Source organism: Lucilia sericata, unplaced genomic scaffold, assembly GCF_015586225.1.
Source record: "Lucilia sericata isolate MDLA Ls3-8-SP2 unplaced genomic scaffold, ASM1558622v1 Contig001080F_arrow, whole genome shotgun sequence".
NCBI lineage: Eukaryota > Metazoa > Arthropoda > Insecta > Diptera > Calliphoridae > Lucilia > Lucilia sericata.
Window position 1 is genome coordinate 58,794 of NW_023995055.1, and position 72,089 is coordinate 130,882.

The following is a 72,089-nucleotide window of genomic DNA, read 5'->3' on the forward strand; positions in this document are numbered from 1 at the left end:
TATGTGTGTATGTATGTATGTATGTAGTATGTATGTATGTAGTATGTATGTATGTATGTATGTATGTATGTATGTATGTATGTATGTATGTATGTATGTATGTATGTATGTATGTATGTATGTATGTATGTATGTATGTAGTATGTATGTATGTATGTATGTATGTATGTATGTATGTATGTATGTATGTATGTATGTATGTATGTATGTATGTATGTATGTATGTATGTATGTATGTATGTATGTAATGTAGTATGTATGTATGTATGTATGTATGTATGTATGTATGTATGTATGTATGTATGTATGTATGTATGTATGTATGTATGTATGTATGTATGTATGTATGTAGTATGTATGTATGTAGTATGTATGTATGTATGTATGTATGTATGTATGTATGTATGTATGTATGTAATGTATGTTGATGTATGTATGTATGTATGTATGTATGTATGTATGTATGTATGTATGTATGTATGTATGTATGTGTATGTATGTATGTATGTATGTATGTATGTATGTATGTGTGTATGTATGTATGTATGTACATACATACAATAATGAAACCCAACTAAAAATGAATTATTTATTTACCTTTTATGACTTAACCCACGTGCTTTGTAGTAGTACACACTGGCGTATACTTTATATGAATACAATTTTCATCAAGTGTAATTGTGCGTGTGTTTTGTGTAAGATGGAGTCATAATGTTGAAAATATTTCATTGTTTATACTTTTTAAAGAAACAACAGTAAACGACAAAAAATTTGTTTGCAATATTCACTTTAGTAGCTCACGTTTATTAGCTACAAAATAGCAACAACTAACAACAAATTTAAACACCTTTAAATCATGTTGTAAGTCTTGATGTTTGTTTAATGATCATAAATTCAGGGATAAAAAGAAAAACAAGTTAAGTTGTTGCTAAAAAATGTATTTCACAAATCTTTGTTAAATTATTCAGAAAAAATGGAATTCATGATTTATTAAAAATTCCTTTTTAAAACTACATATACTCATGTGAAAGAACTTTTCTTTAAAATGGAATTCTGTCATATACATATATAAAATTTAATTTGAGATTAATACATTAAATGTCCTGCTTTCACTTGAAGTTTATAATCATTCCTATTTTATTTTAATTTTAAAATTTCATATATCCACACTAAAAATAAAATTAAACACTTTTAGTATTAAAAAAAAAATAAATAAAAATACTGCAAAAAAGGAATGAAATTCTTTGTTGCATAATATTTAGTTGTAAATAAAATGAAATCCTATCATTACTTTGTTTTGTGACAACAACTTATACAGTTTGAAGCAATACAACAGCATCAAAACAACAACAACATCAGACACACACACATACACACACAGACAACAACTACATACAATTTACAAACTTTTCCAATTTACATAAAAGTCTCTGTAGGATTGCGTTAACATGTTGCACAACTGTTACGAACAGATATACACACAGACAGATATAAATATTAGATATACTTAGTTGATGTTGGCAGGGATAAGAACCAAATAGGAAATTTGATGAATTTAGCACTAGTGAGTACAGTTCTAGTTCAGTTCTAGTTCAGTTCTAGTTCAGTTCTAGTTCAGTTCTAGTTCAGTTCTAGTTCAGTTCTAGTTCAGTTCTAGTTCAGTTCTAGTTCAGTCTAGTTCAGTTCTAGTTCAGTTCTAGTTCAGTTCTAGTTCAGTTCTAGTTCAGTTCTAGTTCAGTTCTAGTTCAGTTCTAGTTCAGTTCTAGTTCAGTTCTAGTTCAGTTCTAGTTCAGTTCTAGTTCAGTTCTAGTTCAGTTCTAGTTCAGTTCTAGTTCAGTTCTAGTTCAGTTCTAGTTCAGTTCTAGTTCAGTTCTAGTTCAGTTCTAGTTCAGTTCTAGTTCAGTTCTAGTTCAGTTCTAGTTCAGTTCTAGTTCAGTTCTAGTTCAGTTCTAGTTCAGTTCTAGTTCAGTTCTAGTTCAGTTCTAGTTCAGTTCTAGTTCAGTTCTAGTTCAGTTCTAGTTCAGTTCTAGTTCAGTTCTAGTTCAGTTCTAGTTCAGTTCTAGTTCAGTTCTAGTTCAGTTCTAGTTCAGTTCTAGTTCAGTTCTAGTTCAGTTCTAGTTCAGTTCTAGTTCAGTTCTAGTTCAGTTCTAGTTCAGTTCTAGTTCAGTTCTAGTTCAGTTCTAGTTCAGTTCTAGTTCAGTTCTAGTTCAGTTCTAGTTCAGTTCTAGTTCAGTTCTAGTTCAGTTCTAGTTCAGTTCTAGTTCAGTTCTAGTTCAGTTCTAGTTCAGTTCTAGTTCAGTTCTAGTTCAGTTCTAGTTCAGTTCTAGTTCAGTTCTAGTTCAGTTCTAGTTCAGTTCTAGTTCTAGATCAGTTCTAGTTCAGTTCTAGTTCAGTTCTAGTTCAGTTCTAGTTCTAGATCAGTTCTAGTTCAGTTCTAGTTCAGTTCTAGTTCAGTTCTAGTTCAGTTCTAGTTCAGTTCTAGTTCAGTTCTAGTTCAGTTCTAGTTCAGTTCTAGTTCAGTTCTAGTTCAGTTCTAGTTCAGTTCTAGTTCAGTTCTAGTTCAGTTCTAGTTCAGTTCTAGTTCAGTTCTAGTTCAGTTCTAGTTCAGTTCTAGTTCAGTTCTAGTTCAGTTCTAGTTCAGTTCTAGTTCAGTTCTAGTTCAGTTCTAGTTCAGTTCTAGTTCAGTTCTAGTTCAGTTCTAGTTCAGTTCTAGTTCAGTTCTAGTTCAGTTCTAGTTCAGTTCTAGTTCAGTTCTAGTTCAGTTCTAGTTCAGTTCTAGTTCAGTTCTAGTTCAGTTCTAGTTCAGTTCTAGTTCAGTTCTAGTTCAGTTCTAGTTCAGTTCTAGTTCAGTTCTAGTTCAGTTCTAGTTCAGTTCTAGTTCAGTTCTAGTTCAGTTCTAGTTCAGTTCTAGTTCAGTTCTAGTTCAGTTCTAGTTCAGTTCTAGTTCAGTTCTAGTTCAGTTCTAGTTCAGTTCTAGTTCAGTTCTAGTTCAGTTCTAGTTCAGTTCTAGTTCAGTTCTAGTTCAGTTCTAGTTCAGTTCTAGTTCAGTTCTAGTTCAGTTCTAGTTCAGTTCTAGTTCAGTTCTAGTTCAGTTCTAGTTCAGTTCTAGTTCAGTTCTAGTTCAGTTCTAGTTCAGTTCTAGTTCAGTTCTAGTTCAGTTCTAGTTCAGTTCTAGTTCAGTTCTAGTTCAGTTCTAGTTCAGCTCTAGTTCAGTTCTAGTTCAGTTCTAGTTCAGTTCTAGTTCAGTTCTAGTTCAGTTCTAGTTCAGTTCTAGTTCAGTTCTAGTTCAGTTCTAGTTCAGTTCTAGTTCAGTTCTAGTTCAGTTCTAGTTCAGTTCTAGTTCAATTCTAGTTCAGTTCTTGTTCAGTTCTAGTTCAATTCTAGTTCAGTTCTTGTTCAGTTCTAGTTCAGTTCTAATTCAGTTCTAGTTCAGTTCTAGTTCAGTTCTAGTTCAGTTCTAGTTCAGTTCTAGTTCAGTTCTAGTTCAGTTCTAGTTCAGTTCTAGTTCAGTTCTAGTTCAGTTCTAGTTCAGTTCTAGTTCAGTTCTAGTTCAGTTCTAGTTCAGTTCTAGTTCAGTTCTAGTTCAGTTCTAGTTCAGTTCTAGTTCAGTTCTAGTTCAGTTCTAGTTCAGTTCTAGTTCAGTTCTAGTGGCAGTTCTAGTTCAGTTCTAGTTCAGTTCTAGTTCAGTTCTAGTTCAGTTCTAGTTCAGTTCTAGTTCAGTTCTAGTTCAGTTCTAGTTCAGTTCTAGTTCAGTTCTAGTTCAGTTCTAGTTCAGTTCTAGTTCAGTTCTAGTTCAGTTCTAGTTCAGTTCTAGTTCAGTTCTAGTTCAGTTCTATTTCAGTTCTAGTTCAGTTCTAGTTTCAGTTCTAGTTCAGTTCTAGTTCAGTTCTAGTTCAGTTCTAGTTCAGTTATAGTTCAGTTCTAGTTCAGTTATAGTGTGCAGTTATAGTTCAGTTATAGTTCAGTGATAGTTCCAGTTATAGTTCAGTTAAGTTCAGTTCTAGTTCAGTTCTAGTTCAGTTCTAGTTCAGTTCTAGTCAGTCTTTCAGTTTAGTTCAGTTCTAGATCAGTGTCTAGTTCTGTTCTATTTCCATTGTGTTATCACAACTTTCATATTTTTCTATTATATAAAAATTTAAAAAATAGAATAAAAATTATTAAAAAATACACAAAAAAATTCTGTGTATGTAAAACTTAAAAACTTTAGACAGGACTACATTATATGACATGTTTTGTAATGCACTTGCACCCACACAGATGTTTACTGTGATAAGGATACCTAGACATACACTTTTTTAACTCTCATATTCATACATATTTACACATTTATATTTTAAATACATAAATATATGTAATTTAATCTAGAAAAAGAAAAAAAGAAATAAGTATGCAAAACATATGTTAAAGGTTGTTGAAACTTTATGCAACTTAAATGCATCGCTTCCAAAATAAAGTAAATGCTCATGGGAAGAAGAATTTAACTAAACCAAGTTGAAAAAAAACTATTAGAGCAGATAGTTAGGGAATACACAATGTTGAAGTTAGGAATTACAAAACAACGAAATTGTAATCTCTGGTTATAACACTTCAAAACAGGCATCAGCAGGAAAAGCTGAATGTTACATGCACACATACACATACATTTGTGCGTAATATCTCACATGTGTAAAACAAAAACAATATCATTCAGAGAGATCAATTGTCAGTCTTTCCTAATCGTGATTTTCAGTTTTAGTTCTATTACAATTTTATAGTATCAATTTGGAATATCTTTTACTTTAATAACTTTATAACTTCTGATATAAAAAACATTAATTTACTGCCAAACATCAAAATTTTATTTCAATACGAATAAAACGATTTCCATTAACAAAAGATTCTTCTCTGTCACAGCATTAATGTACTGTAAAAAGATTACAAAACTTGAATATTAGTATTTTTATTTATTTTATTATTTTGTAAATATTTTTTTAGTGCAAAAAAACTGTCCTTTTTAAATTTATTTATATTTAATATAAATAATTTAGGTTATTTGTTGCTTATTTTCAGTTGGTTATTGTAACATATTCTATTGTAAAGAAATGGTTTCCATTATTTTATACATTCGAAGGATGCCTTTGTGTGAGTGTGTGCGTGTTTTTTTTTTTTCTACTCTAAATTTGCTTCAGTTAAACTAAAAATGAAACCAATGTCACATGTGTATTTTATTGCTTTTACGTGATTTAATGGAGTTTTGTGGTTTTTTCAAGCATCATTTAGTTTAGCCTCCATACACGGGGCCATGGGTAAGGATATACATAGGAATACATATACATAGAAGGACAGACAGCTGGCGAGACAATTTAAACAATATATTCAACAAATATTTCTACTTGAAAACTATACAGACATACACACTTCTACAGCAATTATACATACATACATACATACATACATACATACATACATACATACATACATACATACATACATACATACATATGTAGGTACGTACCATTTTATACAGTTGTTGATTGGTTACATAAACAAAATAACCCAGCAATATGTAAAAAGTAAGACATTAGAAAATCAATTACTTAAAAAGACATTCTCACCATCCCCTAAAAAAAGGGAAAAATAAAAAACATCTCGAAACAGAGTTTAATATTTGTAAAACTAATTTCACAAATTCACTGGGTTTCATTATCCTTCTTATATCTATCTTCTTCTATATACATATATAAAATTCTAACGTTACTGACTGACTGACTGACTGACTGATTCACTGACTGATTCATCATCGCACAGCCTAAACGGTTGAAGCTAAAGAGCTGAAATTTGGACAGGAGGTTGGTCTCCCGCCAAATAGATCCACTAAGACGGGATTTTTGGAAATTCGAATGTTTAGGGGGTAAAAAAGGGTAAAAACGGGTAAATTCGGTAACCTTATATCTCCTAAACTAGAAAAGATACAAAAACAGTTTAAAGCTTATCGCCGTTCATTTAAAAAATAAACGGACAGGTGTCTGGTACTTTTTTAAAATTCGGCCCCTTTAGGGAATAAACGGGTAAAAACTGTATTTTGGTACTTTTTTCGCACCCCATGTATCTTTTAAACCAGTGCACATTCAAAAAATATTTTTGACTCCTTCATAACTTAACGAAAAAATAAAAATATGAATTTAGTACTTTTTGGATATTCGGATGTTTAAGGGGTTAAAATTGTACCTATTTTTGGTACTTTTTTCATAAAACATTGTTTTTGGTTTATTAACTTATACATATGAATACATAATAACGGGCTCCCACTACGATGTTGCAACTTTTTGGAATATAATTTTTATTTCGTTAATGGGGAGGAAAAAAGTACCAAAAGGGGTAAAAACGGGAAATTTGATTTTATTCAACCACAATGATCCAATTTAGATAAAATTTTTAAATTTAGAAACACTAAATATCCTTATGGGGTGTTATTTGGAACCCCGGTACCAAGTGATATTTTTTGGTACTTTTCATTCTCCAACTGGTCCTTTTTGAGTTTTCTATGATATTGAAATAAAAACATGAAATTAATAATAAAGGGACTTTTCGCTACTTTTTCGTTCTACACAGGTACTTTTTTGAGTTTTCTTTAAAATTAAACCTAGAAACATGAAATTAAGCATGTAGAGCTCGGAGTAAATGAGAATCTATAAAATGGGACTTTTTGGTACTTTTTCGTTCTTCAAAAGGTACTTTTTGAATTTTCTATAATATTGAACCTAGAAACATGAAATTAAACATGTAGAGACCGGAGTAAATGAGAATCTATAAAAGGGGACTTTTTGGTACTTTTTCGTCCTTCGACTGGTACTTTTTGAGTTTTCTATAAAATTTAACCTAGAAACATAAAATTAAGCATGTAGAGCCCTTAGTAAATGAGAATCTATAAAAGGGGACTATTTGGTACTTTTTCGTCTTTCGACTGGTACTTTTTGAGTTTTCTATAAAATTTAACCTAGAAACATAAAATTAAGCATGTAGAGCCCTTAGTAAATGAGAATCTATAAAAGGGGACTTTTTGGTACTTTTTCGTCCTTCGACTGGTACTTTTTGAGTTTTCTATAAAATTTAACCTAGAAACATGAAATTAAGCATGTAGAGCCCTTAGTAAATGAGAATCTATAAAAGGGGACTTTTTGGTACTTTTTCGTCCTTCGACTGGTACTTTTAGAGTTTTCTATAAAATTTAACCTAGAAACATGAAATTAAGCATGTAGAGCCCGGAGTAAATGAGAATCTATAAAACGGGACTTTTTGGTACTGTTTTGTTCTTCAAAAGGTACTTTTTGAATTTCCTATAATATTGAACCTAGAAACATGAAAATAACTATGTAGAGCCTGGATTAAGTGACAACCTATAAAAGGGACCTTTTGGTACTTTTTCGTTCTTCAAAAGGTACTTTTTGGATTTTTGTATAATATGGAACCTAGAAACATGAAATTAAGTATGTAGAGCCTGGATTAAGTGAGAACATATAAAAGGGGACTTTTTGGAACTTTTTCGTTCTTCAAAAGGTACTTTTTGGATTTTTGTGTAATATTGAACCTAGAAACGTGAAATTAAGCATGTAGAGCCAGGATTAAGTGAGGACCTATAAAAGGGGACTTTTTGGCACTTTTTCGTTCTTTAAAAGGTACGTTTTGAATTTTCTATAATATTGAACCTAGAAACATGAAATTAAGCGTTTAGAGCCTGGATTAAGTGAGAACCTATAAAAGGGCACTTTTTGGTACTTTTTCGTTCTTCAAAAGGTACTTTTTGTGTTTTTTATAATATTGATCCTAGAAACATGAAATTAAGCATGTGGAGCCCGGAGTTAATTAGAATCTATAAAAGCAATCAGGTACTTGAGTGAATGAGAATTTAAACTGGAATATTTTCTGGTACTTTTTGAATTTTCTATAATATTGAACTTAGGAACATGCAATTAAATAAAATAGGTTTTTTGGTACTTTTTCGTACTTCACTGGTACTGGTACTTTTAGAGCTTTTTAAAATATTGAATATAAAAACATAAAATTAAACACGCAGTATCCCAATTGAACGAAAATTGAAAAAAGATACTCTGGTACTTTTTTTTCTTTTACTAATACTTTTCGAATTTTCTATAATATTGAACCTAAAAACATAAAATTGGACATGTAGCTTCCTGATTGTATAAAAATCTTTATGCGATTTTTTTGGTTTCTGGTTGAAAATTAAACATGCGTCATCCTGATTTAATGAAAATATATAAAAAGGCACTGTCTGGTACTTTTTAGTTTTTCAACTGTTTTTTTTTTTAATTTTCTGTAATATTGAGACTAGAATCATAAAATCAAACTTAAAGAGTTCTCTAAAAGGGGAATTTTTGATATTGCAGATATAAATACATTTACAATAATGATATTTATTTTATTCCATTACGATGAGGGTGGCGAAGCACACTGGGTATAGCTAGTTATTTATAAATTTATCCTTCTTATTGCAATCATCCTTAACCAAATATTTTATATTTATCATCATTTTGCTCTTCTCATTCCACAAAAACATCTAGTTTTAATACCACAAATTTCAATGTATGTGTTAAAATGTTTCTGGTTAAAATTAACAGTTCGAAAAGCATTGAATAAATTATAAGTATATTAAATAAATTAGATTAAAAATTAAGTCAGCCATGCTAAATCTATTTATTTTAGTGTCATACAAGAAAATTCGATTATAATATTTGAGTATTTGAGAAACTTAAAGGGATTAATTTCCTTTAACAATTTCATTTAAAGAAAGTATGTAATTTCATTATTTAATGTTAAATTAAAATCAATCATACGCAATGGTATACAGTAAGTTCTATTATTAATATACTATCAAAAACTAACTAGAACTGAACTAGAACTGAACTAGAACTGAACTAAAACAGAACTAGAACTGAACTAGAACTGAACTAGAACTGAACTAGAACTGAACTAGAACTGAACTAGAACTGAACTAGAAATGAACTAGAAATGAACTAGAACTGAACTAGAACTGAACTAGAACTGAACTAGAACTGAACTAGAACTGAACTAGAACTGAACTAGAACTGAACTAGAACTGAACTAGAACTGAACTAGAACTGAACTAGAACTGAACTAGAACTGAACTAGAACTGAACTAGAACTGAACTAGAACTGAACTAGAACTGAAAAGAACTGAACTAGAACTGAACTAGAACTGAACTAGAACTGAACTAGAACTGAACTAGAACTGAACTAGAACTGAACTAGAACTGAACTAGAACTGAACTAGAACTGAACTAGAACTGAACTAGAACTGAACTAGAACTGAACTAGAAGTGAACGAACTGAACTAGAACTGAACTAGAACTGAACTAGAACTGAACTAGAACTGAACTAGAACTGAACTAGAACTGAACTAGAACTGAACTAGAACTGAACTAGAACTGAACTAGAATGAACTAGAACTGAACTAGAACTGAACTAGAACTGAACTAGAACTGAACTAGAACTGAACTAGAACTGAACTAGAACTGAACTAGAACTGAACTAGAACTGAACTAGAACTGAACTAGAACTGAACTAGAACTGAACTAGAACTGAACTAGAACTGAACTAGAACTGAACTAGAACTGAACTAGAACTGAACTAGAACTCAACTAGAACTGAACTAGAACTGAACTAGAACTAAACTAGAACTGAACTAGAACTGAACTAGAACTGAACTAGAACTGAACTAGAACTGAACTAGAACTGAACTAGAACTGAACTAGAACTGAACTAGAACTGAACTAGAACTGAACTAGAACTGAACTAGAACTGAACTAGAACTGAACTAGAACTGAACTAGAACTGAACTAGAACTGAACTAGAACTGAACTAGAACTGAACTAGAACTGAACTAGAACTGAACTAGAACTGAACTAGAACTGAACTAGAACTGAACTAGAACTGAACTAGAACTGAACTAGAACTGAACTAGAACTGAACTAGAACTGAACTAGAACTGAACTAGAACTGAACTAGAACTGAACTAGAACTGAACTAGAACTGAACTAGAACTGAACTAGAACTGAACTAGAACTGAACTAGAACTGAACTAGAACTGAACTAGAACTGAACTAGAACTGAACTAGAACTGAACTAGAACTGAACTAGAACTGAACTAGAACTGAACTAGAACTGAACTAGAACTGAACTAGAACTGAACTAGAACTGAACTAGAACTGAACTAGAACTGACTAGAACTGAACTAGAACTGAACTAGAACTGAACTAGAACTGAACTAGAACTGAACTAGAACTGAACTAGAACTGAACTAGAACTGAACTAGAACTGAACTAGAACTGAACTAGAACTGAACTAGAACTGAACTAGAATACTGAAACTAGAACTGAACTAGAACTGAAACTAGAACTGAACTAGAACTGAACTAGAACTGAACTAGAACTGACTAGAACTGAACTAGAACTGAACTAGAACTGAACTAGAACTGAACTAGAACTAAACTAGAACTGAACTAGAACTGAACTAGAACTGAACTAGAACTGAACTAGACTAAACTAGAACTGACTAGAACTGAACTAGAACTGAACTAGAACTGACTAGAACTGAACTAGAACTGAACTAGAACTGAACTAGAACTGAACTAGAACTGAACTAGAACTGAACTAGAACTGAACTAGAAACTGAACTAGAACTGAACTAGAACTGAACTAGAACTAAACTAGAACTGAAACAAGAACTGAACTAGAACTGAACTAGAACTGAACTAGAACTGAATTAGAACTGAACTAGAAGCTAAACCGGATTTGATCTACTACTGATCTAGAACTGATCTTTGTCTAAACTAGGTTAAAACAAGTATACAAAACAGGGCATTTTGTTATGTATTCTTAACATTGACTTATATTTTATTTATGTTACTTAATACATATTAGGGTAAGAAATGTTAAAAAGCCTCTTCAAACAAGCCAATTCATCACGTCACAGTCGTCCTTTTTAAGTTTATTTTATATTCTTAATTACTTTAGAATTTATTTCTCTTTTTATCTTCTTTTTTATCTTAATTACTTTAAGGACAAATTTTCTTTTACCTCAACTACTCTTTTGATTTAAATAAATAAACTTAGTTTTTTTCTACATTTATTTATGTTACTTCATAAATCTCTGTACTCCTTTATTTATTTACTAGAAAATTTGTTTAGCATAGAATATAACTTTGTTTTTATTATAACTATACCGAAGGTCATTTTCATATTTATTCGCGTTATATTACAACTTTGTAAATTTCTAGTTAGCAAGTACAAAGCCATGCAGCTCAACATCTTGTCTAAGTTTTGCTTTTCAGGTTTTGCCTTCTGACATCATAATCATAATAATTTATAATAAACCTTAATGCAAATGTTGTGATGCATAATGAAAAAATCTTCATTCTTATAGAAATCGTCCTTCTTTTATACCACAAATACTACTTAATTAGCTTCTAATTAATAAGAGTAAAACAAACACCTCTTCAGTTTTTTTGTACTACCTGGGTTGTAATTCTATTCAACCCCTTTTTCATTATCTTCACTATTACTTACTTATGTCAATCACTCGTTTTAGTATTTGGAAACTATCTTTTCTATGAAACTAATCATTATATCCTTCATATTTGTAATATAATTGTGAAATATAACTAGAGCAGAAATGAGATGCAACTGAAACAGAACTAGAACAGTACTAGAACAGAACTAGAACAGAACTAGAACAGAACTAGAACAGAACTAGAACAGAACTAGAACAGAACTAGAACAGAACTAGAACAGAACTAAAACAGAACTAGAACAGAACTAGAACAGAACTAGAACAGAACTAGAAACAGAACTAGAACAGAACTAAAACAGAACTAGAACAGAACTAGAACAGAACTAGAACAGAACTAGAACAGAACTAGAACAGAACTAGAACAGACCTAGAACAGAACTAGAACAGAACTAGAACAGAACTAGAACAGAACTAGAACAGAACTAGAACAGAACAGAACTAGAACAGAACTAGAACAGAACTAGAACAGAACTAGAACAGAACTAGAACAGAACTAGAACAGAACTAGAACAGAACTAGAACAGAACTAGAACAGAACTAGAACAGAACTAGAACAGAACTAGAACAGAACTAGAACAGAACTAGAACAGAACTAGAACAGAAACTAGAACAGAACTAGAACAGACTAGAAGAGAACTAGAACAGAACTAGAACAGAACTAGACAGAACTAGAACAGAACTAGAACAGAACTAGAACAGAACTAGAACAGAACTAGAACAGAACTAGAACAGAACTAGAACAGAACTAGAACAGAACTAGAACAGAACTAGAACAGAACTAGAACAGAACTAGAACAGAACTAGAACAGAACTAGAACAGAACTAGAACAGGAACTAGAACAGAACTAGAACAGAACTAGAACAGAACTAACGAACTAGAACAGAACTAGAACAGAACTAGAACAGAACTAGAACAGAACTAACAGAACTAGAACGAACTAGAACAGAACTAGAACAGAAACTAGAACAGAACTAGAACAGAACTAGAACAGAACTAGAACAGAACTAGAAACTAGAACAGAACTAGAACAGAACTAGAACAGAACTAGAACAGAACTAGAACAGAACTAGAACAGAACTAGAACAGAACTAGAACAGAACTAGAACAGAACTAGAACAGAACTAGAACAAGAAAACTAGAACAGAACTAGAACAGAACAGAACTAGAACAGAACAGAAGACTAGAACAGACTAGAACAGAACTAGAACAGAACTAGAACAGAACTAGAAACAGAACTAGAACAGAACAGAACTAGAACAGAACTAGAACAGAACTAGAACAGAACTAGAACAGAACTAGAACAGAACTAGAACAGAACTAGAACAGAACAGAACTAGAACAGAACTAGAACAGAACTAGAACAGAACTAGAACAGAACTAGAACAGAACTAGAACAGAACTAGCACGAGAACTAGACCAGAACTAGAACAGAACTAGAACAGAACTAGAAAGAACTAGAAAGAACTAGAACAGAACTAGACACAGAACTAGAAACAGAACTAGAACAGAACTTAGAACAGAACTAGAAGAGAACTAGAACAGAACTGGAACAGAACTAGAACAGAACTAGAACAGAACTAGAAAGCACTAGAACAGAACTAGAACAGAACTAGAACAGAACTAGAACAGAATAGAACAGAACTAGAACAGAACTAGAACAGAACTAGAACAGAACTAGAACAGAACTAGAACATAACAGAACAGAACTAGAACAGAACTAGAACAGAACTAGAACTAGAACAGAACTAGAACAGAACTAGAACAGAACTAGAACAGAACTAGAACAGAACTAGAACAGAATTAGAACAGAACTAGAACAGAACTAGAACAGAACTAGAACAGAACTAGAACAGAAACTAGAACAGAACTAGAACAGAACTAGAACAGAACTAGAACAGAACTAGAACAGAACTAGAACAGAACTAGAACGGAACTAGAACAGAACTAGAACAGAACTAGAACAGAACTAGAACAGAACTAGAACAGAACTAGAACAGATCTAGAACAGAACTAGAACAGAACTATAACAGAACTAGAACAGAACTAGAACAGTACTAGAACAGAACTAGAATATATCTAGAACACAACTAAACTTATGCCGATCTAAATCGGTTAGGTCCCATCTCAACCTGTTGAAGAGTTTCTAATGTTCACCACACATATTGTTTTTCTTATTATTTTTCTCTTCAATATTTATGAGTATTTCCGGTATATTTTCCTCATCTATTTTCCTTAACAAACTTCCCATGTTTCCGGTTTGTGGGGGCCAGTAATTCGTAGTAAAGTGTAAAATTCTTACATTGAAATAAAATAACTTAAATGTAAGTAGTAGTTTATTTTATGTAGTAATATTGTAAGTTATAATTGGATTTGTGTTTGGAAAATAAAAATCAGCAATAACAACAACACAATGTTTGTAACAAAAAAAGTAACAGGAAGGGACAAGCTACGTATAAATTTGTCAAAAAGATAAAAAATCATAATACAACTAAACTTGACAAACAGTATGACGATGATGATGATGATAATGTTGTTTTATTTTTGAAAATTCTGTTGGTTTTTTGTTTTATACATATTTTTAATAAACATTATTTTAATGACCACAATCAAATAAAGTGCCATTATGGTTTAAGGACATCTTATGCTCGAATACTTGAGACAAATTTATACAAATTTCTCTCTTTTTTAACATCTTAACAAAAAGACAATTTGTACATTTTATTTTAGTGTTAATTTGGGCAAGAATTCTTGCTATAGGTAAGATTTGCTGGAAAGTTTTTGGAAATTGTTAGAGGAGATTTTAGATGAGAAAAATTTCTAAATTATTCATAATAAAATCTAACATTTTACAATTTGCATCTTGTCTTTAGCTTTCGATAACTAGATTAAATCTTTAACATTTGTCATAAATTTGTTTTCTCAGAAAACTTGTCACTGCTCTCCCACCTAAATTGTCTGGCAAAACTGTAAAAGATGAACAATCTAAACACAACCCCAAACCCTTTATAAAACAATTTAAAATTCTCACCCAAAAATCACTTATATTTAGCCACTTTACTTATTTACGCCTTTTTCTTTATAATTTATTTGCCATTTGTTGCCGCAATCCAAAATAGAAAAAAAAACGAATAAAAAAAGCAACAAAAATATTATTTGATCATAAATCACGTTTTGGCCTTAAAAACATGTCCTTGAACTAAAAACCAAACGACAGGATAAAAAATAACTGTATGCAATTACAAGAATTCAAAGAAAATAACACCAACGTATTTCTCTATTATTGGTGTTTTGGGCATTAAGCAAAAAAAGCACAGATTAATAAAAAAAACCAAATTGAATTTAATACAATAAAATAAACCGGGGGAAGGCCACAACATAAAGCCATAAAAATAAGCATAATTCGACACAGGAGGGTCCAGATGCTGAAACACTCACATATTCTAAGAAAAGAAACCTAAAATAATAATGAAATCAACAGCAAAACAACTTAATAAAATTAATTAGCTAATTACTGAAAACAAACAAATATTTCAATTAATAAATCTGAAAAAAAAAGAAAATTTCACATGAATTTGACAAAACATATAATTGAGTGGGATTTCTAAAGAGGGAAATTTGTGAGAGAAAGTGCAGCTGCCTATGAAGGCGTATGAGGAATATGTAATGTAAAAAAAACTTATTTATTAAGTATACGCAACAAGGTCTTTAAAGAGAAGAGAATTAGAACTGAACTAGAATTAAACTAGAACTGAACTAGAACTGAACTAGAACTGAACTAGAACTGAACTAGAACTGAACTAGAACTGAACTAGAACTGAACTAGAACTGAACTAGAACTGAACTAGAACTGAACTAGAACTGAACTAGAACTGAACTAGAACTGAACTAGAACTGAACTAGAACTGAACTAGAACTGAACTAGAACTGAACTAGAACTGAACTAGAACTGAACTAGAACTGAACTAGAACTGAACTAGAACTGAACTAGAACTGAACTAGAACTGAACTAGAACTGAACTAGAACTGAACTAGAACTGAACTAGAACTGAACTAGAACTGAACTAGAACTGAACTAGAACTGAACTAGAACTGAACTAGAACTGAACTAGAACTGAACTAGAACTGAACTAGAACTGAACTAGAACTGAACTAGAACTGAACTAGAACTGAACTAGAACTGAACTAGAACTGAACTAGAACTGAACTAGAGCTGAACTAGAACTGAATAAGAACTGAACTGCAAAATCAGTTACCATTTCAATTATTGCTTTTCTCCAATCTTTAATTTTCCTCCAACATTTTTATATTCGGCTCAGCATCCAGCAGTTGCAACAAAATGATTGCTATATAATCATAATTATTGTCATCCCACTAAACAATTTTTGCCGAATTCGTAACGAATTCGTACCGACAGTCTACACAAGTTCCCGATTTCGTATCCGAATTCCGTCAGAATTCGTTACGAAAATCGTATGAAAGGTTGCTCGGAATTCGGAACTCTTTGTCGGAGGAAATTCGGAATAATGTGCAGAGTTGTCGGTCAGAATTCGGTACGAAATCTGATGTAAATTCCTGGGGAAATTCTGAAGGAATTTTCGACAAATCTGATTAAAGTCTGGTACCATGTCTGACATTCTTTCGACATTTCGTACGAAAGTCTGATCAAATATAAGAAAGTCTGATAGATGTCGTATAAATGTCTGATAAAATGTCCGACATTTCGTTCAAAAGTCTGATCAAGTATAAGAATGTCTGATAGATGTCGGATAAATGTCTGATAAAATGTCCGACAGTTCGTACAAAAGTCTGATCAAGTATAAGAAAATGGCCTGACTATTCTGATCAACGTCTGATGAAAACTATTTTCATATATACAATTTATTATGGTTTAAGTTTATTAATTTTAATAATAATTTATAAGCTTCCATTATTCATGACTTCTTAAGGGTACATAAATAAATAATATAAATTTATAGATTATTTTTAAAATTAATAAAATTAAACCATACTACTTACGTATATATATACATCTATTTAAAATTATAAAATTAAACCATAAAAAATGATGTAATTTGTTTGCTAATTTCTGTGTATTAACAAAGTTTAAAGAAATTTAAACAATAATCATAACATATGCAGATGTTGTTTACTTGATTTCCAAAAACTAACTGAGAAAATAAAAGAAAATAAAAGTTAAATTCCTTTTTAAAGTTACAGTTGACGAATTTCAAAATATAAACAGGTTTGTGCATGATTTTTATAAAAAAAAAAACAAATTTCCTTCAGATAATGTGCAGAGTTGTAGCAAAATTTTCTTACAAAAGTACTGAAAATGGGAACAAAATGACCGAGCAAAAAATATCAGAAAATGTGCAGACTATTCTGTTAAATATCTAAAGGAACGTTACAAAAACAATTCTCTTCAGATTATGTGCAGATTTATCGGATATAATTCTTAATCCATTTTATATTTTACTTCAGAAAATGTATAGACTATTCTCCTTTATGTCTAAAAAATAATATAGGAATAAAAAAGATTAGTCTCATAATTGTCGTAACACTGAAATTCCCTTTCGACAATGTGCAGACAAGTCTGATATTAATCGTTTAATACTTCAGAAATGTGCAGAAAAGTCTAACAAACAGTTTGCCGATTATTCTGTAAAATGTCTAAAGGAAATTTAGAAATTCGTTAAAAATTCTGATAAAGTATAAGAATTATTTCAGAAAATTTCTGACATCAGACATGTCTGAAAAAATTGTTTACTGGGATGCTACGATAGATACCAAAAGTGTTAGAAGACGAAGAAGAAATAAATTCAGTAAAAATGTATGCAGTACATGTATTCATATAACTAAGCGGGAAGTATTTATGCAAATATGTTTATCCTATGTATATTTCTTTTGCTTTACTTCACATTCCTCTGCATTGTTTTCCTTTATTTTTCGTGAGATTATTGTTGCTGTTGTTATTGTTATGTCTTTTTTCGAAATTTTAACAGGCAGAATCTTTAGCATACAGAAAACAAAATGTGTATGTAATTCAAAAAACGTTAACGGCCTTGAGCTGAATATATAATCTTAAAGATATTTATATACATACATATACAAGTTCTCACATACATACATATATGAATGATTGTATAAAAGAGTATAAATTGTATGTTATTACTATATATTTCAAAGAGTGTCCCAGTGTGATAGAATAAATATTTTGGTAATAAAGAATAGACGAGAACCAGAACAGAACCAGAACAGAACCAGAACAGAACCAGAACCAGAACCAGAACAGAACCAGAACAGAACCAGAACAGAACCAGAACAGAACCAGAACCAGAACAGAACACCAGAACAAAACCAGAACAGAACCAGAACAGAACCAAAACAGAACCAGAACAGAACCAGAACAGAACCAGAACAGAACCAGAACAGAACCAGAACAGAACCAAACAGAACCAGAACAGAACCAGAACAGAACCAGAACAGAACCAGAACAGAACCAGAACAGAACCAGAACAGAACCAGAACAGAACCAGAACAGAACCAGAACAGAACCAGAACAGAACCAGAACAGAACCAGAACAGAACCAGAACAGAACCAGAACAGAACCAGAACAGAACCAGAACAGAACCAGAACAGAACCAGAACAGAACCAGAACAGAACCAGAACAGAACCAGAACAGAACCAGACAGAACCAGAACAGAACCAGAACAGAACCAGACAGAACCAGAACAGACCAGAACAGAACAGAACAGAACCAGAACAGAACCAGAACAGAACCAGAACAGAACCAGAACAGAACCAGAACAGAACCAGAACAGAACCAGAACAGAACCAGAACAGAACCCAGAAACAGAACCAGAACAGAACCAGAACAGAACCAGAACCAGAAACAGAACCAGAACAGAACCAGAACAGAACCAGAACAGAACCAGAACAGAACCAGAACAGAACCAGAACAGAACCAGAACAGAACCAGAACAGAACCCAGAACAGAACCAGAAACAGAACCAGAACAGAACCAGAACAAACCAGAACAGAACCAGACCAGAACCAGACAGAACCAGAACCAGAACAGAACCAGAACAGCAGAACAGAACAGAACCAGAACAGAACCAGAACAGAACCAGAACAGAACCAGAACAGAACCAGAACAGAACCAGAACAGAACCAGAACAGAACCAGAACAGAACCAGAACAGAACCAGAACAGAATCAGAACAGAACCAGAACAGAACAGAACAGAACCAGAAGAACCAGAACAGAACCAGAACAGAACCAGAACAGAACCAGAACAGAACCAGAACAGAACAGAACCAGAACAGAACCAGAACCAGAACAGAACCAGAACAGAACCAGAACAGAACCAGAACAGAACCAGAACAGAACCAGAACAGAACCAGAACAGAACCAGAACCAGAACAGAACCAGAACAGAACCAGAACAGAACAGAACCAGAACAGAACCAGAACAGAACCAGAACCAGAACAGAACCAGAACAGAACCAGAACAGAACCAGAACAGAACCAGAACAGAACCAGAACAGAACCAGAACAGAACCAGAACAGAACCAGAACAGAACCAGAACCAGAACAGAACCAGAACCAGAACCAGAAACCAGAAGAACCAGACAGACCAAAAACAGAACCAGAATAGAACCAGAACAGAACCAGAATAGAACCAGAACAGAACCAGAACAGAACCAGAACAGAACCAGAAACAGAACCAGAACAGAACCAGAACAGAACCAGAAAAGAACAGAACAGAACCAGAACAGAACCCGAACAGAAAACAGAGCAGACCAGAACTAGAACCAGAAAGAACAGAACTAGAACTGAACTAGAAACTGAACTAGAAACTGAACTAGAACTGAACTAGAACTGAACTAGAACTGAACTAGAACTGAACTAGAACTGAACTAGAACTGGAACTAGAACTGAACTAGAACTGAACTAGAACTGAACTAGAACTGAACTAGAACTGAACTAGAACTGAACTAGAACTGAACTAGAACTGAACTAGAACTGAACTAGAACTGAACTAGAATTGAACTAGAACTGAACTAGAACTGAACTAGAACTGAACTAGAACTGAACTAGTACTGAACTAGAACTGAACTAGAACTGAACTAGAACTGAACTAGAACTGAACTAGAACTGAACTAGAACTGAACTAGAACTGAACTAGAACTGAACTAGAACTGAACTAGAACTGAACTAGAACTGAACTAGAACTGAACTAGAACTGAACTAGAACTGAACTAGAACTGAACTAGAACTGAACTAGAACTGAACTAGAACTGAACTAGAACTGAACTAGAACTGAACTAGAACTGAACTAGAACTGAACTAGAACTGAGCTAGAACTGAACTAGAACAGAACTAGAACTGAACTAGAACTGAACTAGAACTGAACTAGAACTGAACTAGAACTGAACTAGAACTGAACTAGAACTGAACTAGAACTGAACTAGAACTGAACTAGAACTGAACTAGAACTGAACTAGAACTGAACTAGAAACTGAACTAGAACTGAACTAGAACTGAACAAGAACTGAACTAGAACTGAACTAGAACTGAACTAGAACTGAACTAGAACTGAACTAGAACTGAACTAGAACTGAACTAGAACTGAATTAGAACTGAACTAGAACTGAACTAGAACTGAACTAGAACTGAACTAGAACTGAACTAGAACTGAACTAGAACTGAACTAGAACTGAACTAGAACTGAATTAGAACTGAACTAGAACTGAACTAGAACTGAACTAGAACTGAACTAGAACTGTACTAGAACTGAACTAGAACTGAACTAGAACTGAACTAGAACTGAACTAGAACTGAACTAGAACTGAACTGAACTAGAACTGAACTAGAACTGAACTAGAACTGAACTAGAACTGAACTAGAACTGAACTAGAACTGAACTAGAACTGAACTAGAACTGAACTAGAACTGAACTAGAACTGAACTAGAACTGAACTAGAACTGAACTAGAACTGAACTAGAACTGAACTAGAACTGAACTAGAAACTGAACTAGAACTGAACTAGAACTGAACTAGAACTGAACTAGAACTGAACTAGAACTGAACTAGAACTGAACTAGAACTGAACTAGGACTGAACTAGAACTGAACTAGAACTGAACTAGAACTGAACTAGAACTGAACTAGAACTGAACTAGAACTGAACTAGAACTGAACTAGAACTGAACTAGAACTGAACTTGAACTGAACTAGAACTGAACTAGAACTGAACTAGAACTGAACTAGAACTGAACTAGAACTGAACTAGAACTAGAACTGAACTAGAACTGAACTAGAACTGAACTAGAACTAAACTAGAACTGATCTAGAACTGAACTAGAACTGAAGTTGAACTGAACTGGAGCTATAACGTAATTGATTTGTACTAATAATAACCAAATAATTTAAAAGTGTTTAAGGGAAACCCTTAAAATACACAGTAATAACTGAAATATATTCTGGTATTTAAACAAAATACCTTCTTCTTACTTGAATGATGATAAAAGAATTCTCTAGCAGTTAAAGATGGTAGCCAAGTTGAACACGTGTATTTGTTATGCAGACAGGCGTATACTTAATATTTAATTATTTTTAATTAAATATTAATCATAGGTTCAGGTGGCATAATCATATTTTGTGCTAAATAAATCGAATTTGTTGCGTTTAATTAGGGCTTTCTGTTAAACGTATTAAAAATAAGAACATATTTATATAAGAATGACAATATGTATATTTAATTAAATAGATTTATAATAATAAATTATATAAGCATTGCAGTTGAATTGTTTGTTTCAAGTTGGAAATACATATTAAATAGAATTATTTAAATAACGATTTTAACATTCAAGGACTGCAACTCAACTCAATTAATTTAATCAGAAAAATAAATAAAAAAAATATTCATTAAGAAAAACGAGCATGTGTTCCTCCTTCCATGTTATTTATTTTATATGAACAAATTTGAGTGGAAGAGAAAAAAACGGTTTTTATAAAAAAACTTATTTTTTCTTATTCTATTTTTTTAAATAAAAGAAATGTCTGTCTGACATCATGTTCAACAATGTACAACAGACATATTTTTATGCCATTTTACACATTTAACTTCAACATTTAATACCTGTCTACATATGAGAGTTAAACAAGAAAAAAAAGCACAAAATTTTTAAATACAGTGGTTTACAAACTATAAAATTATAAAAAAAAAATTATTAATAATCAATCCCACATAAACTAGATAAACTCACACTAGACTATGTATGTAAATGGAACCTTTTTTGTTTCCAAATAAACAAAAATTCAAAACCCGTATACCACTGTTATATCTAATTTTTTTTTTTCTCCCCCGCCAAAATCCTTCACACTGACCAGTCACAACAAACAATTTATTTCATTTATTTTTGTACCCACCGGAACAAAAAATTCCATGCACTCAGACAGACATACTTGGCAATTTAAAATCCTCTGCCTTTATTTAACAAAAGGCTGGCAGAAAAAAGAAATATCAGCCTCTCATCTCTACCTTATCATTTCTATAAACAATTTCCTATAATTCCCTGCACTTAAGCGGACCATATACAACAGCAACAACTAAAAAAGGGGAAAAAAGAAAAAGAGCTCTTATTGCATTTGTGGTGTAGACGAAAATATGCTTAAGAGGTAGAAAACCCGCCAGAAATAACAACATCATAAGGATAACATGAAATGGACAAATGACCAACAATACAGACAGACAAATTATTTTGTTATTGGAGTTGTTGCTTAAACTACAGGTTTTAAGCGAATTTTATAGTTAAATGCATTAAAGACAGCGATGGTCACATACTATCACATTAGTTCTTGAGAGCGAAGTCGCAAAACTGTGCCCCTCTTAAGAAATACGATCTTCAACAAGTAGTAAATAGAAACAGAACAAAACTAGAACAGAACTAGAACAGAACTAGAACAGAACTAGAACAGAACTAGAACAGAACTAGAACAGAACTAGAACAGAACTAGAACAGAACAAGAACAGAACTAGAAAACAAACAGAACTAGAACAGAACTAGAACAGAACTAGAACAGAACTAGAACAGAACTAGAACAGAACTAGAACAGAACTAGAACAGAACTAGAACAGAACTAGAACAGAAATAGAACAGAACTAGAACAGAACTAGAACAGAACTAGAACAGAACTAGAACAGAACTAGAACAGAACTAGAACAGAACTAGAACAGAACTAGAACAGAACTAGAACAGAACTAGAACAGAACTAGAACAGAACTAGAACAGAACTAGAACAGAACTAGAACAGAACAAGAACAGAACTAGAACAGAACTAGAACAGAACTAGAACAGAACTAGAACAGAACTAGAACAGAACTAGAACAGAACTAGAACAGAACTAGAACAGAACTAGAACAGAACTAGAACAGAACTAGAACAGAAAAAACAGAACTAGAACAGATTTAGAACTAAACTAAAACTGAACTAGATTCCAACTAGAACTTAATTGAAGCTGTGGTGTCCGAGTGGTTAAGGAGATGGACTTGAAATCCATTGGGTTCTACCCGCACAGGTTCGAATCCTGTCCACAGCGTATTATTTTCTTAAATTTTAAACGCATAATGGTATCTATTCAAATCAACAATCTATTTACTTGAACTAGCACAGAACTAGAACAGAACTAGACAGAACTAGAACAGAACTAGAACAGAACTAGAACAGAACTAGAACAGAATCAGAACAGAACTAGAAACAGAACTAGAACAGAACTAGAACAGAACTAGAACAGAACTAGAAACAGAACTAGAACAGAACTAGAACAGAACTAGAACAGAACTAGAACAGAACTAGAACAGAACTAGACAGAACTAGTACAGAAACTAGAACAGAACCTAGAACAGAACTAGAACAGAATAGAACAGAACTAGAACAGAACTAGAACAGAAAGACAGAACTAGAACAGAACTAGAACAGAACTAGAACAGAACTAGACAGAACTAGACAGAACTAGAACAGAACTAGAAGAACTAGAACTAGAACAGAACTAGAACAGAACTAGAACAGAACTAGAACAGAACTAACAGAACAGAACTAGAACAGAACTAGAACAGAACTAGAACAGAACTAGAACAGAACTAGAACAGAACTAGAACAGAACTAGAACAGAACTAGAACAGAACTAGAACAGAACTGAACAGAACTAGAACAGAACTAGAACAGAACTAGAACAGAACTAGACAGAACTAGAACAGAACTAGAACAGAACTAGAACAGAACTAGAACAGACACTTGAACAGAACTAGAACAGAACTAGATTCAGAACTAGAACAGAACTAGAACCGAACTAGAACAGAACTAGAACAGAACTAGAACAGAACTAGAACAAAACTAGAACAAAACTAGAACAAAACTAGAACAGAACTAGAACAGACTAGAACAGAGCTAGAACAGACTAGAACAGAACTAGAACAGAACTAGAATAGAACAGAACTAGAACAGAACTAGAACTAAACTAAAACTGAACAAGATTCCAATTAGAACTTAATTGAACAATATTTCCTTTAAATATCAAGCTGTGGTGTCCGAGTGGTTAAGGAGATGGACTTGAAATCCATTGGGTTCTACCCGCACAGGTTCGAATCCTGTCCACAGCGTGTTATTTTCTTAAATTTTAACGCATAGTGGTATCTATTCAAATCAACAATCGTTTAGTTAAATTATCCTTTTTGACATTTAATTTAATGTATTTACTATTTCGAAACTTGCACTCATATCAAGCAGTGGTGTGCGAGTGGTTAAGTAGATGGCCTTGAAATCCATTGAATTCTACCAGCATATGTTCGCATCCTTTCTGCAGCGAATATTTTATTTTTCAAATGTCCTTTTTAAAGTGTCTCATTTGATTTTAATATGTAATATTAATAAAAATTGAAGGATATCAGGTTTTCAGTTAACAAAATAAAACTTTTAAATGACACAGTTTTAGATCCTGAGAAAGTAGTCCTCTTATCTATTACAGATTTTTTCTCGCAGGCCTATTCTATATACTACATACATACATATGTAATATTTAATTGTTTTTTTTATATCAGCTGCGGTGTCCGAGTGGTTAAGGAGATGGACTTGAAATCCATTGGGTTCTATCCGCACAGGTTCGAATCCTGTCCGCAGCGGTAATAATTTTAATTTTCGTATGAAACTCTTGTATAGATTTGGTTATTTTATTCCTATAAATTACTTGCTATTACTATAAAATTTTGGAACCATTTCCTTTTTTGTATATGTATATTGTAAATAATAACAACAAAATTGCAACATTAACTTTTAGTATTAAATCTGCATTTCTTTATTTATTCGAAACAGACACATGAAACATTTTTTTCTTTCGCATCCTTTGCTTGTCATGTAAAAGAACAACAGACAATGGGTGTTACCTACTCAGACAAATATATTGCATTTATATTGTTTGTATTTATGTAGAAAGTTTTTCTTTTTTTTGTTGCAATGTTGTAAATTATAAGCCAGCAATTGTAATTGCCACAAAAGTAAGGAGACAAAAAACATACATGTATCATGTACAGTGGGACTTATATAATTTAAAAATAAAATCTGTAATTATTAAAATTTAAACTCCTCAAAGCGTTTTATTAGTTCTCTACATTTCCTTCGCATTTTAAAACCTTTAAGTACATTTCTACATTTAATGTCTCTTAGGATTTTTTTATGGATGTGACCACAATTTACGCACGACCTCTTCGGGGAATTTCAAAAAGAATAAACTTCCAACTCACAATGTAGAGAAGTTATTGTTTATACGATGTTAAGTATCACTTTAGAATCAAATGTTGTTTCGAAGAGCTGAGCAAACCAGTTTCCCAATAACAATACTGGTTCTCACTAAGAAGGTATGCCTTAATCTACACAAGAGGCTGAACTAGAACTGAACTAGAACTGAACCGAAAACTGAACTAGAAATGAACTAGAACGAACTAGAACTGAACCTAGAACTGAACACTGAACTAGAACTGAACTAGAACTGAACTAGAACTGAACTAGAACTGAACTAAAACTGAACTAGAACTGAACTAGAACTGAACTAGAACTGAACTAGAACTGAACTAAAACTGAACTAGAACTGAACTAGAACTGAACTAAACTGAACTAGAACTGAACTAGAACTGACTAGAACTGAACTAGAACTGAACTAGAACTGAACTAGAACTGAACTAGAACTGAACTAGAACTGAACTAGAACTGAACTAGAACTGAACTAGAACTGAACTAGAACTGAACTAGAACTGAACTAGAACTGAACTAGAACTGAACTAGAACTGAACTAGAACTGAACTAGAACTGAACTAGAACTGAACTAGACTGAACTAGAACTGAACTAGAACTGAACTAGAACTGAACTAGAACTGAACTAGAACTGAACTAGAACTGAACTAGAACTGAACTAGAACTGAACTAGAACTGAACTAGAACTGAACTAGAACTGAACTAGAACTGAACTAGAACTGAACTAGAACTGAACTAGAACTGAACTAGAACTGAACTAGAACTGAACTAGAACTGAACTAGAACTGAACTAGAACTGAACTAGAACTGAACTAGAACTGAACTAGAACTGAACTAGAACTGAACTAGAACTGAACTAGAACTGAACTAGAACTGAACTAGAACTGAACTAGAACTGAACTAGAACTGAACTAGAACTGAACTAGAACTGAACTAGAACTGAACTAGAACTGAACTAGAACTGAACTAGAATGAACTAGAACTGAACTAGAACAGAACTAGAACAGAACTAGAACAGAACTAGAACTGAACTAGAACTGAACTAGAACTGAACTAGAACTGAACTAGAACTGAACTAGAACTGAACTAGAACTGAACTAGAACTGAACTAGAACTGAACTAGAACTGAACTAGAACTGAACTAGAACTGAACTAGAACTGAACTAGAACTGAACTAGAACTGAACTAGAACTGAACTAGAACTGAACTAGAACTGAACTAGAACTGAACTAGAACCGAACTAGAACTGAACTAGAACTGAACTAGAACTGAACTAGAACTGAACTAGAACTGAACTAGAACTGAACTAGAACTGAACTAGAACTGAACAAGAACTGAACTAGAACTGAACTAGAACTGAACTAGAACTGAACTAGAACTGAACTAGAACTGAACTAGAACTGAACTAGAACTGAACTAGAACTGAACTAGAACTGAACTAGAACTGAACTAGAACTGAACTAGAACTGAACTAGAACTGAACTAGAACTGAACTAGAACTGAACTAGAACTGAACTAGAACTGAACTAGAACTGAACTAGAACTGAACTAGAACTGAACTAGAACTGAACTAGAACTGAACTAGAACTGAACTAGAACTGAACTAGAACTGAACTAGAACTGAACTAAAACTGAACTAGAACTGAACTAGAACTGAACTAGAACTGAACTAGAACTGAACTAGAACTGAACTAGAACTGAACTAGAACTGAACTAGAACTGAACTAGAACAGAACTAGAACTGAAACTAACTGAACTAGAACTGAACTAGAACTGAACTAGAACTGAACTAGAACTGAACTAGAACTGAACTAGAACTGAACTAGAACTGAACTAGAACTGAACTAGAACTGAACTAGAACTGAACTAGAACTGAACTAAAACTGAGCTAGAACTGAACTAGAGCTGAACTAGAAATGAACTAGAACTGAAATAGAACTGAACTAGAACTGAACTAGAACTGAACTAGAACTGAACTAGAACTGAACTAGAACTGAACTAGAACTGAACTAGAACTGAACTAGAACTGAACTAGAACTGAACTAGAACTGAACTAGAACTGAACTAGAACTGAACTAGAACTGAACTAGAACTGAACTAGAACTGAACTAGAACTGAACTAGAACTGAACTAGAACTGAACTAGAAAACTAGAACTGACTAGAACTGAACTAGAACTGAACTAGAACTGAACTAGAACTGAACTAGAACTGAACTAGAACTGAACTAGAACTGAACTAGAACTGAACTATAAATGAACTAGAACTGAACTAGAACTGAACTAGAAACTAACTAAAACTGAGCTAGAACTGAACTAGAGCTGAACTAGAAATGAACTAGAACTGAAATAGAACTGAACTAGAACTGAACTAGAACTGAACTAGAACTGAACTAGAACTGAACTAGAACTGAACTAGAACTGAACTAGAACTGAACTAGAACTGAACTAGAACTGAACTAGAACTGAACTAGAACTGAACTAGAACTGAACTAGAACTGAACTAGAACTGAACTAGAACTGAACAAGAACTGAACTAGAACTGAACTAGAACTGAACTAGAACTGAACTAGAACTGAACTAGAACTGAACTAGAACTGAACTAGAACTGAACTAGAACTGAACTAGAACTGAACTAGAACTGAACTAGAACCGAACTAGAACTGAACTAGAACTGAACTAGGACTGAACTAGAACTGAACTAGAACTGAACTAGAACTGAACTAGAACTGAACTAGAACTGAACTAGAACTGAACTAGAACTGAACTAGAACTGAACTAGAACTGAACTAGAACTGAACTAGAACTGAACTAGAACTGAACTAGAACTGAACTAGAACTGAACTAGAACTGAACTAGACTGAACTAGAACTGAACTAGAACTGAACTAGAACTGAACTAGAACTGAACTAGAACTGAACTAGAACTGAACTAGAACTGAACTAGAACTGAACTAGAACTGAACTAGAACTGAACTAGAACTGAACTAGAACTGAACTAAAACTGAACTAGAACTGAACTAGACTGAACTAGAACTGAACTAGAACTGAACTAGAACTGAACTAGAACTGAACTAGAACTGAACTAGAACAGAACTAGAACTGAACTAGAACTGAACTGAACTGAACTAGAACTGAACTAGAACTGAACTAGAACTGAACTAGAACTGAACTAGAACTGAACTAGAACTGAACTAGAACTGAACTAGAACTGAACTAGAACTGAACTAGAACTGAACTAGAACTGAACTAGAACTGAACTAGAACTGAACTAAAACTGAGCTAGAACTGAACTAGAGCTGAACTAGAAATGAACTAGAACTGAAATAGAACTGAACTAGAACTGAACTAGAACTGAACTAGAACTGAACTAGAACTGAACTAGAACTGAACTAGAACTGAACTAGAACTGAACTAGAACTGAACTAGAAACTGAACTAGAACTGAACTAGAACTGAACTAGAACTGAACTAGAACTGAACTAGAACTGAACTAGAACTGAACTAGAACTGACTAGAACTGAACTAGAACTGAACTAGAACTGAACTAGAACTGAACTAGAACTGAACTAGAACTGAACTAGAACTGAACTAGAACTGAACTAGAACTGAACTAGAACTGAACTAAAACTGAGCTAGAACTGAACTAGAGCTGAACTAGAAATGAACTAGAACTGAAATAGAACTGAACTAGAACTGAACTAGAACTGAACTAGAACTGAACTAGAACTGAACTAGAACTGAACTAGAACTGAACTAGAACTAGAACTGAACTAGAACTGAACTAGAACTGAACTAGAACTGAACTAGAACTGAACTAGAACTGAACTAGAACTGAACTAGAACTGAACTAGAACTGAACTAGAACTGAACTAGAACTGAACTAGAACTGAACTAGAACTGAACTAGAACTGAACTAGAACTGAACTAGAACTGAACTAGAACTGAACTAGAACTGAACTAGAACTGAACTAGAACTGAACTAGAACTGAACTAGAACTGAACTAGAACTGAACTAGAACTGAGCTAGAACTGAACTAGAACTGAACTAGAACTGAACTAGAACTGAACTAGAACTGAACTAGAACTGAACTAGAACTGAACTAGAACTGAACTAGAACTGAACTAGAACTGAACTAGAACTGAACTAGAACTGAACTAGAACTGAACTAGAACTGACTAGAACTGAACTAGAACTGAACTAGAACTGAACTAGAACTGAACTAGAACTGAATTAGAACTGAACTAGAACTGAACTAGAACTGAACTAGAACTGAACTAGAACTGAACTAGAACTGAACTAGAACTGACCACTAGAACTGAACATAGAACTGCTACTAAACTGAACTAGAACTGAACTAGAACTTGAACTAGAACTGAACTAGAACTGAACTAGAACTGCTACTTAGAACTGAACCTAGAACTGAACTAGAACTGCACTAGAACTGAACTAGAACTGAACTAGAACTGAACTTAGAAACTAGAACTAACTAGAACTGAACTAGAACTGAACTAGAACTGAACTAGAACTGAACTAGACTGAACTCGACTGAACTAGAACTGAACTAGAACTGAACTAGAACTGAACTAGAACTGAACTGAATCGAATGAACTAGACTGACCTAGAACTGAACTAGAACATGAACTAGAAAACTGAACTAGAACTAAACTAGTACTGAACTAGAACTGAAACTAGAACAGACCTAGCTACAGAACTAGAACAGAACTAGAACGAACAAGAACTCAACTAGAAATTAACTCGATCTGAACTAGAACTGAACTCGAAATGTTTACTGGGTAGGATAAAGTCTGGCCGCTTTTGAATGTGTGAGTGCTAGTCTATGGAACATATGAACATTTATATATTAATGAGTTTTAGATGGGAGGAATAATAAATAACACATTTGTACAAAACATAAAACGTTTATAAATTCTAAGATACAATTTTATTTATGTTTGCCAAGAAACGCATGTATGTATGTACATTTGTATGTATTTGTTGCTGTTCCTGCTATCATAACCCTACGACAGGGAACTAAGGATACATATCGTTTACGAGATGTAAAACAAGATAAATTTTTACTCAAACTTGATCATGGAAAGGCAAATTAAATGATAGTGAAATAATTTTTCAAATATATACTTATTCTAATTTTTCCCAAAGTTGATTTTATATATTGTTTTAAAGAAAGCCTCTCCAATTCGACCTTTGCTTTCTTATATATAAAACACCAACTTGTAGTTTCTTTTAATGTCATCACATAAAGATAGTTTGTTGCTATTGTTATGAATACACAGACTTGTGCTCGCAAGACTTTTGAATCCTTTTCAGTTGTTATTGTGGTTATTTATGGGCGTTGAAGCAATGAAAATACAATATAAAAAGAATGGAATAACTTTTGGAAAAATTTTACTGCAATGTGTGAATGCTATACGTAGGACCAATAAACTTTATAGGTTTTTATATAACTTAATTATTATTTATTTTATTTATTTATTTATTTATTTATTTTTTTTTTTGTTGTTTGGAAACGTAAGAAAACAAATAAAGAGGTGAAGACAAATAAATTCTTGTGTACATCTAGACGTATAGGCACAAACTGTTGACAAGACAAGTGACAAGTTCTAGTTCAGTTCTAGTTCAGTTCTAGTTCAGTTCTAGTTCAGTTCTAGTTCAGTTCTAGTTGTTCTAGTTCATTCTAGTTCAGTTCTAGTTCAGTTCTAGTTCAGTTCTAGTTCAGTTCTAGTTCAGTTCTAGTTCAGTTCTAGTTCAGTTCCAGTTCAGTTCAGATTTCTATTTCAGTTTCTAGTTCAGTTCTAGTTCAGTTCTAGTTCAGTTCTAGTCATTTCTAGTTCGTTCTAGTTCAGTTTCTAGTTCAGTTCTAGTTCAGTTCTAGTTCAGTTCTAAGTTCAGTTCTAGTTCAGTTCTAGTTCAGTTCTAGTTTCAGTTCTAGTTCAGTTCTAGTTCAGTTCTAGTTCAGTTCTAGTTCAGTTCTAGTGCAGTTCTAGTTCTGTTCTAGTTCTGTTCTAGTTCTGTTCTAGTTCAGTTCTAGTTCGTTCTAGTTCAGTTCTAGTTCAGTTCTAGTTCAGGTTCTAGTTCAGTTCTAGTTCAGTTTCTAGTTCAGTTCTAGTTCAGTTCTAGTTCAGTTCTAGTTCAGTTCTAGTTCAGTTCTAGTTCAGTTCTAGTTCAGTTGTTAGCTCAGTGGTAGCTCATTGTACTTCAGTTGTAGCTCAGTTGTAGCTCAGTTGTACTTCAGTGTACTTCAGTAGTAGTTCAGTTCTAGTTCATTTCTAGTTCATTTCTAGTTCAGCTCCAGTTCAGTTTAGTTCAGTTCTAGTTCAGTTCTAGTTCAGTTCTAGTTCAGTTCTAGTTCAGTTCTAGTTCAGTTCTAGTTCAGTTCTAGTTCAGTTCAAGTTCAGTTCTAGTTCAGTTCTAGTTCAGTTCTAGTTCAGTTCTAGTTCAGTTCTAGTTCTGTTCTAGTTCAGTTCTAGTTCAGTTCTAGTTTTCATCTAGTTCAGTTCTAGTTCAGTTCTAGTTCAGTTCTAGTTCAGTTCTAGTTCAGTTCTAGTCAGTTCTAGTTCAGTTCTAGTTCAGTTCTAGTACAGTTCTAGTTCAGTTCTAGTTCAGTTCTAGTTCAGTTCTAGTTCAGTTCTAGTTCAGTTCTAGTTCAGTTCTAGTTCAGTTCTAGTTCAGTTCTAGTTCAGTTCTAGTTCAGTTCTAGTTCAGTTCTAGTTCAGTCTAGTTCAGTTCTAGTTCAGTTCTAGTTCAGTTTCTAGTTCAGTTCTAGTCGTCTAGTTCAGTCTAGTTCAGTCTAGTTCAGGCGTTCTAGTTCAGTTCTAGTTCAGTCTAGTTCCTCTAGTTCAGTTCGTCATTTCAGTCAGTTCTAGTTTCAGTTCTAGTTCAGTTCTAGTTCAGTTCTAGTTCAGTTCTAGTTTCAGTTCTAGTTCAGTTCTAGTTCAGTTCTAGTTCTAGTTCAGTTCTAGTTCAGTTCTAGTTCAGTTCTAGTTCAGTTCTAGTTCAGTTCTAGTTCAGTTCTAGTTCAGTTCTAGTTCAGTTCTAGTTCAGTTCTAGTTCAGTTTCTAGTTCAGTTCTAGTTCAGTTCTAGTTCAGTTCTAGTTCAGTTTCTATTTCAGTTCTAGTTCAGTTCTAGTTCAGTTCTAGTTCAGTTCTAGTTTTAGTTCTAGTTCAGCTATAGCTCAGTTGGTAGTTCCGTTGTAGTTTAGTAGTAGTAGTTCAGTTCTAGTTCAGTTCTAGTTCAGTTCTAGTTCAGTTCTAGTTCAGTTCTAGTTCAGTTCTAGTTCAGTTCTAGTTCAGTTCTAGTTCAGTTCTAGTTCAGTTCTAGTTCAGTTCTAGTTCAGTTCTAGTTCAGTTCAGTTCAGTTCTAGTTCAGTTCTAGTCAGTTCTAGTTCAGTTCTAGTTCAGTTCTAGTTCAGTTCTAGTTCAGTTCTAGTTCAGTTCTAGTTCAGTTCTAGTTCAGTTCTAGTTCAGTTCTAGTTCAGTTCTAGTACAGTTCTAGTTCAGTTCTAGTTCAGTTCTAGTTCAGTTCTAGTTCAGTTCTAGTTCAGTTCTAGTTCAGTTCTAGTTCAGTTCTAGTTCAGTTCTAGTTCAGTTCTAGTTCAGTTCTAGTTCAGTTCTAGTTCAGTTCTAGTTCAGTTCTAGTTCAGTTCTAGTTCAGTTCTAGTTCTAGTTCAGTTCTAGTTCAGTTCTAGTTCAGTTCTAGTTCAGTTCTAGTTCAGTTCTAGTTCAGTTCTAGTTCAGTTCTAGTTCAGTTCTAGTTCAGTTCTCTAGTTACAGTTCTAGTTCAGGTTCTAGTTCAGTTCTAGTTCAGTTCTAGTTCATGTCTAGTTCAGTTCTAGTTTAGTTCTAGTTCAGCTATAGCTCAGTTGTAGTTCAGTTGTAGTTTAGTAGTAGTTCAGTTCTAGTTCAGTTCTAGTTCAGTTCTAGTTCAGTTCTAGTTTCAGTTCTAGTTTCAGTTCTAGTTCAGTTCTAGTTCAGTTCTAGTTCAGTTCTAGTTCAGTTCTAGTTCAGTTCTAGTTCAGTTCTAGTTCAGTTCTAGTTCAGTTCTAGTTGTAGTTTAGTAGTAGTTCAGTTCTAGTTCAGTTCTACTTCAGTTCTAGTTCAGTTCTAGTTCTGTTCTAGTTCAGTGCCAATTCAGTTCTAGTTAAGTTCTAGCTTAGTTCTTGTTCAGGTCTAGTTCTGTGCTAATTCAGTTCTAGTTCAGTTCTCATTGTAGCCAGGATTAGTCCTAGTTTTATCCGGAATCAGTTTTGGTGCAATTCTAGTTCAATTATTTCTTACATCTGGTTTAAATTAAGATTATTCTGCAAATTTTTTTCTTAAAAATTTTTTAAATTAGAAAAAATTACATCAATTTTTTTTTTGTTTACAGTTCATTAATAAACAACTTTTTATTTAATAAACAAGATTTTTTGTGTTTTTTAGTTATTCTATATAGTTTTTCATTAGAGTTTTTTGTGTATTAATTGTTTGTTTATAAATTTAAATGATTATAAATTTGTATGTTAAATAAAGAATAATAATATTTTAAAGTTTACAGAAAACCAAAAAGAAAAAAACATTTTTTAGAGATAATAATAATTTGTATGAAAAAGAAAATAATAATAATAATAACATAACGTTCAAAAACCAATCCATTTGCCAAGGTTATATAAATAACATATTAATAAAATGAAAAAAAAAAAAAAAAAAAACTTAGATATGATTATATGAATTATATTTGAAAAAATAAAGAGTATAAAGAAAAGAAAACAAAAATTATTATAATTTTTTATAAGAAAACAAATGAAAGAATAAAGTAAAGAGTTTTTTTAGAAGATTTATCGAATTCTAGTAAGCCCATTTAGTTGGTTGGTTGACTAACTACTATAGCAAAATATTAATTTTGTAACATTATTTTCGTTTAGTTTAATAGTTTTTTTGTTTTGTGTTTTCCTCATCAAAGAAGGTGGTTAGTTAGGATATAATGAGTTCCAAGTAATAGCTTGGCTTATATATAGAAAGAGAGAGTAGTAGAGGGGAGACAGTTTGTAATTCATTTTAGTGGGGTTAGTTTATTATTTGTAAATTATTTGTTGTTTTTGTTTATAGGTAGGTATATAAATAAGTGATGATTTTAAACGAAAAAATTTTATGTTGAAATTAAGTTTGAACTTAATTATCTTTGTGTGTGTGTGTGTGTATGTTATTAATAGCATTATCTCTTTAAACCCCAGGCATTATTACTCGGTACTGGTACACGTCTTTGACCAGCCTCACGAGCCATTACTTCCATAATACTAGTAGCAGGAAGCCAAGACTAGAAAGGATAAAATCAAAAAATGAATATAATGTTTTAAGTAAATTTAAACAAAACAAACTTACTCTATCCTTAAAAGCAGTAGCTACCACATTACGATTAGGTTCAGCATCATAGGCCACTGATTCGACACCAAACATTTCACACATTTCATGTACTAGCTGACGTTTTTCACGATTCATGGTGGGAAACGAGTGGGAACGTGACTTTTGTTTACTTTCTTTGGCCAATTTCACTAGAGTGGTTAGAGCTTCATGTATGGACTTGACCAAAGCTGGATCACGTTTAGCAAAGTTACGTATAAAATCAGAATATTTTGTTAAGAGTTTTTGTGGCAAATCAGGATTACGTATTTGTAGACCTATAGCCAAGCGACGATTACGTTCGAGTAGGCGACATTCTTCGTTGCAATCTAAAGTTTTAGTAGATTTACCAGAGAGTTTGACTGGAGCTAAAATTTCCGATAGTTCCATATAGTTGCCACGTTGCATTTCAGCCATGGATGAGGCCAATTGGGCAGTAGCAATACGACTGAATTCACGTGCCAATTCGGCACAAGTGCGCATTTGTTTGCGATTGCCACATTCGCATTGAACTTCAACCTGGTGCGAGAGGAAAAAAAGCAAAAACATTTTATAGTAAAAAAAATGGCTAAAATGTTAATGGAAAAGCTTTCTAAGAGCAAATAAGTGAAATGCATGATTAAGCTTTTTCTACTGAAAAAGGTTTATTTTTTTAAAAAGCTTTTCTAATGAAAAATTAATTTTAAGCTTTATTATTGAAAAAGCTTTTCTATAAGCTTTTAATAAAAAAGTTTTTCTGAAAGCTTTTTATTGAAAATGTTTTTCTGAAAGCTTTTTATTGAAAAAGTTATTCTATAAGCTTTTTATTGAAAAAGCTTTTCTATTAGCTTTCTTATAGAAAAAGCTTTTCTATTAGCTTTCTTATAGAAAAAGTTTTTCTATATGCTTTCTTACTGAAAAAGCTTTCCTATAAGCTTTTAGTCTTTTCTATAAACTTTTTAGTAAAAGCTTTTATATCAGCTTTTTGTAAAAGCTTATATATATCCGCTTTTTTGTAAAAGCATTTATAAACTTTTTTATTGAAAAAACTTTAATAAAAACAGTTTTTTGTAGAAATTTTAGAGATACTTTTTGCTAAACAAATAAAAAAGCTTTTTTTTCGAAATAGGTTTTAGTGAAAAAATTATTTTAAAGAATAAGCTTTTTTCGAAATAGGTTTTAGTGAAAAAGTTCGTTTAAAGAATAAGCTTTTTTTGTAAGAATTTTTAAAAAGTTTTTCTAATGAGAAATTAATTTTAAGCTTTTCTATTAATAAAAGCTTTTCTTAATTTTTAAAGTAAAAAAGTTCTTTTTAAGAAAAAGCTTTATTAGTGAATAATAATTTTTTTATTAAAAAAAACTTTTATAATGAAAAATACATTTAAAGCTTTTTTACTAAAAAAGCTCTTCTAACCTTTTTTGTGAAAAGAGCTCTTTTAGTATAAATGTAAAAATATGTATCTGAACATATAACTTAAGTTTGTTTTAAAAAAGCTTCTATTGAAAAAAACCTTTTATTGAAAAAATAGCTTTAAAAAAATTAGGGTTATTATGAAAAGGAAGCTTTTTCCAAAACTTATTCAAATAATTAAAAAAAAGGTTTTTTGTTAAATGAATAAATTAAAGCTTTTCTAGAAAAAAGCTTCTATATTCTAAAAAAACTTCTTTCATCGAAAAACTAAATCTAAAAAAGCTTTATTTTATTTAAAAAAAACTTGTGTAATAAAACTTTTTTAGTGAATAAGGTTTTTAAGCTTTTGGAAATTGAAAAACGTTTTAAGCTTTTTAATAAAAAAAAAAACTTTTTAATTTTTCTTTAGAGAAAAACACTTTCCAGTTACTTACCATCTCTTTACAGGGATTCTCAGGACAATCACCATTGTGACACGGAGCCATACACTTATGCCCACAAGTAGAACGAGCAGTAGTACAACTTTGTTTACAAATCTCACCGGGTACTTGACACGGACCCTCATGACAAGTCTTAATGCACTTGTGGCGACCACAAGGCAAAGGTTTATTACAGGCCAAACCACAGGAAAAACTCTGCTGAGAACAGGGTATCGTTTTGCGTTGTTCATGGTGACCGAAACACCATTTCGTAGTGAACATCATACAGGGAGGACATGTGGCTGCTGAATGGCAGTTATGTTGTGGCGGATGATCGCAAGGATGTTTACGCGAACAGGGGCGTTTGCAAACGGGACGTTTAGTGCCACAGGGCACGGGGGGATAGATAACTTCAGCACCACACTCACAGAAGAGCTCTTCGAAAGAGGAACGATAACAAGGTGGACAATTGCCGCGATGACAGGGTTGATCACACTTGTGCTTGCCACAAGAGAGCGTATAATTACAAGGCAGTGGACAGAAATGATCGATGTCTATGCAGCACTCTTGATTACATTTGTGCTTGCCACAGGAACGTTTTTTCGTGCAGCGTTTCTTGCATCTAGCATCATCCGCTCTAGTCGACAGCTGGCGACATTTTATCATTTGATCCATATGGCCACAGCGACACTTGACAGCAGTTTGTTTATTGCATGGAGGACAATTACCCAAATGACATTTTGCCGTGCAATGGTGAGGATTAGTAGCTTTGCCACATTTTAAAGTTTTACCGCAGACACCCTCACAAACGGGTATGGGATCTAAACAGGATTTGCGCTGTTCGGCCATAATAGGCATTTTGCCACAGGGACAAGAGGTGACATTGTCAGGACTCAATTTACAGGGTCTACATTCATTGGGATGGCAACTGTCTTTACACTGATGATTGCCACATGTTAAATTTTTGCCACAAATTTTACCACATGAATAGTTGTGTTTGTCATGCGACTCGCGTGTACAAGTAACTTGTCTTTCTTGTTTAGCACAGTGACACTTTTGATCAACCTTCTCTTTACAGGCGGGACATTTGCCCTCATGACATTTCTCCTGACAAGTGTGCAATTCACAATTCAATAGTTTCTCACAAGTGGAATCACATTCTATGGTTTCCTTTAAGCAGCATTGCATAATTTTCGAGGTTTTGCCACAACCACATTCACGCTTTACCTGTGCCTGACAAGGAGGACAGGGACCGGGATGACACTGCAAAGTACAGGCATGAGCACAGCCCTCTACACGTCCACATACTTCACCGCAAGAATGTGCTATGTCTTGACGATTATTTGTGGGATTCTTTAATTTACCACAGAAACAGTAGTAATCACGAGGAACTTCTTTTTCTACATTCTGACAGGCAGGACAACGCCAGCCGTCGTCGGATTTCGAGGAAGAGGCCCATTTTATTATGCACTGCAAATGTAGTATATGATAGCAATTATGACAAGACCAAACACTCTGATGAGCCTTAATAGGCTCTACACAAACTAAACATTCCAGACGTCTAGTTTCAATATCTCTTATTAATTTTTCTCTTTGTGAAAGCTTCTCATTTTCCTTGTCATAAGACTTTTTAGGAGACCTCTTTTCAGGCGATGCCAAAGGACTATCTTTGCCATTATCATTGGAGTATTTTTCCTCTACACGAAAACCATTTATACGATCACGATTACGATTCCAATCATCACGTCTCTTATTACTGCGATAATTATCATAACGTTGATGATAGTCATTGCGCTGCTGATTACGTTGATTATGGCCACGTTCAGAACGTTCACCACGATCCACGTAACGTTCATAACGTTCCTCACGTTCTACATAATCTTGAGAACGTCTGCCATTCTGATAACGTTTATTGAAATTGTTTTTTTCACCACCAGACTTATCTTGGCCATCTTGATTTCTTTGTTTCTCATTATTGTTGCCATTCATGGAACCACGTTGATTTTTACTAAAAGCTCCTGTTGCTTTAGATACCCCCGGTTGCTGTTGTTGTTGCTGCTGTTCACGTTCTCCTCTACCATTCATTGTCAACGAAGGAGTGGAAGAATTCGAATTTGAGGCTGAATCATTATTTTGATGTTTCTCTTGTAAATTTCGAGAAAATCTTTCCATATTCTTTTCCAAACGATTATTGTTTCTTTTATTATTTTCCTTATCGTGCTTATTTTGATGACGATTATTGCCACGAGAACGTTCGTGTCTTTGTTGTTGACGTTTTTCTTCCTTCTCAAAGCTAGAATCCAAATTTTTGGTTTTATCTTTGGATTCATTTCCTTCATTTTTATTAAAATCTTCTTTTAAATTGCCATTTGAAGTTTCAGTTTCTTTAGCCTGTTGACTATGAGTTTGTTGTTTATTAGCATCTTGATTTGTTTCGTTCAACGAAAGTTTATCAAATCTTGGCACAAATTCTGGAGCATTTGCTTGCAGTTTAGTATTGTTGAAATCAAAACCCGTAGCAAAGGGATTGGCATAGTAAGTCGTTCCATTCGTATTAAAGTTACCATATGAGTTACGGTTATCATAATAATTTTGGTTACCAGTTGATGTAGAGGGATTGACGGCTGCTGTAGATGTTGCTATACCAGGGGCAGTATTAGGATTTATATTATAGTTTTGCAGACCATCGGTGAATACACTGTTGTTATTATTATAGTTGGCAAATGGATATTGGGGTAGAGAGGGATTGAAGTACTGAAACAATTAAAGAAATTTATTTATTTTACAATTTTCTTTCAAATTTAATTCAGTTCTAGTTCAGTTCTAGTTCAGTTCTAGTTCAGATCTAGTTCAGTTCTAGTTTAGTTCTAGTTCAGTTCTAGTTCAGTTCTAGTTCAGTTCTAGTTCAGTTCTAGTTCAGTTCTAGTTCAGTTCTAGTTCAGTTCTAGTTCAGTTCTAGTTCAGTTCTAGTTCAGTTCTAGTTCAGTTCTAGTTCAGTTCTAGTTCAGTTCTAGTTCAGTTCTAGTTCAGTTCTAGTTCAGTTCTAGTTCAGTTCTAGTTCAGTTCTAGTTCAGTTCTAGTTCAGTTCTAGTTCAGTTCTAGTTCAGTTCTAGTTCAGTTCTAGTTCAGTTCTAGTTCAGTTCTAGTTCAGTTCTAGTTCAGTTCTAGTTCAGTTCTAGTTCAGTTCTAGTTCAGTTCTAGTTCAGTTCTAGTTCAGTTCTAGTTCAGTTCTAGTTCAGTTCTAGTTCAGTTCTAGTTCAGTTCTAGTTCAGTTCTAGTTCAGTTCTAGTTCAGTTCTAGTTCAGTTCTAGTTCAGTTCTAGTTCAGTTCTAGTTCAGTTCTAGTTCAGTTCTAGTTCAGTTCTAGTTCAGTTCTAGTTCAGTTCTAGTTCAGTTCTAGTTCAGTTCTAGTTCAGTTCTAGTTCAGTTCTAGTTCAGTTCTAGTTCAGTTCTAGTTCAGTTCTAGTTCAGTTCTAGTTCAGTTCTAGTTCAGTTCTAGTTCAGTTCTAGTTCAGTTCTAGTTCAGTTCTATTCTAGTTCAGTTCTAGTTCAGTTCTAGTTCAGTTCTAGTTCAGTTCTAGTTCAGTTCTAGTTCAGTTCTAGTTCAGCTTCTAGTTCAGTTCTAGTTCAGTTCTAGTTCAGTTCTAGTTCAGTTCTAGTTCAGTTCTAGATCAGTTCTAGTTCAGTTCTAGTTCAGTTCTAGTTCCATTTCAGTTCCAGTTCAGTTCTTGTTCAGTTCAGTTATAGTTCAGTTTCTAGTTCAGTTCTAGTTCAGTTCTAGTTCAGTTCTAGTTCAGTTCTAGTTCAGTTCTAGTTCAGTTCTAGTTCAGTTCTAGTTCAGCTCTAGTTCAGTTCTAGTTCAGTTCTAGTTCAGTTCTAGTTCAGTTCTAATTCAGTTCTAGTTCAGTTCTAGTTCAGTTCTAGTTCAGTTCTAGTTCAGTTCTAGTTCAGTTCTAGTTCAGTTCTAGTTCAGATCTAGTTCAGTTCTAGTTCAGTTCTAGTTCAGTTCTAGTTAGTTCTAGTTTAGTTCTAGTTCAGTTCTAGTTCAGTTCTAGTTCAGTTCTAGTTCAGTTCTAGTTCCGTTCTAGTTCAGTTCTAGTTCAGTTCTAGTTTAGTTCTAGTTCAGTTCTAGTTCAGTTCTAGTTCAGTTCTAGATCAGTTCTAGTTCAGTTCTAGTTCAGTTCTAGTTCCAGTTCAGTTCCAGTTCAGTTCCAGTTCAGTTCTTGTTCAGTTCTAGTTCAGTTCTAGTTCAGTTCTAGTTCAGTTCTAGTTCAGCTCTAGTTCAGTTCTAGTTCAGTTCTAGTTCAGTTCTACTTCAGTTCTAGTTCAGTTCTAATTCAGTTCTAGTTCAGTTCTAGTTCAGTTCTAGTTCAGTTCTAGTTCAGTTCTAGTTCAGTTCTAGTTCAGTTCTAGTTCAGTTCTAGTTCAGTTCTAGTTCAGTTCTAGTTCAGTTCTAGTTCAGTTCTAGTTCAGTTCTAGTTCAGTTCTAGTTCAGTTCTAGTTCCGTTCTAGTTCAGTTCTAGTTCAGTTCTAGTTCAGTTCTAGCTCAGTTCTACTTCAGTTCTACTTCAGTTCTACTTCAGTTCTACTTCAGTCCTAGTCAGTTCATTTCTAGTTCAGTTCTAGTTGAGTTAAAATTTGAACTTTTCCCCTTTCTTCACTTTTTCTTTATTTATACAAATCCTCTTATAGAAATTTTTCGAGAAATTTCTTTTTAATAGAAGATAATTTGTAACCATTTCGAAATTTCAACCACTTCTTTCAACAAAATGTGGTACAAATTTGACAACATAATTACACAAATTACTTACAAACTTACATTATATTGTTGATGTTTGAGCTGTTGTGGTTGTTGCTGATGATTAGAATTCTTGTTGCCATTATTGTTGTTGCCTTTGTTGTTGTTGTTATTATTCAATCCACCAATATTATGAATAAAACTAAAAACATCCTCATAATTGGAATTTTGATTTCCCTCTACTTTGGTAAATTGATCCTCTAATGAAGAAGACAAGGGTGATTTAGTTTGATGTGGCGAATTAAGATTATGTTGCATGATAAATTGATTAAAATTCACATAATTATTGTTAATATTAGTTTGCTGAGCATGTGGTTTACCCATAGACAAGGATGTTGGAGCTGATTGTTGGGGATGAAGTTGCTCCATAGGGTTGTTAAGTTCAGAAGAAGTCGAACCAAAACCCGGCCACAATTGTGACAAGGGAGGCTGATTAGACGGTTGAGACTTTGAATCGGCCGACATTTTTGTTTTTTTTTTTTTTTCAGACTTATACGGCTGCAGCTGCTGCTAAGCTGGATAGACAGCACAAAGGTGAAAGCACGTTGTTGCTGGATTTTTATACTATAATTTTTTTCTCAATTTTCACACTTAATTTTTACGGCCTTTTTAGGCCTTTAATTATAAAAATTGCAGTCAGTAGCGTATTGTTTTTATTTAACAATTGCCTTTGTAGGCGAATTTTTGAGAAAATATAAAAAAATTATAAATTTAAAGTTTTTGGCAAAAAAAATAAAGTCCCACGTAGCGGCTGGAGGCACGCGTTAATTTTTTTTCCTATTTTTTCACAGACGCAAACCAAAAAACTGCAAACGCACACACTATTAACTTATGCTGTCAGTTTTTTCTTCTTTTATGTTATAAAACCTAAAGATGTTATTTTTTATTGAAACAATTTAAGACTTTTTATAGTTCACATGTTGATTTCCCGTTAAAAAGTTATGAAATTAATTAGTTACTTTTTTAAGGTTTAATTATAAAATGATAAGTTGAAAATTACAATTTCTTATAAAATTAACTAACACATATACGCAATCTTTGCGTTTCTCTTTCAGTTCTTTTTTCTGACTTTCCGTTTTCTTTGACAATTTCACAAAATGCCATAATTATTTCGCCACAAAAATGAGGATGCCAGATTTTTGGCTTGTGTTGACAGTTCAAAAAAGCGAGTTTGGCGATTTTTATGAATAGTTATAACAAGGCTTATTCAAATAAGGTGATATCACAGACAGTATGATAATTTTTGCAGTTCTGAGAATAAATTTGGTATTTTTAAAACCTTTATCTTCGTGAGAAGGTAAATATCAGTTTGAAATTAAAGCTTGAAACAACTATAAAAAATTTATATTGAATTTATTTTACGGCAAAAACTTTACTGGACGATATCTTTGCAAGTAAAAGTGATTTTTAAATAATTCAAACTGACTGTTATTGGGAAAACTATGACAAATTGAGACCTAAAAGTTCGGCATAGAATAAAAGTGAAATGGAGTATAAATTTTGTTTTTTTTTTTAATTTTATGGTTGTTTCAAGCTTAAGGTTAATATATCTCGAAGTCATGGAGATATGGAGATATCGTATATCATACGATATGATAGATTTTATAAATGAAGGTGTCTTTTCGCTTTTATAACATCTCAAATATGACCAAAAACGTTTTTATCAGTTTTTGTGACACGATATCTCAAAAATCTGATGTGATGGAGAAATCCAGATTCGGATTTAGCGATGCTAAAGCCTTCAGAAAAGTATACTTTGGTCTCTGTGTTAAAAATTTGTTGGCCTGTGTTATTTTCTCATTTGATACAAATATTTGTTGTTAATCTAAAAACTAGACCATATTATTAAGATTTATTTTTCAAATTAAAATATCTTCTATATTATATGTTTTTTTGTAGTACTTAAACAGATGATATTCATATTTAATATATATTTTTTGGAAACTTGAACACAAATCGCTCATTTACTACAAGACGGGCATTACCCAAAATTCGGGTTTTTTGAACTAATGTCTTCCATATTTATTTATCACATTTCAAATATGTCTATTATTTTGTTTGTTATAAAAAACTAAAACTCATATTTTCACGAATATTAGTTAAATAAAAACTTAATTTCAATTTATATGAGAAACATATTAAGCTCTACTATCTGAATATAGATAAATTTTTCAAACCCATTTGTTTGTTTACAAGTTATTTAAACAATAGTAAAATGCCATTAATCATTCAAAGCCATTTTTTCTCGAAAAGAGTTTTTTGTGTTATGCCAGTCTTGTAGTAAATGAGCGAAATAATTTATTAAGAAATTTATGTTGTTCAGCAAAAACTTATTGCTGATATAAAGATTATTACTAAGATTTTGAGATTTTTTAAATTTTTTATGCAAACTATTCCTTGACTTAATATATATTATTTGACCTTAGAATGTTTACCATAAATACAAACAATAAGTCAACTTCTTTGCAGTAAAAAAAGTTCCTTCTTTCATACAAACGGGACAACGCCAAGCATCTTCATATCCTACTGAGCTTGCCAATTTTACTACCTTCTGTATATCCAGACAATGCCGGCAATGTTTACAAGTCCAAAAAGTGTTGTCAGAAGAACAGGGATAAACTTTACAGGCTATGCATTTTCCATCATTAGACTTAAATTGGCTCTTTGGATTTCTTGGTTTCCTTTTGCTGTTTCTATTCACGGAACTACAACCAATGGGATTATTATTACCATTTGAATAAAGTTTACCTTGGCGTATATTTGGATTTATCTGCTTCTTGTTATTGTGGCCATTAGAAGATTTACTTTGATATGTGCTTAAAGGTGTTGTTGAAAGAGTTTTAAACAAATTTGAATTTGGTAATTGTTTAGCCAAATTTTCCATATTCTTTTCCAAACGATTTCCATTCGCACAACTTTCACGATCATTTTTATTTGCAACTGAAATAGTTTTAAACAAATTTGAGTTTGGTAATGGTTTAGACAAATTTTTCATATTCTTTTCCAAACGAGTTCCATTTGCATAACTTTCACGATCACTTTTATTTGCAATATAAATAGTTTTAAACAAATTTGAGTTTGGTAATGGTTTAGACAAATTTTCCATATTCTTTTCCAAACGAGTTCCATTCGCACAACTTTCACGATCACTTTTATTTGCAATTGAAATAGTTTTAAACAAATTTGAGTTTGGTAATGGTTTAGACAAATTTTCCATATTCTTTTCCAAACGAGTTCCATTCGCATAACTTTCACGATCACTGTTATTTGCAATATAAATAGTTTTAAACAAATTTGAGTTTGGTAATGGTTTAGACAAATTTTCCATATTCTTTTCCAAACGAGTTCCATTCGCACAACTTTCACGGTCACTTTTATTTGCAACTGAAATAGTTTTAAACAAATTTGAGTTTGATAATTGTTTAGACAAATTTTCCATATTCTTTTCCAAACGAGTTCCATTTGCATAACTTTCACGATCACTTTTATTTAGACAAATTTTCCATATTCTTTTCCAAACGAGTTCCATTCGCACAACTTTCACGATCACTTTTATTTGCAATTGAAATATTTTAAACAAATTTGAGTTTGGTAATGGTTTAGACAAATTTTCCATATTCTTTTCCAAACGAGTTCCATTTGCATAACTTTCACGATCACTTTTATTTGCAATATAAATAGTTTTAAACAAATTTGAGTTTGGTAATGGTTTAGACAAATTATCCGTATTCTTTTCCAAACGAGTTCCATTCGCACAACTTTCACGATCACTTTTATTTGCAATTGAAATAGTTTTAAACAAATTTGAGTTTGGTATTGGTTTAGACAAATTTTCCATATTCTTTTCCAAACGAGTTCCATACGCATAACTTTCACGATCACTTTTATTTGCAACTGAAATAGTTTTAAACAAATTTGAGTTTGGTAATGGTTTAGACAAATTTTCCATATTCTTTTCCAAACGAGTTCCATTCATACAACCTTTAGGATCACTTTTATTTGCAATTGAAATAGTTTTAAACAAATTTGAATTTGGTAATTGTTTAGACAAATTTTCCATATTCTTTTCCAAACGATTTCCATTCGCACAACTTTCACGATCATTTTTATTTGCAACTGAAATAGTTTTAAACAAATTTGAATTTGATAATTGTTTAGACAAATTTTCCATATTCTTTTCCAAACGAGTTCCATTTGTATAACTTTCACGATCACTTTTATTTGCAATATAAATAGTTTTAAACAAATTTGAGTTTGGTAATGGTTTAGACAAATTTTCCATATTCTTTTCCAAACGAGTTCCATTCGCACAACTTTCACGATCACTTTTATTTGCAATTGAAATAGTTTTAAACAAATTTCAGTTTGGTAATGGTTTAGACAAATTTTCCATATTCGTTTCTAAACGAGTTCCATTCGCACAACTTTCACGATCACTTTTATTTGCAATTGAAATAGTTTTAAACAAATTTGAATTTGGTAATTGTTTAGACAAATTTTCCATATTCTTTTCTAAACGAGTTCCATTAGCACATCTTTCACCATCACTTTTAATTGCAATTGAAATAGCTTGATGTGGTAAAGTTTTTGAAAATTCCATTCTATTAGCACATTCTTCACGATTGTTTATCTTTGATGCTATAAAAATTGGAACCTTAGCTTTATCATGGCTCTTCGAATTATTTTGTTCTTCGCTATTGTTTCTATTCACAGAACGACGATCAACAGCTGTTTCAGGATACAATTCATCAATGCAATTATAATCATATTGCTGAGCATAAGGAGCGGAATTTGTATAAAATTTATTGGAATTTTGACTATACGGATTTCTTTGCATCTTGTTATTGAGGCCATTAGCTGATGTATGTTGATACCCGTTTAATAGTCCGACAGCAATTGATACTTCATGTTGCTGCTGTTGTATCTCCCAATCCCTTTTATTTACATTTGATATAGGATAAAAACAATCTGAATAATTATTTTGTAAATTATTGAAAATATTATCCATATTATTTTCCAAGTTTTTATTATTAATAATATGTATTTATATCTTTATTGTTCTTATCATATACGTTTTAATGACGCATAATGTGTTATCGCCAGTAGTACAGCTGATCATGAAATTTGAAGGCAATTTATCAAACTACACATTAATAAATATATTCCTAAACGCAGAAATGTTCAAATCCATATAATAAATATAAATAAATTCCATCAATATTAAGATAAATTATACAAAATAACTTTAAAAGTAAAAATTTTGATTATATATAAATTTTTTCATATTTTTTATACATAATTTCTATTTATTTCATGCTTTTTTCGAGTGTAACGGTATTTGAGCAAGTTTACAATATAAATACAACTCTGAACATTTCGCTTAAGGGCGTTTCAACACTACAATTGTCATACTCTCATGTTAACAAGAAGAAGAAGAAGAAGAAGAAGAAGAAAAAAGTGCGCTTGTTCTTTTATATTATAATTCGTTTGGGGAAAAATAAAATATTTCAATTATTTACAAAATTTATGGTGAAATAAAAGATAAAATTATTAATTTATAAGAAAAGCTATAAATATAAAAGAAAATATCTAAAAAACAACAAGAAAACATGGCCCAAAATGCACCACCTTCACAAGATGTGCAGGTATAAACAAAAACAATTTAGCAATTTACATTTGCTTTTCTTTTATATTTTTTAAAGAAATAATAAGCAAATTTGTTGAACTAAGTGATATTTGAATAATTTCCTTTTATTGTAGGATATACAATTCAAATTACATGATAAATTCAGTATATTTTCCGAGGCAAAAGATGTAAAAAGTTTGGTTAGTTTATTGGCTGTTTCCTCCGCCAAAGGTCTACTGTTTGCCGGTAATCCGCATAGCAATGAATTGAAAGGTGGGTTGTAAATAGATAATGTGTTAAGTTTTTAATAAATTAAGCTAATTATTTTGTTTATCTAGTTTTTAAATTAAGAGATATAGTTGATGCTAAGGCTTCTGGACAGGAACTAAAAGTTCGTGTAGTTAATTTACCGGGTGAACCTAAGGTCTTAGCATGCAGTTGTGATGGTTCTATGCTGGCGGTTAATTATGTTTTAAACAATACCGGCTTTTTGCAAATCTATCAAGTGGATAGTTTTGTTACTCCCACGCCAACTTCTATGTATAACATGCCCGTTGCTCCAGAAAGTAATGTTTTTGCTTTACAAATGCTTTGGAATCCGGTAATACCCAATAATATTGCTTTGATTTTAACCGATGGTTCGGTGGCCATGTTTACTTTGAATAATGGTCAATATGATAAAGTTACTTTGGGTAAAGAGCATCAAGTTAAAGCTGGCTGTTGGTCCCCAAAAGGAAAACAAATCGTATTTGGTTTTGCCGAGGGTAAACTGCAACAATTCAAACCCAATTTACAGCCAGCTAGAGCCATCCCTTGTCCGCCCGGCATACATCCGGGACCATTTGATTGTATAGCGGTACATTGGCTGTCTACATTTCAATTTGCCGCTATTTTCCTGCAAAGGGGTCAGGAAATGTGTCCCTCATTGTTTATAGTTAATGCTCCTAAGGCTGGTCAGCCGTCTTATATCAATTACTATGATGTTTGCTATAGTGCTCCTGGGCCACGCATACAGCAATTATCTTTTAACCACATAGCCCCATGGAATCTTTTATTGGTTACTTCTGCTAATGGTGTGGAGGTGGGTGTATTGGGAACTAAAGATGCAGGCGATAATCCCAATTGGATACAGTATACTTTACTGGATGAGGCTCGTATTGAAATGCCTTTGACTGAGTCAAAAGATGAAACTTATCCCTTAGGTTTTGCCTACGATACCGCCTCTTCTCATCAAGTGCTTGTAGGAGAAAAGAAACTGCCCGTAATGCCCATGATTCATGTCTTATCGACTCATGGTCATTTGGTTTCCTATAATTTCTTAAATTTGGCTCCCAATGCTGTAGATGTTTGTTCACCACCTCCCCCTTTAAATGATATATCGGGACAGTTTGTAGATTTGAAGCAAACAGTTGCTGTTGCAGCTAGCCAAGCAAGACCTCAGGGCGGTGAAAATAAACCTCCAACTGCTGGTCAAGGTTTTGGTGATATGACCTTTTCTATAGGTTCCAATATGGTCACCTCAACACCGGCTATTGTAAGTATTTAAAAATGTTCATACTTATCTTAAAAAACTTAAATGAATTGAACATATGTTTTTAGAAAGATAAGCCGGTGCCTTTATTTGGCACACAACCAGCTGCGGCAAAACCAACAACAGGTTTTGGTTTCAACACAAATGCTCCAACAGCTTCCTCTGCAACTACAGCACCAACCAACAATAAGCCCTCAACAGGATTTGGTTTTGGTTCAGCAACCACCACAACAACATCTACAGCACAACCATTTTCCCAACCTTTTGGTGGAGCCATGACAACAGGAACACCTTTTGGTGGATTTTCAGGAACAGGTTTTACTGCCAAACCTAATGAAGCTCCCAAACAGCCGACTACACAAACCCAAACTTCCCAACTAGCCAATCTTAATAAAAATCCTGAAGCCAACAAACCCTTGTACACAGTACCAGCCACATTTACACCACCTAGTGTGCAGCAGACACAAAATAACATCAAATCGGAACAGAAGACAATACAACCCGCAGCAACTTCTAACAAAATGAATTTGAATACCGGAGAAATTGATGAAGTGGTAAAACAAATGATAGTCATACAAATAGAAGCCTTTGAAATGGAATTCAAACATATACGACAACAGTCCAAGCAATTAATGGAAAATGTAAGTTACTGTCATTTAAATTTATAACCAAACTAATATTTTGTATTCCGAATAGATTGGTTCTCCCGATGAAATTAAATCGTATAGTAAACAATTAAATGATCTACAAGAAATTCTTGAACAGGCCAATGATCATGAATTTGAACAGGATGTACAAAGTTTAAGGCATTCCATGAATGAATCCTATGCCATGTTAGCTGAATGTCGCACCAAATTGGATTTATACAATAATCCCAAGTAATTATAATCTAAATATAACAAAAACCTCACAACTTTCTAAATATTTTTTTACTTTTAAAGCTTAACCCGTTTATCCACCGTTTCCTCCACGGATCCCACCAGTCGCCGCCAATTGGCTAAATTACAGGCCTATGCTGCTTCAAATCAAAATCAGTTGTCTCAATTGAATCAGTTAATTGATGCTCAATGGTCTCAATATCAAGATGTTGTACGAAGAAATTCCAAGAATCAAATGCATATTCCCTGTTTGGATGGTATTTATCAGCGCATGTCAAAGTTGAAGGATATGCTGGCTAGACAAAGAACTAAAATGAATTATATCAAGACTAAGCTAAAGCAGAAGGGCTTAAATTATAAGCCACCCAGTGAGGTGGATGTTACTTCGGTGGCAGTGGGTGCTTTAACGAAAAATCAAAGGTAAAATATTGTGCTTTTTTTTAAGTAAAAGCTTTTTTACAAAGAAGTTTTTTTTCACACATAAGCAGGTTTTTAACTAGATTTATTTGTGGAAAAGCTTTGTTTTATCAAAACGAAAAAGTATTTTTATGTTTTATACAAAATTTTTTATAAAAAAGCTTATTTCGTGTGAAATTATTTATTTCTAATTTTTTTTTATAGAAAAAGCTCTTCTTTATATGGAAAAAATACACCTTTTTTCGCTAAAAGAAATGAAGCTTTTTTTCTCGTAAAAAAGCTATTTTTATAGAAAAGTTTTTTCACATAAAAAGCTCCTTTTTAAGTTATTATAGAAAAAGCTTTTCGGCGTAAAAAAATGTTTGTTGAAAAAACTTTTTTCATTTAAAAAGCTCCTTTTGTTTTATAATAAAAGCTTTTCTATAAAGCTTTTTTAAAAAACTTTTTATTAAGCTTTTTCGTAGAAAAGCCTACTTGGAAATAGCTTTTGTTGAAAAAATGCTTGTGAGAAAAAGCTTTTGCTATTGAACAGCTTATTTAAAAATTTTTTTTTAGAAAAAGCTTGGGAAAAGCTTTATTGTGAAAATCTTTGAAAAGCTTTATTGTGAAAATCTTAGAAAAAGCTTTATTAATCAAAGTAAAAGCTTTCTAAGAAAAAGCTCCTATCACAAAAACTTTTTTCATTACCAAAAGTTTTGTTAAGCTTTTAAGCTCTTTGTTCTGAAAAGCTTTTTTTCTTTGCAAATATAATGTTCCCAAGAAATATTTTTTAATATTTTTATCTTATTTTAAAATTTAATTCTCTTCTTGTTTCAGCACCATGGAATCTTTAGCCGATTCCATACTCTCCATGAGCTTGTCGCAGGTGGTTTCTCAAACTCAAGCTAAACTGTCGGAAGACAAATTAAATGCCATACGAAATTTCACCAAAAGGCAACAACAAATTGCCATAATCAAACCCAAACGGCCAGATCGCATAGGACTGAAATCGGAAGTGATTTTGGAAACTAAACTGGAAACTGAGCGTAAACAAAAGGAAATGGTTAAAAAGCAGCAGCAGCAACAACAAATGCAGCAACAAATACAACAGCAACAACAAATGCAACAGCAGCAATATATGCAACAACAACAGCAGCAATATATACAACAACAACAACAGCAGCAACAGTATGCAGCTTATAAACAACAAACAAACATGCAAAAAGTTGTCGCCTCCAAACCCCATGAACAACAAAACTATCAAACACAATTGCAGCAACAATTGCTTAAACCACAAGCTACTATATCAACACCACAGCAGCAACAACCTCCACTTCTAGCCAAACCAACAGCCTCTAAACCAAACATAGTATCCTCACAGCCACCTACATTCATAACGCCCACTTCATCCGCAGCGGCTACTTTATCCTTTGGCGGCAATAGTTCATTTGTTAAAACATCCAACTCTACAACAGCAACAAAAACAGATGAATCCAATAAACCTATAGCCACCTCTACAGCTTTTACCGGTTTTGGCATGACCACCTCACAACAACAGACATCTTTGAGTTTTAATCAAACAAAACCCCTACTCAATACAGCGGCCACATCGATGGCCAATGAAAGTAAAGAAAATCAACAGCCTACCAATACGCCAATTTCATTTTCCGCCAAAGTTATTGGCGGTAATGATGCTAAACCATTTACAAATTTGGGCAATAAAACGACAACGCAAACTAATGCTGTGCAGCCACCAGCACAAGGTTTTGCAGCTTCTACTTCTAGTGGGTTTTCAGCATTTGCCAATACAAAACCCTTAACACAAACCAGTAATCAAACGAAAGATGATACTAAGAAGCTAGAAGAAACTCCCAAACAATTTGGTTTTTCTACAGCTTCTTCAACAACAACAACATCCACTTCTTCAAGCACATCAATAGCACCTCCTGCTGCTTTTGGTGGTTTTGGCGGCTCTACTAAACCAGCTACTACAGCAGCCCCATTTTCCACATCCCTCTTTGGTTCGAACAGCTCTACTAACACCTCTACACCTTTTGCGACTTTATCTTCATCTTCTTCATTTTCTTTTAATGCAAATGTTTCTACAACAGCAGCAACACCTGCTTCAACTAAAGCTGTAACCACCACTACAATTACAACTTCGTCAACGCCCGCCGCAACTGCTGTTACAGCTAAACCAGCTGAAATAAAAACTCCTCAAATTACTACTGCTTCTTCAGCTTCAAGCGCTCCAACGTCAAGTGCACCCGCCAGGTAAGTGGAATCATTATAATGCTCTTATTTTCCAAACATTGAGGAACTTTTGAAAATTCTATAATTTGCACAAATTAGCACAGATTAACACAAATTGAATAAGCTAAATATAGTTTCAATAACTGTTAGAGTTCTAGGATTTAGTTAGGAACTGCCTTATTTGATCGCAAAAGTTTCTGCTGATCTTCTTCAGGGCTTTAAAAGTTTTAAACAATAATATGCAAAGACTTGAGTTAAAGCTTTCTAATAGCAATCTAGGGATATGGATTTTTGTAATAGAAAGATCAAAATTAATGGCTTGGGTTTAAGTTTAAGGAAAAAGCATGATCTATATAGTTGATAAAATACCGATCTTCACGGTTCGTTTGATAGTTAATTACAGTTAACAGGTAAGATGACTTCTAAGACCTATACTTTTCAGAAGACAACTACAATGTCATCTTGTGAGTAGAGTATGGAAAAGACATCGAAGTCTAATCAGGGTTTTCAAATAACAGCAGTAAGACAACAGCTCGATCGTGGCGTTTCGTACAAGATTGTTTAATGATTAATTTACAGCGAAGTTATTTATTAAACTATCTGTTACATTCAGGAAATCAGAAACCTTCTGATACCCATACTCTTTAGTAAAAAACTTTGACTTCTTAGTGATCGTAAGTGATCTGATCGCAGATCGTTTGATATAATTGAAACCGATTCATTATTATACAACAGAAGCCATTACGGGTAGGAAGTTATTAATGAAACTATTAAGTACATGTTGGAGTTTAGAGGTCTCCTGAAACCCATACTTTTGAGAAGACCTCTCTTCAGAAGATTATTATGTTTTCTTAGTGATCTTAGTGAATGTGATATGATCGCAGATCGTTTGATATAGTTTAAACGGATTCAATATTATACAATAAAAGTCATTAGAGACAAATAGGTAGTTATTAATGAAACTACTAATTACATCCAGCGGCTTACAGATCTCCTGAAGACCACTCTTCGAATGTAGATCGAGTTTTAACGCAATATAATACAATAGAAGCCATTAGAGGCAAATATTACTTTTGAAATCCATACTGAAGAGTGGTCTTCACTATGTCTTCTTAGTAATCGAATTTGATCTGATCGCAGATCGTTTGATATAGTTTAAAAGGATTTGCTATTATACAATAGAACCCATCAGTCTCAAATACGAAAGATCAAGTTTATAACGTCGGAATAAGAGAAATCGCTTCCACCTTTCGACATTAGATCGTTTGGACTACGACGAACTATATTGAAGGATAGCTCCACTTAATGTAGTTAGAAAATGTTTAATATCAACGTATTAGAGTCAGAGAATAGAAGCAGATTATGTCTATAGTCTAATCGAGCTATCTAATCTCTGACCATTGCATTTCAGTTATGGAATGTCTCGCGATCTTCAGATCTATCTCGACAATAAACTTAACCACAATGCAGAGGATGACCTCTGTTGTATTGACAATAGTACATAGGGACGTATTTAATACATAGTTTCCTATACACAGGACACAGACTGCGGTAGGTTATGAGGGAACATAATAAACCCCGAAACATAAGCGGACAAAGAACCGGATCGCTAACATAAGGACAGAAATACTGCATAACCCGGACCTTTCATGGGACCCATTCATAAACACATTCATACTATACATTCAAAAGGGTATGTGGGTTGAATCAGGACCCACTCACCTCTAAATGCTGTTCTTGTGATATCGGTAACCGCCCGAAATATACTTCGACAAAGAAGGGAACATCGCTAACGTAGGGACATAAATATTGCATAATCCGGAACTTTCATGTGACACATTTATAAAAACATTCATCTGAAACATTTATTAGGGTCCTGAATTCTGTTCGTGATATCAACTGAATCCCAAGATATAGTTCCCCGCAGTCAGTTTCGTGTCGAATGCCGTCGAGTCGAAATTCGCTTTGAAATCTTATCACGTAGTGCTTTAAAGTGTATTAGTCTTTAAACCAAATAAGTGTATCCCGAAGGGACCTCACCAATGGACAGTACAGGACGAACCTTATGGGTCATTGGCTTCCGAAATACCAGATAAGATAAGCTTTCTAGTCAAACCGCAAGTTTAATAATAACTCCGAGAAGTCTTTTGACTTCTCCAGTTTCTGGTCCCGACAGACTAGAGTTATTGATAGCACCTCTATTCTATTCCACAATGAGGGCGGTTCACTTAGGTAACATGATCCGGAGACGGCAAAGCTAAACAATTCCTTCGTTTCAAAGAGGATCGCGCAACTGACAGATTCGCTACGCAATGGTTGACAAAAAAGTTCAACTATTGTTGAGGTCTGTTCGAATATAATTAGTTCCCAGAATTAACTTTCAGAAAGATGACATATTGGTAGCAGAGTATTGTATAATTGGACCGCTTCTAAACAAAAGATAGTGGGGTAATGAAAAACTTTGGACAAACCACTTTACTAATGAACTATCGGAAACTGAGAAATTATTAAAAGAAGATCGTGCAACTAGATTCTGTCTAGTTAATCAAGTATACAATTATCGTTGAAGAACTAGTTCTATCAAGATTTGTTTAAGTAACTCAAAGTCTAGAAAATTATAGGAATCATAGCAAAACCAAGTTATTAAAAAGTCAAAAGCATTGAAAGGATCTTAAAGGACATTTTTAGCTAATGAACTAGGAACATAACAATTTCATTTCACAACAAAGCACCATAAGTAATCCATCATCATCCATCCAAGTGTAAATATCTTCAACGCACATTAAATGATAATAATTCCACAAATTTCAAGTTTTAGCTTCATTAGCCCAGCAGCTGGCAACACTACGGTTACTTCTACCAAATCCACTGCAGCACCTAACGTTACCATAACCTCAACGGGCTTACCAGAACCTAAACCTGCTGCTACGGCAACACCAACTTCAAGTAGTACACCAACTCCCTCAGCAACAGCTGATCCTACGGATTCCCTCTTTGGTTCGCTTAACATTTGCAAACCCACGGCTAAAGAAGCTGCAGGAGATTCTGGCAAACCAGCTAATATATTCTCTGGATTTGCCGCTGCTACATCGACAGCATCAAGTGGAGCGTTTTCCTTTGTTTCGGCCAGTGGAGCTGGAGATGGTGCGAAATCGTTTTTGGGCTCAACCAGTACAACTGGAACAACTCCCAGTACAGGATTTTCATTTGTCTCAGCTGCCAGCGCTACGCCGGCAACAACAGCGAATCTTTTTGGAAAACCAGCCACTGCAGAAACAACAGCGGCAGCTACCGGCACTACAACCACCACAACTTTGACTACAACATCAACAGCGGTATCTAGCACAGCAGCTGCTCCTTCTAACGCTGCCACAACATCTTCATTTACATTTGCCGCAGCGGCGGCTCCGGCAGCAGCTTCCACTGCTGGTTCATTGTTTGGCTCGCTTTCCCTGTCGTCTTCAACTGCTGTCTCCACGACCGCAGCCACTGCTACGACCACTTCGGCTCCAGCAGCTGGTAATATATTTGGCGGAGGATCTTCGGTGTTTGGACAAACTAGCACAGCTGCCACTACAAGTACCACAACTTCGATATTTGGAGGCGGTGCAGCAGCAGCATCTTCAGCACCTTCGTTGTTTGGTTCCACAGCCCCGGCCACAACAACTGCCGCTACTCCTGGCTCAGGCTCCATATTTGGAGCCGCTGCAGCTGCTACACCACCGGCAGGTGGCAGTGTCTTTGGAGGCATACCTAAACCGGACCAATCCGTTTTTGGTGCCGCTAATACCGCCGCCCAACCAGCTGGCACTGGTTTATTTGCAGCAGCAGCTGCAGCAACTAAGCCTCCCGCAGCCACAGGCGGCAGTATCTTTGGTGGTGGTTCTTCAACAGGATTTGGTGGTTCAACAGCAGGTTCCATATTTGGTGGTGGCGGCAATACAGCTGCCGCCAGTCCTTTTAGCTCTACAGCATCAGCAAATACAGCCGGTTCTATATTTGGAGCAGCAGCGGCAGCAACTAAACCTGCCGAAGGTGGTAGTATCTTTGGTTCACCCACACAACAATCGGCCTCTAGTGGCGGTTCATTATTTGGCAAAAGTACTTTTGGAGCAACAGCAGCACCACAATCAGCTGGAGGTATTTTTGGAGGTGCTGCTGCTCAATCGCCCACCTCGGGAGGTTTTGGCGCATCAGGAGGTTCCATATTTGGAGGATCTGCTGCAGCTAATACCTCAGCATCGGGAGGTTCTATATTTGGACAAGCCGCTGCAGCAACGGCACCAGCTTTTGGAGCATCACCAGGTTTTGGCTCCTTTTCGCAGCCATCTTCGGCTCCCGCTTTTGGTTCACCCTCGGCAGGTGGTTTTGGTGCTCCAGCAGCCACAGGATTCGGTTCGCCTCAACAGCAAGGTGCCTTTGCAAAACCAGTTTTCGGTGGTCCAGCTTCATTTGGTAGTCCTCAACCAGCTTTTGGTGCCCAACCGACATTCGGAGGAGCTCCAACATTTGGCAGTCCCAAAGGTTTCGGCTCATTTGCAGCAACATCTCCAACAGCCACCGGTTTCGGTGCAGGTGCTCAAGCTTCTGCAGCGCCCAAGGGAAACATTTTCGAAACATTAGGCTCTCAAGACTCGGGTTTGTCTTTTGGAAATTTGGCTCATTCTACACAGGCTCAGCAACAGAAACCCGCTTTTGGAGGGTAAGCTTAAGAATGTAAATATTCAACGAAATCAATGAATAATCATTCATTTCTCTTCTTCTTTTCCAGTTCTTCTTTCATGAACTATCGTTCTTAAATGTTTGTAAAAAACGCCTTTAAGCGTTGTTCTTTATTTTTTTTTATATAATTTTTGTGTAATTATTTTTCTTTTTCTAAATTTATTGTTCTTTTGTATCAATATTTTTTGTGTTTCATTATTTTTTTTCGCAACAGTTAAATAAAAATTATTCTAAAATTTGCTGCACGAATTGTTGTTCTTTTCATTCGTTTGGCCCAGACGCCTCTAGTTTAGCCAGGAAATGGACTTTTAGGTTTTCACTCAAAATATCCTTCTAGTAGGAAATGAAAGTGATCACAGATTTTCATGCTCTTGGCTGTAGCTCTTCTAGTTTAGCCAGAAAATGGACTTTTAGGTTTTCACTCAAAAAACGAATTTTGGGAGGAAATAAAAGTGATCACAGATTTTCATCTTTTTGGCTGTGCTTCTCTAGTTTAGCCAGAAAATAGATCTTTATGTTATCACTCAAAAATAGAATTTTGGAGGGAAATATTTGTATTATTTATTTGGAAACTTTTAGCAGCTGCTCACACTAATTGGAAAAACTCTTATGAAAAACAACAAATTGTTACCTGTTTCACGTTAATCCGCAGAAAAAGGCAATAAAATGTTTAAACGCGGCGTTAAAACAAATTTCCATACTTATTTTGTGGAAATTTTAATTCTTAGAAACAATTGTTATTTACAAAAAGATTAACAAGAAACGCGAATATGCCAGATTGTCTACCTACTCCTGGCATAAAGGGTATAAATAATCAAGCAAGGTTAAAGTCCACAACATTCGCTAACGAATACTCAAGTCAATAGCATCTCTCAGTTTTGTAATTCTTAAATAATTTTCTAACAAAAATGCCTGTGGAAGTTGCTGTTCAACCTCTAATGAAAGAAACTACTGTACGTTGTCTCAAACAAGCTGGTCATGTTGGTTTCGATAGTCTACCCGATCAATTGGTCAACAAAAGTGTGCTTAACGGCTTTGTCTTCAATGTCATGTGTGTGGGCGAAACCGGTTTGGGTAAATCTACTTTAATGGACACTCTCTTCAATACTAGCTTCGAATCCACAGCCAGTCCTCATACCTTGCCCAATGTGAAGCTAAAGGCTCATACCTATGAGTTGCAGGAAAGTAATGTTGGTCTAAAGCTAACCATTTGCGATACCGTGGGCTATGGTGATCAAATCAATAAACATGATTCCTTTAAATCGGTGGTGGACTATATAGATGTGCAGTTTGAATCGTATTTACAAGAGGAATTGAAGATAAAACGTTCCTTAGTGGATTTCCATGACAGTCGTATACATGCTTGTCTCTATTTCATTTGTCCCACAGGGCATGGCCTCAAATCTTTGGATTTGGTTTGTATGAAACAATTGGATAGTAAGGTCAATATAATACCCATTATAGCTAAGGCCGATACTATATCCAAAGCCGAATTGCAAAGATTTAAAGAGAACATAATGGATGAACTGAAACGTAATGGTGTACAAATCTATCAGTTTCCTACAGATGATGAGACCGTGGCCGATACCAATAATGCCATGAATGCTCATACACCTTTTGCAGTGGTGGGCAGTACAGAGTTTGTTAGAATCGGTAATAAACAAGTAAGAGCCCGTCAATATCCCTGGGGAACGGTGCAAGTGGAAAATGAAACTCACTGTGACTTTGTCAAGCTAAGGGAGATGTTAATACGCACCAATATGGAAGATCTACGTGAACAAACCCATACCAAACACTATGAACTGTACAGACAAAAACGTTTGCAGGAAATGGGCTTTTGTGATGTGGACGACGATAATAAACCAGTTTCTTTCCAACAAACCTTTGAGGTTAAACGTTCCAATCATCTTAGTGAACTATTAGCTAAAGAAGAAGAAGTACGTCAAATGTTTGTGCAGCGCGTTAAGGAGAAAGAAGCTGAATTGAAAGAGAGCGAAAGAGAATTACATTTACGTTTCGATAAACTAAAGAAAGAACATGCTGAAGAGAAACGTAAACTGGAGGAGACTAGGCAAAAATTGGAGGAAGAATATTTGGAATTTAATACACATAAAAATCATTATGTGGCTTCACATAACACCATGACGTTGGGGAAAAGGGGTAAAAAGTGATGTGACTTCATGTGAATTATTGTAAGCTTTCGAGGGGACAATAATGAAAATATATTGTATGGACTATAAATGATTTCTAGACTAGAACTAAGTATCTTTAATAAAGAGTGGCTTTAAAGTTGCATTTTGCTTTAAATCTTAAAGAATTATTGTTTTAATGTTTAAAGATGTATATATATGAAGTTCTAAAGGATTGAGCAAATCTAAATCCGAAGATATTTCGAAGTCGATAGAACTGGTCTTTTTAGCATCTTAAATATGGTTAAAAGCGTGTTTTTTCACACGATATCTGGGAAACCTAATGTAATGGACAAATTCCTATCCAAGCGAACTGTGTCAAAGAACTCTTTCCCTTTCTAATCATCTAGTAAGCAAACCAACTATCCTAATAATCAGTAGATCGTCCAAAAAAGAGAAACCGAAAAAGCATGTCCCACTTCCGGTTATTATAAAATGGTCATAATAACAACACCTTCGATTAGGCGTCAGTCAGTGGGAATGAATAGTTCTTTGACGAAAATATATAATCCTGAATCTTTGAAAGCAATGAATTGCTTTCTTCTCTTTGTTATTCTGACCAATTTTTTTCAGAGCTATTATATAATGGATTCGAATATGTATTCGCCCAACTAAGGGGAGCAACATAATGTCATTCGTCTCCACAACAATCGTTTCTTCGCACCGGAACGACTTGGAGTTCAATGAACAACGACCAAGGACTTTCGACTCAGCTAAATCGATGCTGCTACAACAACAACACAATGACATCCCCCATTCCGCATGAGCGGAGGACTGTGGAAGGCTGGAATTCTGCAATTGCAATTGCTAGACTTTCGTATGAATTAGATTTAAATATCTTGGAAACGATCTTATTCTAAATATTACATCCGTTAAGAACACACTTTGAAAAATTGTACTACAATTCCTTTCATAGATCTCTATATAAAGTGGGTCAACTGTAGAGGAGAACCATCATCATTAATATAAATATACGCTAGATCGTCCAAAAAGTAACGAACCTCTCTCGAACTATGGGTAATAAATTCAAATATCTTGGAATCGATGTTATTCCAGATATTACATTCGTCAGGAATACTATTTGAAATATTGGCCAATAATTCCTTTCATAGATAACTATATAAAGTGGGTCTGATGTAAATACGCCTGCAAAATACAGTAGAGAAGAACCAACAGTAGATGAGAACCATCTTTAATATAGATCAGTGATGCCAAGTGTAGGGATTTTTCCCTTTTTGTAGGGATTTTTTTCAAAAATTTCACGTGTAGGGAAAAAGGGAAAGATTTCTTACTATTGTCAAATTGTAGGGATTTTTCAATTTCATAGTTTTTAATAACTAAAAATATACTCTTTCATGTATTAAACTTTTAAATTAAAAATGAAATCAGTTTTAAGTGTATCGTTAGTAAAAATTCCGCTTGTAATTTCTACAATATATGTACCTACATATCGCTACAAGACTGGCATAATCCAAAATTCGGCTTTCTTGAACTAAGGTCTTCAAAACATGCGGCATACTAAAATCTTTCATATAGATTTATGAAATTTCAAATATGTCTATTATTTTCGATGTGAAATCGATTTTTTGTAAACGTAAAAACTAAAACCCACGTTTTTGTGAATATTAGACAACTAAAAATTTAATTTCAATTTAGATGAGAAACATATTAACCTCAACTATCTGAATCTGGATTTTTAAAACCCCTTGATTTGTTTAAAAGTTATTAAAAAAATAGTTAAATGTCATTAAATATTCATATCCATTTTTCTTGAAACGACTTTTTGGATTATGCCAATCCTGTAGGGCGATATATTCTGACTCCTTATAGATAGAGTAGTCGGGGGCTTAATGCAGTAACTCAGGATTGAAAAAATGAATTTAATGTTCTGAAAATTTATAAAAGTAAACCGCAAAAAGTAAACGCAAAAGTAAACCTTATTTAAAATAATTATTTTATGAAAATTTTTTTGTTGGAGGCACATAAAATAAATTTTTATCACGATTCGATATACTGCCATAAATCTTTCAATTGTTTTTATACCCTCCACCACCATCAGTGGTGATAGAGGGTATATATAAGTTTGTCGTTCCGTGTGTAACACCAAGAAATATTCATCTAAGACCCAACAAAGTATATATATTCTGGGTCCTTATGAAATTCTGAGTCGATTTAGCTATGTCCGTCTGTCCGTCTGTCTGTCTGTCTGTCTGTCTGTGTAAAACACGCTCACGTTAAAACTAAGCAAAGGAAATCAACCAAATTCACCCAAAATATTTATTGTTATCCTAAGCAGTTTGGTATTGAAAATCAGCAAAATCGATTCACAACGTAAAAAGCTATGAGTAAAAATTTTAGACTACCTCGAAAAAAATTACGTTTTTTTCATCATTCTTTTGAAGTTTTCTCAGAAACTACCAAAGATATTTCGATGAATTTTGTCACACATTATTTTTTTATGGCAGTGATCAATTATGTTGAAAATCTTTACAATCGATCCAATATTTCCCATAGCCCCCATACAAAGGTATATATTCCCGGAAATTAGTTTATCGCTAATAACTCCCTCAAATATATCGGTATCAGCACAAAATTTTGCACATGCAAATATAATATGAACAGAAATCATACTGTCAACGCAGATCTCAGTCGGTCTACAATTGGCCATAGCTCCCATACAAGGTCCACTTCCGAAAATCACCTAAACTCACATATTTCATTGATGAATAAAGCTATTGTGATAAAATTCGAGTTAAACATGTTTTGTGTACATACAAATCATTCTACGAAATTTTTTACGGATCGGTCCATTATTGGTCATAGCTCCCATATAAGGCCCACTTCCGAAAATCATTTAAAAGCTCATATTTCATTGTCATATAAAGCTATCTTGATGAAATTCGACACAAATATGTTTAGTCTAAATATAAATCACTCTACGAAATTTTTTCCGGATAGGTCCATAATTGGTCATAGCTCCCATATAAAGTCCACTTCCGAAAATCACTTAAACGCATATATTTCATTTAATTATAAATATATCGGGATAAAATTCGACACACATATGTTATGTATACATACAAATCATTTTACTAAATTTGTTACGGATCGGTCCATTATTGGTCATAGCTCCCATATAACCCCATTTCCGAAAATCACTTAAAAATACATATTTCATTGTCAAATAAAGCTATCGTGATAAAATTCGACATAAATATATATCGTATAAATATGAATTATTCCACTAAATTTTTCCGGATAGGCCCATAATTGGTCATAGCTCCCATATAAGGTCCACTTCCGAAAATCACTTAAACACATATATTTTATTGAATTCTAAAGCTATTGGGACAAAGTTCGACAAAAAAACGTTTTGTGTACATTCAAATCATTTCACCATATTTTTTACGGATCGGTCCATTATTGGTCATAGCTCTCATATAACCCCATTTCCGAAAATCACTTAAAAATACATATTTCATTGTCAAATAAAGTTATCTTGATAAAATTCGACACAAATATATTTTGTCTTTATATGAATCACTCTACGAAATTTTTTCCGGATAGGCTCCCATAGAGGGTCCACTTACGAAAATCACTTAAACGCACATATTTCTTTGAATAATAAAGCTATTTGGATAAAGTACGACTTGAATATGTTTTGTGAGCATATAAATCATTCTACCAATTTTTTTCCGGATTGTTCCATATATGGTAATAGCTGCTTCAAAAAATCACTTAAACGCACATATTTCATTAACAAATAAAGATATCTTGATAAAATTCGACACAAATATGTTTTGTGTAAGGTCGTAGCTCCTATACATATAAAGTTTACTTCCGAAAATCACCTAAACGCACATATTTCATTAATTAATAAATCTATTGTAGTAAAATTCGACTTGAATTTTTTTGGCATATAAATCATTATACGAATTTTTTTCCTTATCGGTTGATAATTGGTCACAACTCCCATATAAGGACCATTTCCGAAAATTACTCAAATGCACATTAACAATCAAAGTTATCGGGATAAAATTCGACATAAATGTGTATTTTGTATATATAAATCATTCTACGGATTTTTTCTTCCGGATCGGTCCATAGGTTGTCTTAGCTCCCATATAAGGTATACTTCTGAAAATCACTTAATACCACTTAATTCGTAATTAAATGATTATATCCGGATAAAATTCAAAATGAGTATGTTCTGTGTACAGTTAATCATTATATTAAAATGTTTTCAAACTGGCCTATTAATATACATTTTTCTCGACCTAATTAAAATTAGTTTGACATATGCATAAATGTTAGTACCCTCAATAAGGAAACAAAAATTTTGCCAAGTTATCTAAAAATTAGATAGTTAAATGGGTTTCAATAAAAAGTAGCTTGCTGGTGGAGGGTATTTAAGATTCGGCATAGCCGAATATAGCACTCTAACTTGTTTTTTAATCTTAACTGAAGAGTCAGGGTTGGAAGTTTGTATGATGTAAAATTGAAAGAAAAAATTAAAAAAAATACATACATATATGTATATTATAAAACGGAGCTAATATTTTAGTTTTTGATGTTATTTTTGTATTTTTTTAAGATAAACTTTGAAAAAAATGGAAAAAAGTAGTGTAGGGAAAAATGTAGGGAAAATAAAAAGTGGGTGTAGGGAAAAAAGGGATTTTTTTCTCATAAGCGTAGGGATTTCTGAAAAAAATCTCCTGGCATCACTGATATAGATATACGCTAGATCTTTAAAAAAGTAGCCAACATCTGTCGAACTATGGGTAATACAGATCTGTGCAGTGTCAGTTAATTGGCTTATCTTTTTCCGATTCTTTCCGGTTCGGACAATGGCAGAAAACTGTTTACATCTCTTAATTTTTCTGACAACTTTTGTAAAACTAATGAAGCAACTTATTCTTTTATCCTCTTTCCTTTATTCCGGAAAACGTATAGTGACGATATACCTTCTACTTCTTTTTGCATACATGCCGAATAGAATAGTGTGCTATTTAAAAATTGATTGCTCTATTATTGCTATTTACAGTCCCTTTAATGAAACTTTGAAGTAATCCTTCCAAGGTCCCATGTAAGCCAGCCCTACAATGGGATCGGATGCTCCATGTCAATTAGTCACATATCCTGAACAGATTCGAATGATGACAAACCTCAGAATGAAAAAGACAATGCGCATCGGAATATGGATTGTACACACATTCCTACACCCTTCAAAACTGGCCAATTCACATTATACAGCTTGGTACTTCTATGTTTATGAGAACTAGATATCCAGAATCAATTGAATTTTAGACTTCTGACAACTATAACACTAGCCAAGATCGAATGGTGTTATCACATTTATGCCCCAAGAAAGCCATCAGCTTTCATCCACTGGAAACATTGTAGAAGTAAAATATGCCTTGCTTACTTCCGCCTAGAAGTATTATATTTGGATGCTGTACAAGAAATAAAACTTCTTTAGTTGTAAAGGGATTGCCAGAGACTCAATCCAACACCTTAAAACCATAGCCAAGATCCATGATGTTGGCCTATTAATATCCCAAGAAAGCCACATCAATGCAAGAGCTCCTGAAAGAACCGCTTGGTCCTTCGTTTGCTCAATGACTTCCGCAATGGCAAACAAGTTTACCGGCGACCATCATCTCCCAAAAAAGGAAGAGAAATCTTTTGCACCGGCTAGCAAATACAATACTTGTATTTGCTAGTGAGACATGGAAGGCATTGCCGTGAGATTAACAGTTCTGAAGCTGGGCATAAGTCGAAGTGCTTTAGGTGAACAGCAGCCATGATGGCCTAATTTCACGGTGGCACTTTTACAATCACAGGGTGAGCTTTTGGACGACTCACCACCGCCCCTGCACTTTGCTCAAGTACTCGAGCTTTCTAATATCTGACCATTGCTGCCCCGTTTCGTAACTTCCGTGATGAAAACCACCACTTCCAATTACAACCACAGCACTTAGAGACATAATCGGTAGACCGAAATACGAATCCATCAAATATGCCAAAGACATGTTATTACTTACAAAGAATATACTGTGGTAAGTTTGGCATGAGCGGAGTAAACATACCCTGACAAAGAAGGAAAATTCCATAATCACCATTTAACTCATTTCCCATTTTTCCGACACATTCATTGAGAAATACATCCGACACGTTTACTCTAGATATACGGATGGGGTGATGCCCACATACCCCTTATCCATCCCGTATCATATACACTTGTTCATTGCGAACGCTTAGCCCCACAGTAATTCCTCTACGGGATATCTGTTGTCTTTCAATGAAAACTACATATGTCGAGTAGTTTTCATTGAATATTAGTATCTTAACTAACATTCTCTTCCCGCGAGTTTGGTTTTAAACCACAGCTACCACGTGCATCCCTAAAGAACCGTTTCAATAACCGGAATAAGACAAGGTACCGTTTCCGTGGTAATAGATTATAGGTCTCTCTGGTTCGACCCCAATCATTCGAAGGAAAGGAGGAGAATATATTTGACACCTCCAGTTTATAGACCCGGTAGACTACAGGGACTGGTGGTACCTCTAATCTCCTGGATTGTAATCGCAGAAAAATAGGGAAAGTTCATCGAGATAACATGCCTCGGGTGGTCTGAAACAGAACAAAGGAATGTCCAATTAAAATGTTTGTACTCAATACTAAATGGAAATGAATTGGTCCAGAAGATCGACCATCATCTGCCTAAACTCAAAATTTGTACTTTTATATGAAAGTTAGACGTTGTGAAGCTAGACATAACCGGAATAAGACAAAGTACAGTTCTCGTGGTACCAAATCAGATGTCTCTGTGGTTCGGCCTCTGGTCAGATAATTCCGTAGAATGGCCGAGGATACATTTGACACCACCAATTTATGGTCCCGGCATACTAGAAGTATTGGTAGCACCTCTTTTTCACCGAATTTCAATCAGACTTAATCAGAAGTTCAGCAAGGTAACATGTACCAGGGAGGGGGTTTTGAAGCAGGACAAATTATTGACGTATTACAATTTGTATACATAATTCCAAAGAGAGATAGATCGGTCCCCCGTTTTAACACTGCAAAAAACTGTTTTTGACATAAATCGGTTATTGAGATCGAATAGTTTAGGCGTCAACTCTAGCATGAATCATTAAAAGCGGTCTTAATTAGAAGGGGTGGCTTTAACTCCTTAAAGAAGATAATAAAGTCAGTTTCGGGTGGCCTGTTCTTCTTCATAGAAACTATGTAGTCCTTTAAACATCAATTGAATTGTCAACAACCATATTTTATTTTGATAATCCTACAACCGCCATTGCTTTTAGTGATCTCATCTTCCAATGAAGATCATAAATAACAAATTGGCAATACCACCATTACCACCGACAGTCTTTGGCATTCATTGGCCTTAAGCGATTGAAAACATGTTTCTTTTTTGCATACATTTTAAATAATCCACTTACCTGTAGCTTAACAAACTTCATTTTCTTCTTAAGACAAATACACAGTTTAAAAATAAAAATTTCTCTCCCTGACTAATGTAATTCCAACCGTTAACGAAAAAACCAGTTTATAAATCTCCATCTTTTTATGGGTTTCTTTTTAAACTTTTTAAAAATAAACATGATTTGCATAAATATGTAAAGGTGCCTAACTACACCAAAACAAAACAGGTAGATTAAATACAAAGAGAGAGAGAGAGAGTAAGAGTATAACTCTACTCTCTGCTGGTCTTAGTGATAAAACAACTAACATGTTTAAACTCCGCCTTAAAAAGAGTGTTAGTTTAAACTCCGCCTTCTCAGCTAAAGTTTCTAAATGAAATTTTTAGTTTTCAATGCTTGACAATGGAGGTTTTTTTCAATTTGGAATATTTTTTTATCAAAAAATAAAATTAAACTCTTAAAAAAAATCTTTTGGATCTTTTTATGGTCATAAACATTTTATGTAATTATTGTTACTCTAAACGAATTATTTGTAAACAATTATGAAAAATATTTTTATAATTACCACAAAAAACGATAACAAAACTTATGTTTCAACAAAAAATTTTAATTTTTTTTTTATGAATTTCTTGTGTGTCTCGTTTATGAATGGGGTGCCTGCTAGAGTAGTTTGACTGCCATGATTTTAGTTGCTTTTTTTATCTTAAGTTATGATTGACATAAAAATGTTTTAACATTACCTTAAAATACATAATTGTTGTCAGCATCTGTTTGCTGCTGTACATCTATTACTTACCATGTTTATGTGAGTGATTTGAAACAAAAAACAGTAAATAGTTTTGCTACATTTTCTATGGAAGTTCATAGGAAATTATAAAAATGTTCAGTGTAACTGGGAAAGTGTTCGTGGGGGAAGAGATGATGCTTCACTATACACTAGAGACTATAAACTTGACTATAGACCAGACTATATACTAGACTATAGGCCAGACTATAGACTAGACTATATACTAGACTATAGACTAGACTATGGACTAGAAAATAGACTAGACTATAGACTAGACTATAGACTAGACTATAGACTAGACTATAGACTAGACTATAGACTAGACTATAGACTAGACTATAGACTAGACTAAAGACTAGACTATAGACTAGACTATAGACTAGACTAAAGACTAGACTATAGACTAGACTATAGACTAGACTATAGACTAGACTATAGACTAGACTATAGACTAGACTATAGACTAGACTATAGACTAGACTATAGACTAGACTATAGACTAGACTATAGACTAGACTATAGACTAGACTATAGACTAGACTATGACTAGACTATAGACTAGACTATAGACTAGACTATAGACTAGACTATAGACTAGACTATAGACTAGACTATAGACTAGACTATAGACTAGACTATAGACTAGACTATAGACTAGACTATAGACTAGACTATAGACTAGACTATAGACTAGACTATAGACTAGACTATAGACTAGACTATAGACTAGACTATAGACTAGACTATAGACTAGACTATAGACTAGACTATAGACTAGACTATAGACTAGACTATAGACTAGACTATAGACTAGACTATAGACTAGACTATAGACTAGACTATAGACTAGACTATAGACTAGACTATAGACTAGACTATAGACTAGACTATAGACTAGACTATAGACTAGACTATAGACTAGACTATAGACTAGACTATAGACTAGACTATAGACTAGACTATAGACTAGACTATAGACTAGACTATAGACTAGACTATAGACTCATAGACTAGACTATAGACTAGACTATAGACTAGACTATAGACTAGACTATAGACTAGACTATAGACTAGACTATAGACTAGACTATAGACTAGACTATAGACTAGACTATAGACTAGACTATAGACTAGACTATAGACTAGACTATAGACTAGACTATAGACTAGACTATAGACTAGACTATAGACTAGACTATAGACTAGACTATAGACTAGACTATAGACTAGACTATAGACTAGACTATAGACTAGACTATAGACTAGACTATAGACTAGACTATAGACTAGACTATAGACTAGACTATAGACTAGACTATAGACCTAGACTATAGACTAGACTATAGACTAGACTATAGACTAGACTATAGACTAGACTATAGACTAGACTATAGACTAGACTATAGACTAGACTATAGACTAGACTATAGACTAGACTATAGACTAGACTATAGACTAGACTATAGACTAGACTATAGACTAGACTATAGACTAGGACTATAGGACTAGACTATAGACTAGACTATAGACTAGACTATAGACTAGACTATAGAACTAGACTATAGACTAGGACTATAGACTAGACTATAGACTAGACTATAGACTAGGACTATAGCTAGACTATAGAACTAGGACTATAGACTAGACTATAGACTAGACTATAGACTAGACTATAGACTAGCCTATAGACTAGACTATAGGCGAGGACTATATACTGGACTTATTACACTCGACATTGGTCTTAGGGTAACCATCCCTTCTGTTAGCATTGACTTTTTGCTGCTATTACTGTTAATTATTCTCTGTAAAGCAATTTTTGCATTGTAGTCCAAGTGTGTGGCCTTTGTGTAAAAAAAACTCGCACATTACGTCTCCTTGGTGTGGTAACACACAAAAAAAAAAACAGCATCCATCCATTCATGTTGGCTACTAAGCAGGCAGTTTAAATTGCAAACAAACAAACCATCCAACCAGCCAGCAGTCCGTCAGTCATTTAACCAACAATTTATCTAGTGCTGGGGACAATTATTTATAATTTCATCACCAACGCTTTGGTTTGTGTGTTATTGTAATAGTTTTTTGTTAATAATTTTTTTGTTGTTTATTTATTTGCTAAGTTCCTCTAAAATTGCGCTTTTATGCAACAATAAATTACAAACTCTATTGTTTAGTTAATTGTTCACCTGTTGCCCCAACGGTCGATTTCAGGCGAGGAAGCTAAACTTTTGTGTTCTATGTGCCTCTTAAGAAATCTTTACTTTGTTAACATTCTTTTTAGGCAAACAATGAAAGAAAATCTCGTTTAAGGTTTACATTTTTGATGAACTAACTGCATGAATGGATAATTATATTTAAGTTATTACTATGAAACGAAACATTTCAGTATGTTTCAACTAGTAGAACACATAGTTGTGGAACACTAGAATCCTCGATGAAATAAATGTAGAGATTTATGACAATTATGGGTTGTTGTTGTTGCTTGGTATTCTGTGTCGCTGGGGACAAGTCACAAAATTATGATGACGGCTTTGTTTGATGTTAAAAAAAGTAAATGAAAATGAGCAATTTGTGTAATAATAGTTTTTTTTTTTATTCAGTTGTGTATTTTGAGTTGTTTATTTAATGGATTACATCTTAATAAGTTTGAAAAGAATATTTCGCTTTTTTTCGGTTTATTTAAAAGATTCTGTTTGAAAACAGCTTGAGTTTAGGCCTCGATAGGATTTGCCATATTTTAAAAGGCAGCGAAACTACATATATGTTTATTGTTAAAAGACTAGTTCAGAATATTGAATTGGTAATAGTCCAGATTATAGACTAGACTAAAGTCCAGACTTTAGACTATAGTCAAGACTATAGACTAAATTATAGTCCAGACTATGGACTAAACCATAGTCCTGACTAGATATACTATAGTCCAGACCACAGGCTAGACTATAGTCCAGACCACAGGCTAGACTATAGTCCAGACCACAGGCTAGACTATAGTCCAGATTATAGGCTAGACTATAGAAAAGACTATTGCCCAGACTATTGCCCAGACTATAGACTACACTACTGGCCGGACTATAGATAGGACTATAGTTCAGCATATAGACTAGTCCAGACTATAGACTAGACTATAGTCCAGACTATAGACTAGCCTATACTCCAGACTATAGACTAGACTTTAATCCAGACTATAGACTAGACAATAATCTAGACTAAATTATAGTCCAGACTATGGACTGAACTATAGTCCCGACTAGATATACTATAGTCCTGACCACAGGCTAGACTATAGTACAGATTATAGGCTAGACTATAGAAAAGACTATTGGCCTGACTATAGAACAGACTATTGCCCAGACTATAGACTACACTACTGGCCGGAATTAAAAAGGACTATAGTTCAGCATATAGACTAGTCCAGACTATAGACTAGACTATAGTCCAGACTATAGACTAGCCTATAGTCCAGACTATAGACTAGACTAGACTATAGGCTAGACTATAGTCCTGACTATAGGCTAGACTATAGTCCAGACTATAGGCTAGACTATAGTCCAGACTATAGGCTAGACTATAGTTCAGACTATAGACTAGACTATAGTCCAGACTATAGGCTAGACTATAGTCCAGACTATAGACTAGACTATAGTGCAGACTATAGTCTAGTCTATAGTCTGACTATAGACTAGACTATAGTACTGACCATAGACTAGACTGCAGTCCTCACTATAGATTAGACTATAGTTCTGTCTATAGAGTAGACTATAGTCCTGACTATAGACTAGACTATAGTCCAGAATATAGACGATACTATAGTCCAGACTATAGTCCATACTATAGACTAGACTATATTCCATACTATAAACTAGACTATACCCCATACTATAGACTAGGCTATAGTCCAGACTAAAGACTAGACTACAGTCCAGAATATAGACTAGACTATAATCCAGACTATAGAACAGTCTATATATATTCCAGACTATAGTCCAGACTATAGGCCAGCCTATAGACAAGACTATAATCCAGACTATGGACCAGACTATAGACAAGACTATAGACAAGACTACAATCCAGACTATAGACCAAACTATAGGCCAGACTGTAGGTCAGACTATGGACTAGACTACAGTCTTGACTATAGTCCAGATTATAGTCTAGAATACAGTCCAGACTATAGATTAGACTATAGTCCACACTATCGACTATAGTTCAGACTATGGACTGGAGTATAGTTCAGACTATGGACTAGACAGTAGTCTAGACTTTACACTAGTCGTTTAAGAGTATAGTTTATGTCACAGTCAAAACTCTTCGCTAGGCTATGGTTCACACTTTTGCCTCTTTAAGCTTCTTTGACATCATGATCTCATCGTTAAAAAATATGTTAGTTACTTGATGTCAATCCACAGTACTTTTTCACCAGCTATTAACGTACGATTTATTTAATTTAAAATTTAATATCTAACAATTTCTTTGCCAATAAAGAAAATCTAAACAATTCAAATACTATGTAAAAAAAAGTTGAAATGTTTGATCCAAATAACACCTTCAAAATGTCTATTAAACACATTTTTAAATTCACATTTTCAGATACCACAAATAATTAAGCCAATTAAGAGAAATATTCATTCTCACCATTAAGTTGGTTCGTTGGTCGGTGGTTATATGTATGTGTGTATGTACTTAATAATCGATTGCAACTTTAATATAAATTGTTAGTGTGATGATAAAATACCCAAAGGAGCAATCGATTAAATTTACTAACTTCACACACAATTATTGAGTGTTTCAACGATTGCGTTGCGAAAGCCAAATAGTCATTCAGTGAGACATTTTAAAGAACAAAAAAAACTAAACGTACGACTGCTGAA

General features: G+C 33.7%; 3 protein-coding genes and 3 non-coding genes across 8 annotated transcripts; 5 read left to right on the forward strand and 1 right to left on the reverse strand.

Moving 5' to 3' along the window:
• The first annotated feature begins 23,109 nt into the window (after positions 1-23,109).
• Trnas-uga lies at positions 23,110-23,191 on the forward strand. Its single transcript has one exon. It is a non-coding gene; the product is annotated as a tRNA-Ser (tRNA).
• A 978-nt stretch (positions 23,192-24,169) lies between these two features.
• Positions 24,170-24,251, forward strand: Trnas-uga. Its single transcript has one exon. It is a non-coding gene; the product is annotated as a tRNA-Ser (tRNA).
• A 437-nt stretch (positions 24,252-24,688) lies between these two features.
• Trnas-uga lies at positions 24,689-24,770 on the forward strand. Its single transcript has one exon. It is a non-coding gene; the product is annotated as a tRNA-Ser (tRNA).
• A 9,665-nt stretch (positions 24,771-34,435) lies between these two features.
• On the reverse strand, positions 34,436-42,482 carry LOC119609879 (protein shuttle craft). 2 transcript variants are annotated; one of them, XM_037964892.1, is made up of 5 exons: positions 41,717-42,482; positions 41,418-41,596; positions 36,615-39,353; positions 34,773-35,309; positions 34,436-34,707 (listed from the first exon to the last, which is right to left on the reverse strand). In XM_037964892.1, exons 1-5 carry the CDS (start codon positions 41,859-41,861, stop codon positions 34,606-34,608), a joined length of 3,702 nt encoding a protein of 1,233 aa, XP_037820820.1. In that variant the 5' UTR covers positions 41,862-42,482; the 3' UTR covers positions 34,436-34,605. The 2 variants fall into 2 exon arrangements, with proteins under 2 accessions (XP_037820820.1, XP_037820819.1); XM_037964891.1 differs by having other exon boundaries at positions 41,418-42,482.
• A 4,349-nt stretch (positions 42,483-46,831) lies between these two features.
• LOC119609880 (nuclear pore complex protein Nup214) lies at positions 46,832-57,045 on the forward strand. Of its 2 annotated transcripts, none has more exons than XM_037964893.1 (9): positions 46,832-47,041; positions 47,157-47,295; positions 47,361-48,556; positions 48,622-49,194; positions 49,250-49,431; positions 49,495-49,851; positions 50,665-52,101; positions 54,893-56,782; positions 56,852-57,045. In XM_037964893.1, the coding sequence occupies exons 1-9, from the start codon at positions 47,006-47,008 to the stop codon at positions 56,877-56,879; spliced, it is 5,838 nt and encodes a 1,945-aa protein (XP_037820821.1). In that variant the 5' UTR covers positions 46,832-47,005; the 3' UTR covers positions 56,880-57,045. The 2 variants fall into 2 exon arrangements, with proteins under 2 accessions (XP_037820821.1, XP_037820822.1); XM_037964894.1 differs by having other exon boundaries at positions 54,899-56,782; positions 56,852-57,003.
• A 616-nt stretch (positions 57,046-57,661) lies between these two features.
• Positions 57,662-59,078, forward strand: LOC119609881 (septin-2-like). The gene has a single exon (XM_037964895.1). The coding sequence runs from the start codon at positions 57,711-57,713 to the stop codon at positions 58,971-58,973; it is 1,263 nt and encodes a 420-aa protein (XP_037820823.1). The 5' UTR covers positions 57,662-57,710; the 3' UTR covers positions 58,974-59,078.
• The last annotated feature ends 13,011 nt before the right edge of the window (positions 59,079-72,089 follow it).

What these genes read in the sequence shown, in the direction of transcription:
- LOC119609879 (XM_037964891.1), bottom strand. Translation starts at nt 41,861, where the DNA reads ATGTCGGCCGATTCAAAGTCTCAACCGTCTAATCAGCCTCCCTTGTCA. An exon ending in AGAATCCCTGTAAAGAGATG is followed by an intron (nt 35,310 to 36,614) that starts GTAAGTAACTGG and finishes CTCTCGCACCAG; the next exon opens with GTTGAAGTTCAATGCGAATG. An exon ending in CTACTGCTTTTAAGGATAGA is followed by an intron (nt 34,708 to 34,772) that starts GTAAGTTTGTTT and finishes TATCCTTTCTAG; the next exon opens with TCTTGGCTTCCTGCTACTAG.
- LOC119609880 (XM_037964893.1), top strand. Translation starts at nt 47,006, where the DNA reads ATGGCCCAAAATGCACCACCTTCACAAGATGTGCAG. An exon ending in CCAAGCAATTAATGGAAAAT is followed by an intron (nt 49,195 to 49,249) that starts GTAAGTTACTGT and finishes TATTCCGAATAG; the next exon opens with ATTGGTTCTCCCGATGAAAT. An exon ending in GATTTATACAATAATCCCAA is followed by an intron (nt 49,432 to 49,494) that starts GTAATTATAATC and finishes TTACTTTTAAAG; the next exon opens with CTTAACCCGTTTATCCACCG.
- LOC119609881 (XM_037964895.1), top strand. Translation starts at nt 57,711, where the DNA reads ATGCCTGTGGAAGTTGCTGTTCAACCTCTAATGAAAGAAACTACTGTA.